Here is a 52,655-nt window from a genome sequence, read left to right as displayed (position 1 = left end):
TTTAAAAAATAAAGAAAAATTACATGAAAATGTCAAAATTAAAAGAATTAACCTTAAAATTCTAAATAAAAAAAAACTTGAACATTTAACAATTTAAAGAGTAAACAATAGAAAGTAAAGACGAAATAGAAAAAATTAAAGAGTGGAAACTTCTAACAATGCATAAATAATCCCAATTAGACTTGATAATCGGGTCAGCGGGTTGACCCATGACCCAACCCAGTTTTTTTGGGTTGGGTCGGATCGGGCTATTTTCACATTCAGGTAACTAAATATGAGACCCTAACCCTATTTTTTCAGGTTGGGTTGGGTCGGGTTCGCGGGTTGGGTCAACTTTTTGCCAGGTCTACTACTCAATAATTGTATAGCATTTTTCCAAACTATTACAAACTTTGTTTTAATTTTATTTAATTTATTTGACATTGTTTAATAACGTATTTTTTATTTTCAATTTGTAACTATATTATATTTTTATATTTTATTAATTTATTCAAATTTCCAATTTTCATATGTCATTCATCCAACAATTGTATACTTTGTATCATTCAAATTTAAATGAAATAAAGTTCCTATTTTTCTTCTAATTTGTTATTCACTTTAAGTTTTTGTCTCTTTGACTTCTTATTTGGTTAAGTATTTTTTTTGTTCTTTGTTAGATTTCTTATTTTTCAAATAGTTCCCCAAAGAAATAAAAAAATAAAAATGTCAAAAAAAAAAACTCAGTCTAGCCTGATTCGGCTCACGCCTAAGGCCCAGCTTGTGGCCCAACCCGGCATGGCCAGGCCCATGGCATGGCATGGGGCCGCATGGGCTTGGTCTGTGGGCCGTGCTGGGCTGACTTCAAATTATGTCTGTGAAAGACAACATAGCCCAGGCACAACCCGTTTTACACCTCCAACAAAAATGAGGGCGGGGGGGGGGGGGGGGGGGGGGGGGGGGGGGGTGTTCAACCATGATGTCTTGATGACAGAAAAACTTATAATCAATTAATTGACATCATAAAAGTGGTAAACAATCAGGATCAAAACTCTTATGGAATATCCATAAACTCTGCCTCTAAAGCAAAGTTTTTTTTCCACCATTAAATGTGCATCTAGATGTTAATCAATGTGTAACAATGATCCAATCATCGGAAAATATTTATACTTAAATTTGACCATCAGATTAAAAGTAAGTATAGTAGAGTGGTGTCACATTGAATACAATCATTTCATCTAAATGACTAAACGTTTTAAGTACCAATGTCAATCAATGCCAATCACAATTTTGTTCAAAACACTTGTTCAACGTCAACATAAGTACCAACCAAACAAGTTTCATGTTTCATGTTTCATGTCAAAACGACATGAAATGAAATGCCATTACCTTTACTTGCGGGCATTTTGATATAAAATGTCATATTAAAATGCCATCATCCATCCAAACATAACCTTAATTTACTTAACAACATTGTTGTCATTTGGGGCTCAAGAAAGTACAGAAAACAGAGCAGCAGCGTTTAGCGTTTATTTCACTGCTGGCGTTAGGGGAATGACAAGAAGGCTTGGGCATGCATGTGGCTTTCTTTAAGAAGATAAGACAGACATCTGAGCTACTGGACTAATATGTTTCACTTAATTAGGAGAGATGGTGAGTTGTCAATGGAACCGCCGAACTGAACCTCTTTCCGCTGGTTGCCTGGTTGGATCAACACCCTTTAACATAGCGGTCTAGTCAAGTCAGGTCTTTTAAGAGATGCTAGATGATTTTGATTTGGACTTCCATCATTTCACCTTCAATCTTACAAGGACCCATTTCAATGTCAAATTCAGATATCTGCTGGAACGAAACCGGACACATGGCTTCTGGGTTCTGACTTCTGACTTCTGAGGGGATCAAATCAAAATTTGTTGAATGATTTATTAATGACCCTTTATCGTATTGAGTCTTTCTTGTGCCCTTCTGGGCTTAATTTAGTCGTTTTGTTTGCCAGGGCAAAACCAATGAGAACACTGATTCATTGTCACAAACTTCTCTGGTCAATCGGTGGAGTTGTAGATTAATTCATCCAGATCAAGACAGACAAAAGGGCAAAAAGTAAGTCCAAAAAGCAGTAAAAGCCTAAAAGGAACGGCCACATATTTACAGAGATGATTCCAGTAGTTATCCCCTAGGGACTAGAAACGACCAGGAGAGTTCAGTTTACCATGGAAATTTTAACCCCACGTAGCCGTTTAGTTCAAAACCTGTTCGACACTTGTCCGATACGCGTCAAGCTCTAGATTCTTTCATGATCCAACACGGTTATTATAAAGATACACGCACTCTTCCCAGCTTGTTTGGGTTCGAACCGGTCAAATAGAACTTGCAGTTACACTTGAGCAAGAGAGCTGGAAAAGGAAGCGAAATGGCTCCCAAGCGTTCAAAGAAGGTGGTGGGAACAATTGTGAAGACAACTAGGATAAGGGAGACGGTGCGCGTTGCTGTTGTCGACGGCAAGAAGGCTGAAGGGGAGACCGAGAAAGAGACGATAGTCGAATCAACCAAGGAGCCTATTAGAGTTGCAATTGAAGATGTGAGAGCCCCAGAAGACCAACTCGTCCAGAAAGAGCCTAGAAGGGTTATGGTTGATGACAAAGTCCAAGAAGAAGACGGAGCAGTTGCAGTGTCACCAGAAACAAGGGAACGAGGCCAACAAGAGAAGATAAATCAAGAAGGAAAGGAGGAGAAGAAGACAGAGCAGAAGGGAGAAGATAAGAAGAAGAAAAAGAGAGAAAGGAGAAAGGGTGGCAGGAGAAGAAAGGAAGGTGGGGAGGAATACAAGAGGTATGTGTTCAGGGTGCTGAAGCAGGTGCACCCTGGGATGGGTATATCGTCAAAGGCGATGGCTGTGCTGAATGGGTTCATGAACGACATGTTCGAGAGGTTGGCCGGAGAGGCGACTCGTTTGTCGCAGTACACGGGGAAGATGACATTGTCGTCGAGGGAGATTCAAGGAGCAGTTCGCTTGGTTCTGCCGGGGGAGCTCGGCAAGCATGCCATCGCCGAGGGGACCAAGGCGGTAACCAACTACATGTCTAATAAAACAGCTGCAGCGCAGGCCGCATAGGATAGGCCTCTCTTCCTTCACCAGTTGGCCCTTTTTTTTCAGTGTTTTTAAGAAACTGCTGACTCCTTAACCTCTTACTAATCAATGTTGTTTATCTATCTTATTTTTCTTTCAAGGGCCTCATTTTGTTGTATGTATGTAAGGCCTTCTTGCCTGGAGGCAGATATGGCTTGTTCAGTGTTTGGTCTGTTCTGGGTGTAAAAATTATGGGTGTTAGTGCTGTTGTTAGTTTATTGTACACTTCGGAGAGTTTGTGGAGCCTCTTTTCCTCTGTTTTAGTTTCTTCCCAATATCTTTCTCTGATTCATTTATAACTAGCAATTTCATCTTCTACACAAATGGGTGAAGCATTCAGTGAACAATTTGTGTTTGTATCAGCTATATATATTACTGATCACTGAAGAAAGTGGAACCTACATGAAATTTGTGATTTTCCACTACAATTTCCATGCAAGAAATGCCACTTTTATGATGTAGGGAAGTGCTTAAATGCGATGGTAATGAGTATTGAAGCTGAAAAAATGATCAAATATTAGAACTTATGAATACAATCAGAGACGAAGTGTTGCAGTGATGAGTGATGATGATGCCCTCATCAAAGGCTGGCTTAATTATATGTGGTCTCCTGTTGTGCTTCCATGTGTGAATATGCAAAAGATATGGTCCCATCATTGAAATGTAGCCCACCAAATTGGAATGTTTTGCCTACAGAAGAAATCAAACTGGTCCTATTCTCTTATTATCCTATGAGATGGGACAGCCCTTCCAATCAACCTCATATAAAAAACAAAATTTGTGCTGCTTTAGAAAAAGTTTGAAATTAGATTATAGAGAACTGGAAAAAGTGCAGCCAAATGGAGACAGAAAGGAACTCTATTATTATGAAATCTTTCTGTCATGGTGCCAACACATGCTAATATTTTGTGATGTTATTTGAAGTAGCTTAGTGCTATGTGTTTACCAGTGTAGGCAAAGAAGAGGGCTTCTGTCTATCTAGCTAAGATAAGGCTTATAGATGGTGATGATTTAAATCCAGAAATATTATTATATTATCACAAGTTGAATACCAAAAAAAAAAAGAAATATTATCACAAGTTAGTACACCTTATAATCCAGACCCATAACAAATGAATATTGCCATTTTCAACTGATAAAATTCAGTGAATATGAACCGGTTCATCTCTTTTATGGATCAACCACGGATAATGTAAGTTTCTTTACATGGTTTGTAGAATGGCTTCAAATGACATTTTATATTATACAGGCCCCCCAAAAAAAATACAAACCTGAAAAATGAATAAAAAAATGAAATGGTCAGAAAAATAAGGCTATTTAACTTGTTCAACTTACAAGATATATGTTATTAAGATCCATGCTAATATAAGGAAAAAATTGAGACAATCAATAAAATACTTAATTTACAGAAAATAGCCACTGCATATGTTCACTTATTAAATAATCTCATTAACTTAAGCTAATCTTTAGTTTCTTTAAGAGGAACCATACCTCTATAAGTATGGCAGCAAGAACCCACTCTGAGTTCAATTCTTTGTTAAGAATATTCCCATGCCTAAGAACAGTCAAAGGAATAAGTCTTGAACCCCCCTCCCCCCTCTCATGTCATCAATTCCATCCACCCCAAACTTCATCACTGTGGTCCTTCTCTTTCTTGGTAGTCTCCTTAAATTCTCTTCCAATGTTAGAAGAAGATGTGGGACTATCCGCTCCCCAGTCGTCCCAGCCTTTGAAAGATGAATCATCAGGTTTACTCTCCCCGTGTTGTCCAGCATTACTATCACTGATCCCACCCAATCCTTCATGCCCCTTTGCTCCTGCCTTTGTCTCAACTCCATCTTTAGTGTATTCCTCGACTTTTAGTGTTGCCATTGCCATTACGTCTCTCACAATTCCCCAGGTTCTATGTCCAAGTTCTGTGGTCCTCGATGCCACTACGTTTACCGTATCATCATACCCACCTTCTCTCACCTGTCAAATGTTGAATGCACCCAAAGAATCAATAAATAGTAAGTTGAAATTCAAAGCTTTAGCTTTGGATTTATCTTTTACTGTGTGAAAATCGTCTTAACCAATGGGAAAGATGAAGCATATATACCACAAATCAACTTAAATGAGGTCTTTACGTAGAAAAATGTAAAGAGGAAACGTGCATAACAAAACTGAAATTTTATGGTCTTGATAATCACCATGGAAGTCAACTCCTTTCTTCCTGCTTGGACTACATTAGCCGCAGATTGTACAGCAGATGATGCAACCATAGTTAACCGACTGAAGCCCTAGGAAGCAACAAAAATTTAATGAGTCAAGATGCAATTACTTGGATGTTTTCATGCCATAGATGACACACAATTGTTATCAGTATTCAGTAAAACTTAGTTGATATGCTTGGATTTTTTATAAAAATGAACAAATGGTGAGAGCTGCTTATTGGCTGGTGACTAGCGTGAATACGAAGGAGTGTTGATATATTCCATGCTTAGAGGTAGGATAATAGTGGCAGGACTTGCAACTGGCGGACAATAAACCACAATGGAGTTAATGGCCACCTTACAAGGAGAGATCAAATCAAATGTAGATGTCTGCTGCCTCAGAAACCTAGGCTCATCAGGTGTAGATGGAGCTTTTAGAGACCACGATGAAAATTATCTTTTTCACTACCAACAGAACAGATAAAGGAACATCTTAAGAGTAGAATTAACTACTCTTCTCCAAGGTTGGAAGTCAGGATTGTATATATTCTTCTCATTTGGATGGAAAGTCTTCATGGTTGAACTAGACTGTCAGGTGAAATTGTAAACAGGATATCATCGAGAGCAACATAATTATCGAGCTATTAAACATTTACTGAGAGAAGAAAGGTTGTTAGAATCCAATCTGAATATCTAGTTCAATTGGATATTAGAATCTGCTAATGGCCTTGCTGTTGTCTGTTGACTCTCTTACCAGGTGAGAGGTTACTAGAGGAGAACTACAATTTTAGGGGGGGGGGTCTAGGGCTGGGAGTTTATCTTGTCATGTTCTCAACCATTTAAGCACTCCTGGTTGTCCTCCTTCAGTCTATAGACTGATTGGCGGATTTTCCTTCTTATATTTAATAAAACTCCCTTGGTTGCTGCTTTGATCAATACCTTTACTGCATTAAAAAGCATCAGCAATAGAGACAAGAAAGTGGAGATTACCTTCATATCATTAGAAAAGCAGCAGAAAACAAAATAAATAAAATTGAAAAATGAATCTAACAAATTATTGGATAAATAATAGCACTCATGCCTGTAATACTGTGATACTCCTAATGTATTGGTATAAAACCATGACCAATGGCACAACACAAACAAAAATCATCATTGGCATCAACTTTGACCCACCTGAGGATTTTTTTTTCTTTTTTTTTTGCGGGGGGGGGGGGGTGGATAATTGATTTCATGAGTTTGCATTATTTTAGGAGTATGAAGGGGCAAGACTTGAGCAAAAACACTGGGTGATGGTCTTTTTGGCCTTACAGAGAAGACAGAAGGTCAAGGGAAATGTGTCAAATCAGCATTGGTGGAGGTTCCATGAAGCCAAGCAAATCATAGGGAAAAGAAAAGCACTTTTTTTTTTCTTTTCCTCTCTCTCTCTCTCTCTCACACACACACACACACTTTTGTGGTACTAAAGAGTAAAGACTATGCACAGACTATAGTAAATCCACATGTTACCAAGTGCCAATATGATGCCATCTCTCTAGTAAGGTGGTATCAAAGTTGTTCTTGTACACCAGAGAAACCTATAGCTTCATGGTTGTTTTTCATAATTAACAAGCTAATAGTTAATAACATACAAAATAATAAAGATTGAAGTAATCAGTTCTATGAGGGAACTTGCTGCTGCATTTCTTATAGGCATATAAAACCAGTAAGGTTTACTTCCTTTTTTACACTTGAAGCTAAGAGTAAGCTGAGTTGGGGGATTCTTATATAGGCTTGAGATGCATAATAAACTAAGCATAAAAGAAAAGATGGTAACTGGGAGAGAATTGATGTGGCAATTAGAACAACAAATAACTTCAGGAAAAACCATTGATAGAACATCGAAGTTTTTTGTTACAATATATAAAAGGGAAATCTCAGGCAGAGAAGTGAATGGCGTTTCTCCAAATCATGAAAATTATGGTGTCTCAGATGCAGATCATACCAATATTTAAATAGCTCTTGTTATTTATCAAAAAAAAAAAAAAGCTCTTGTACTTACAAAAGTCAATATAGAATGCATGGAAGTCTAGCCACCAAGTTTAGATTGCAAATTTGAAGGGTTTAGGTTGCAGGATTGAAATGTCATGCCTAGCAGTTCAACAATGAAACGAAAATAACACTGATATAAACTTCAGATTGAAAGACTATGCAATCTACAGTAAGAAGTTGGATGAACATTTATTTCCTTAATACAGCATTTGCTTCAATATAAAAGGGTTAGAAGACAAAGTTTTGGCCGTAAAAGATGCAGAAATACAACTGAAATTTTACGGGATTGAAATATTTTCCACACAGAGAAACAATCAGAATTTAATTTTTTTCATATTATTAAGAGATTGTATGCAAAATCATAACAAAGGACGAGATTTCATGTAAATGTAGAAGTTCTCACATGAGCTAGAAAGGAATCCTTTATGAAAATGGGGTAACAGAGACAACTATTATACGATATTGTTTTATGGGCCAAACAAATAGAAGAGAAAAAAAATGGATACGTAAACTTTCAACATTTAGAATCAGAATGGGAAAAATGAATCAACAAAGGCAAACCCAGATCAAGAAGGGAAAAGAAAATCCGATTTTGGAGACATTCTAACCTGAGAAACAGCAGAAACAGCATCCAATATCATATCCCCCTGGGAATTACTCCTCGAGATTGCTCTCGTTCCAGTCGAGCCAAACCCAACATACTTTCCTCCTTGAGAAGGCGGAATTCCCTCCGGCCTGTTTTGATTCTCTGCCATCTTCATGGCAAAGAATCTTTCCTTGTTTGCCGCGGATGCCTGTATTTTCCCGTAAAGATTGTCTGAAGAATAAGACCGACTGGGACCATCCAACTCGGTGTTCACCCTAATATTGCCAACAGATTGATTCCTGCGGATGTTAGGATTCGAGTCACCATTATCATCCCAAGCACCCCATTGCCACTCAGAATTGGTACTGAAATTCGCGCTGTTATGTTTAGGCGGCTTCGAGGGTTTCAAATCTAGGGGGGGTTCTTTGATAATGGGAGGCTCAGTCCAGGGACGATTTTCAACGATGGCCTGGATTTTTTCGCGGAAAAGGGTGGCGGCAGTGGTGTTATATTTGATGGTGATGTCGGTTTCTTTGGGGATGCCGCGGGCGGTGAAGAAAGCGTTAAGGGCTTCGTTGCCTCCGGGGTTGGCTTCCATTTTCTTGAGGTGGAGTTCGGTCCATGAGTCCATGGTGACGGAACGGACGAAGCTGATGTGAACTCCGAGGCTTCGGTGCTTGCCGGAGCAGTCGAGGCACATGAAAACTCCGAAGGAGACAGAGGCCCATTGTGGGTTCTTCTGCAAACAGTCTACGCAGGTACGGTTTGCCGGGAGGGATTGCAGTTGCCGGAGACGACGAGAAGCCACTGCTGCCGAACACGACGACATTGCGACATCCGCAGCGAGGGAAACCGAAGTCCGGTGTAGGCGGTTGGATGTTGGTTATGCTTTGTGAGTCCATATTCCCTCTTCGTTTCATAGCTGAGGAATTTGGTCGAACGGGAGGTAAGGGAGTTTCCGTTGTTTTCTGTTAAATTTCACCCACAAATCTCTCTCTCTCTCTCTCTCTCTCTCTGCGTCGTAAAATGGCAACTGGCAAGCCATGGGGAATACAACGCTCATGCATCGAGAGCATGCAATTCTTATGTTCTTCGCCCTACAGACAAGGTGGGACCAGTGTTCCGAAGAGCTGACACCGAAGTCCGAAATTTAGATGAGGAAGCAATGTTACTGCCACGTGGAACGTTCTAACGCATACTCTGAGAGGACGAGTCGTGGCTCCTTGGATTCGTATAACGATCAACTCCGAAGATTGATTCGAAACCAACGATCAATCTCTAGAGATCGGACTTTTTGGTGTTTCGAGCCTGGTCCCACGTGCCGTGTAGCATTGAATATCAACCACGAGTTTTCTCATTTCTGACTAATCAATGAACAGCTAGCACGGATCCTCTCGGATTCGAATTCGACGGTTGATAAGGCGTTATTTGACCTTCTAATGCTTGACTTAATGCGGCATTCTCGTAGGGTTAGGCCTAAGCCCAATATGAGCATATAGGCCTCTAAGCCTAACCTGAGCACATATTTAGGGGGCGTTTGGCAGGTCTTTCAACGGAAGATCTTCTAGTAGCTAAAGATCCAAGACCACAGGAGCTTTCATAAGTAGATCTACAAAGTCCAAAGACTGTTTGGTTGCAATAATTGTAACAGATATTATAGAAAGCTCGGAAGACATGAAGATCGTTTGGCAAAGTCCATAACAGTGATGAATAAACATGTGCTTAATACACGTGGAATATCAATGTGAGACCCACTCAAAAATCAATGTAGGCTCCACTCTCATCTTTTTGCTGACACATACATCACCTACTTGACCCCACTCATGTGTTTACCTATAAAAAATATTGAAGTGGGACCCACTCATGCATTCCACCCACCTATGCAAATAAAAACAATATGGGCCCCACTCTCATTTTGGGCCAGCACATATATTATCTATTGGCCGCGTGGCTGTTATAGTGTTCAATATCCTGTTTAATATAAAATTGTAAATGGATGTTACAGTGTACGATATCCTCTTTAGTATGAAATAATTCAAAGAAGAACCATTAGATGTTCCAAGATTATTTATGATAGTAATTCTAGGAGATAACAAGAAAATTAGAGAATTAATAGTTGTGTGTAACAGAAATAATTTTCCAATAAATAGCTAATCTTCATCAATGCAAAAGAGGAATAAGCATTATAATTTGGCAATTGGGAAAAGTCAGAAATGAATTGATAATCAATTGTAGCAAAAATAACTAGTAATATAGGATTTGAGGCAAATTTGTGATATGCCCACAAGGAGGTTTTTTCTTAGCTCTAGACCAACTAGAACTAGCAAATCAATGAAAGAATCTACACTGAATTGAGTTTCAAAACAAAACCATCGTCCCCCGCCTTCACAGTAATAGTAATTAATATGTATTTTTAATAATTCCCCCCCCCTCTCTCTCTCTGTCCCCATTGTTGGTTCACGTTAGCAAACAACCCTTTGATTTGATCTTGGGAGGGAGCTTGACCATAGAAGGGAAAATTCAATTCCAAGACATTGAAGCAATTTAATAAACAGGGGAAGTAAACAATAGAAACTTCAGTTAAAACAAAAGGAAGCATATGGGTTTTAATAAATTGAATGGAAGTTCTTCAAATTTAAGCACTCTTAATTCTAAGCACTCGAGCTGGTCGTCTCTGATCTCTCAACTCATCCTCGAAAAACACACAACAATTTTGATGAAACATGCCTCCCCGCAGTTGAATTCATATTGGTATCAGCAGATCATCCAAAGACAAGAAAACTAAGAAGGGAAACCACAAGAAATAACCCAGATTGGAAGGCCAAAGAACCTAGCATGAAGGGAACGAGAAGCAGAAGCGAAGGTAAGCAAATTGGATATTAAACAGAGAGGCAAAGAGATACCTAGAAGGAAACCAAGATAGAAAGAGAAGAATTTAAAACCAGGGAAGTTATGAAAAAAATTAAAACCCAGATCATATAAATAGCGAAAGAATCAAAAGGCAAAAGCCAGATGGCAGATGAATAAAGAAAAAGGATGAACAGAAGAGAAAAAAGCAATAGAACTAACTAGGTTGAGAATTGAAAAGAGGATCAACTGAACAGAAAAATAGACCAAGCTCAACCCTCCCCAAAATTAAACAAATAAATAAAGCAGACCCATGTGGAAATTCAAAGTAAAGAAAAAGAAGGCATACAAGGTAAACCCTGTTGAGATGAAAAATGAAAAATATTTGCAGGTTTGAAAAACAAAAAGCCTTCACCGGGAGAGGTGCTATAGTTTTTGTCCACATTGATTTATCACCATCACTTGCGTTGATTTACTAATTACTATTTATGTCCCTTCGAAATCTTTAGATGCGGTTTGGGGAGACCCAGAATTTTTAATAATCAATTGTAGCGAAAATAACTCTTCAATAAACAGTAATATAGGATTTGAGGAAATTTTGTGATATATCGGCAAGGAGGTTCTTGCTTAGCTCTAGACCAGCTAGAACTATCAAATCAGTGAAAGAATCTACACTGCATTGAGTTTCTGAAAAAAAAAAAAAACCATCGTCCCTCCTTCACAGTAATGATAATTAATAATTCCTCTCTCCCTCTCTCCCTATTGTTGGTTCACATTAGAAGAAGAAGAAAACGAAAAAGAAAAAGAAAGCAAAAAACGAAGATGAAGAAGAAAGGAGGAGGAAAATACTTTCTACAGAGGAGGGTTTTACACGCACATTGAGGAATGGGTGGTTTTGTTTGAAGAACCCCAACTATTTTCTCAATCATACGTTTCTTGGCACACGTATGATAAAGCTTAGAAGGCCTGAAATTTGTATAAACTTGAGTTGGAGCTTCTCAATTTTGTGGATTTTTGTGCTTGCACAACCTTTTTGATCTGCCCATCTTTTTGGCTTCTTGTCTTCTTTTGCCAAATGGAAAAAAACTCAAAAATTGGGCTTTCTGGATTTGAGAAGCCCAGAAGACACTATTGAAAAACTTGCCAAACACAGCCTTAGTGTGGGCCTGATTGGAGTGATCGGGTTTATCTTAATTATTTGGATTGGGCTTAGACTTACTTTAAACTTAGCCCATTCTGCACATCCCTAGCAAGGATATGAAAATATTAATGTAAAAAACATGTAAACACACGACACAAACATTTACACTAAGTTCAAGGCATCACATCAATAGATTTTTTTTTTTTTTTTTTTTTTTAAAGCATTGGTGTGTTTACATTTCATTGGGGTTGCATGACAGAGGGAATGCTTTCTTTAAATATCTGTGATAAAGGCTTTGAAGGTCAGAAAAGTCGGAGTAAATTTAAGGTCCCGTTTGTTGGTGATAATTTATCTATTTAGGCAAATACATTTATCCAGGTAAGTGTTATTTGGGAAAATGTTATAAAGTTAGGCTCAGTTTGGAAGGAGTACAAATATAAATCTGTCCAGTCAAATACATACAGAATAATACAAAATACATAGTTTTGCACTCTACATATTTGCATTTATACTCCTTCCAAACTGAGCCTTAAGTACATTTGCCCATGTTCTTTTGCCATGTGGGCAAGTGTACCAATTTCCTAAATGTTTCCTAATTTATTTTGTTTTTGTAGGGGCATTTTAGTTCTACATAGGGGTGCAAATGGATCGAATCATGATCTTATCCTATTTGGTCGAATTCGGATCAGATGTGATAATAGGATCCAATTATAAATCGAATCGGATTTGGATCACCCTCTATCTGCTCCAATATATATTATATATTTTTAAATATATATGTTATTCATTTATTTATAAATATTTTTTATATTACATTTTTATAAATTTGTTATATTATTTATTTATTTATAAAAAACATGTATATATATGATGAAAATAATTAAAAAATACTTGTAATTTTTGTTTTTACTTTATTTAAATTAGTATATTTTAATTTTTTTAAGAATTTATTAATTTTTAAAGAAAACAAGTCAGATCAAATCAGATATGAATATTTGACTTACCGATGGGATTCAAATTCAAATCAAGTCCTATCAGATTCAGATCAGATCCGACATGAACAATGTTGGATTGAATTCGAATATACTTTGATTCAAATTGAATCCAATCCATTTGCATCCCTAGGTCTACACAAGGAAAAGTTTTTTACAATAAACCCACATTTCACTAGTAAAAGAACATGAAATACTATTAAGCAAAGAGATAGAGGAATTCCAAATAATAACCCTAATTCAATTGGGAATCAGAAATAAGACTATGTGAGCGGACAATAAAAAAGTAGAGGGGTTTGAGAAAGAGACTTTTCCCTTTTGAGAAAAGGAAAGAACTAATGTGTGAGTGAGGCAAATGTTACAAAAACAGTTATCAGAGGGAAATATTACTAGGAAAAAAATCTAGTAGTTTACACTTGACGTTCATGTTTCGAGATTTTTAGAAATTTGTGAAACAAAAATCAGAGAAAAGGTAGAAAGAGCACCACACAATCATATCGCCTGGTAGGTGCCTAGGTGGGGACGCACATGAAACAAGGAAGCAACGATCGGTCAACCTCGCTCCAGATATACTTGAAATATAGGACGAGCTGGCGAATGGGTGAGCTGAACTGCGGGCCTGAGACTCTGAGACTGAGCGAGTGGTAGCTGGGAAGGAAGATATTTCGATCATCACCATGAGTTTATTCACAGAGAAGCAGGAGACCTTGGTGAAGGAATCATGGGAGACCATGAAGCAGAACACACCCTCAGCCTACGTTTCTTCACCACCTAAGTAGAGAGAGAGAGAGAGCCTAGCTCTCTAGCTCTGCCTTCTTCTTTCATGGCGGTTTTAATTGATTGTATCATTTGAAGAGCAACCTTATTGTTTCTGTGCTCTAATTCTGTGAAGGATGATGTCGTCAGGATCTTAGAGATTGCACCAGCAGCCAAGAACATGTTCTCTTTTCTCAAGGACTCCAATGAGCTCCCTCAGAATAATCCAAGGCTCAAGGCCCATGCCGTGAAGGTCTTCAAGATGGTGAGTAGTGTGCGTGGTGACTGATCGAGCTGGTGAATAGATATAATATAAATTAATCGATTCTGTTCATCAACTAATTAATCAGTTTAAATTCTTCTGTTCAACTCAAAAAGACGTGTGAGTCGGCCGTTCAACTGAGGGAGAAGGGAGAGGTGGTTGTAGCAGAGAATACACTCAAGAACTTGGGATCCGTCCATCTTAGCAAGGGAGTCATCGATGCCCATTTCGAGGTGCTCAAAGAAAGCAAACAATTAACAATATACAGATTCTTTGATATTGGGTTCATCTGTTTAATTAATTAGATGATCGATTATTCACTGTTAAATGTTAATTTCTGATCAGGTGGTGAAGGAAGCTCTACTGACGACCATTGAAGAAGCAGTTGGAGAGAAGTGGAGCGAAGAGATGGCCGGTGCGTGGGGTGAAGCCTTTGATCAGTTGGCGGCAGCCATCAAGGCTGAGATGAAAGAGGAGAGGAGGCAGCTCAGCTTCACTTGGCCAATAGCTCTTGACTCATTAACTATCAACTGGGTTTGGTCTGCAAACTGCAATAGATAGATGTAGTCTATATATAGTGGTATGGGGGGGGGGGGGGGGGGGGGGAGAGAGAGAGAGAGGTTCGTAAATGTTGGACTATCCCAAAATTTTCTTTTTTTAATCAACTATGTTTAACTACCGCTCCTTCCTTCATGTTCATAGCAAATTCCAGAGAATTATATAAAGCCATTTCAATTTCTTATGTTCTCAAAAGAAAAAAGAAATTATGTGCCTGATACTTAAATTTGTGACAATAATTTGTTTGGGAAGTTAGATTTATTGTCAAGTTCTCGTGGAGAATTTCCTATGTTCATGAACCGGGCATCTGTGCTTAAATCTAATTCCTTCAATTGCTGCCTTAATTTCTATCCATGATGATGGCAAATTATTTCTTAAAATGATTTGGAGTGAATAATGTAAGTGAATCAATTTGGAGCTTGTAGATAGATATTCTGAATCAGGGAATTACAATAGTTGAGCCAAAACTAAGAGGTCTCTTTGTTGCCCCAAAGAGTTATTGTTACAAGCTAAGGCTGCAACTTGGGCCGGGTTGGCCCAAACCCAACCTAACCCAACTGAAAAAGTTGGGTTGGGTTGATGTTCGGGTTAGGGTTAGGGTTGAAATTCATAAACCCAACTTTACTTTGGGTTGGGTTAGGGTTGACCCCTTAGCCAACCCGATTCAACCCGAACCTGACTCTATAATACATGTCACATATATAAATATATGTTATATGCAATATATAACATATATTGATTTGTTTAGATGCATGATATTTGTATAGCACCCACCACATAGTATCATGTATTTCGTTTAAGATAATCATTTCACTTAATCCTAATCAGAAAGATTAAAACCTTGATAACATTATTTTATGTTTTTTGAAAATTTTATTCTTAATCTCCTCTATGTTGTTTGTCACCCAAGAAAGATCTATCGTAAGTCATAACTCATATTAAACTATAGTAATTTCTAACACTTGTTTTTCTGAATTTTGTATCAAAAGAACAAAAAAAAATATCAACAAATAAATACTAATAAAACATAGGATTAATATATGTAGTGAAAGCTGAGTTAAGATCTAAAATCGAGAAATCCTATGAGGTTTTAAGGGATGAGAAGAAGGTTGGGTTGGACCTAACCCGAGCTCAATCCTATCTGAAATTGACTTCGGGTTGGATTAGGGTTGAAGGAATTTAGTTAAGGTTGGGATTCAGAATTTAGGACTGAGCTAAGGTTGGCCTCAACCCGACCTAACCCAGCCTGACTTACAGCGCTGTTACAATCTTGACCAATACACCGAAAGCCTTTAAGACTATAACATACCACTAAACTTCTGAAATTGACATCTGGGCGACTTCACTCTAGGCAGCTCTCACTCTACTCTGTCCATTGGTCCAAGCGAAGCAAATAGGATAATAGGAAGATATTAGAGTTGTGGTCCGTTCCAGGCCAGGTGAGGCCTATCATTAACTCGTGATGCAATTATTGGGCTGAATTTGCTCTGGATGTTTGCTGGGCTAAACATTATCATGAATTCATGATACAATGATGAAAAGAGGGATAAGATAACCAACCCACATTATTGCTGCTTCACGCTCAGCGTGCAAAGTGCAAACGCACGAGAGAGAGAGAGATGATTGGGTCCTACTGGAAGTACAACCGCACAAAAGATCAGATTAACAGGATGGCCTTTGAAATTGTTTTAAATGGGCCCATTGTATGATGATTGTTGAATAGTTTTGTTCCTTTCCATAAGTAGAGATACATGATGGAATGAAACGATTTCAGTGTTCTTTGTTTTTATTCTAGACTAGAGCACAAGCTTATCATCTTAATTGAACCCACTTATTGTAAATTTGGAATAAGACCAATTTCTGTTTGTGTTGCAGTCAAAGAAAGAAGAACACTAATTTGCACTAGTTAATTGGATTTGGGTCAAAAACCTAACTTTTACATTTAGTGGAGATTTAGATAAACAGAATGAGCTACCAGAGCTGTCAGTTACAAATGAACTAAAGACTTGAGGAGCACTCGTTGGCAGGGGTGCCAATAGAACCGGCCGGGTTAAGTCGGGTTGAGGTCAACCCTAACTTAATTTAAAGTTTTGGGCTAGGCTTGGGTTGGTCCAACTTCTCTATTTCCTTTTACCACGTTCTTATCTCCTAAGCTTAAGGGTTGAGATCAATTCAGTTTTAGTATTATTACATGTTAAAAGGATATAGTTACTTTTTAAAAATCTTGCCTTTAAACTTAAATTTATTGATATACATATGTATAAAAAGATATATAATACATACATACATATATTTATGAATGTATATTTTCACATATGCATCCATGCCACATGCATATACATACATATACACACACACACATATATATATATATATATATATATATATATATATATATGTGTGTGTGTGTGCGTATTAATACTCACATAAATAACTGTTAATATAATATTTATGCATACAAATATGAAGCTAGGTCAGATTGGCCAAAGCCTCAACCCTAACCCAACCCGAAGTTGAATTCACACTTTTCAACCCTAACCCTAATCTGAACTTCAGCTTGGCCAACCCAATTTTTTGGGCTGGGTTCAGGTTAACCCAGTCCAAGTTACAGCCCTACTTGTTGGAGCAAATTTCTCCAATCCACCTGGAGGATTCATGGAAGACAACAGGATTATTTATGTAGCCAAACTCCAAATAGTTGGAAAAAAGGTTTCTTTAGTTGAGCCTGAAATGACTACTTAGATCAAACAAAAGTATAAGATTCATGGGACCAGAATTTTGAAGAGTATATTTACTTAATAGGGTATCATTGTCAAGACCATGGATTGCTGCTACTGTTTACACAGAAGATTGAAATTACTGAGAATTAGTCCTAAAGATATGTATTCATTCTGAGAACTAAAGCAACTAAGCAAGAGATGAAGACGCATTGCTCAATCACTAATTAGAACTGAGTTTGCAACTTTTATTGCATTACTTGAAGCTGTTGTGCTAAAAGAATTTTACAACTCATAAATGGTGTGGTGGGACCTCAAAACAGAAGAATTCTAGGTATCAGTGGGGCCTTTGAAGAGATTCTTAGCTACAGCTCCGTTTGTTTGGAGTGCAATTTCATTTGCATTAATACAAATGCATGAGTGATGAGATCAGTTTTTCTTTTATGATCAATCCTGAATGGGGAATATGGCTCCATTAAAAGGTGGTATAATGAATGAAAAGAAGCAAAGAAAAAGAAAAGCCCTTAGTGCGCTGACTGTGACTGTGATTGATTAAAACCTACCAATTCATGCACATTATTCATCGAATAAACTTGAATGTGGATTTTTTGGTAGATACATATAATTAACAAGGAGATATCAGATATTCAGATAAGTATCACTAAAGTATAAATAGGACCCACCATAAAGGTTGTACCTTCCTTCCAAAAGAAAAACTAGCTAGTGGTTAAATTAACAAATTGGATGGGCCTTGCACAGCTTTGCTTTTCCATGAAGCATACTGATCAACCTCCATCAGTCACCAATCTCCTCCTCTCTTTTCTTGTGGGTGGCTTTGGGATAGAAATTATGAAAAAATATAGAATCAATTATATAATATATAATTATTATTACAAAATACTAAAATATTAAATATGAAATTCAGTGAAATGTTTTGTCTAAGATATAAAAATTTGATCATGGATCCATCAAGAGTCAAAAAGGAAAGAAATTTCCAAGATTTAAAACCATGGCTACAAGACCGTTGAATGAGGAGGATAGGGCCAAGTCTATGGAGAGAAATGCTTGAGAATTCTAATTTCAATTCATAAGAAGAAACAGTGCCCCAGCAAGTGATGAACAACCTGCTAACAAACAGGAAACGGCAAGCCCAAGTCAAAAGGGGAAGGGATGAAGGGAATTCTGTTGCAATAGTCACCAATCTGCTACACTAGATTCATTTCTTAGGTATATTAATTTTTCCATTTCACAGTGACATGAAGAATTACTACAAGAAGCAAAGCAAAGATCATTTTTCATATATCTTTTGGTACAGAGAGAGAGAGAGAGAGAGAGAGAGAGTCATCATCATCATCAGCTGCAACAACCACCCTTTTACTTTAATGAGTAGAGTTTACATTTGAATCAAAACTGATTCATTGGGGAAGGATTCTATTGGTTGTACCGCCATGAACCATCCCCAATAGTGATAAGGATTTCATTAACATGGATGATGCACAACCTAAGCACCTAACAGATTCTACTCTGCATGAATTACTCTGCAAAAAACCAACTTTTGAGACAAGGGAAGAAGAAGAAGAAGAAGAAGAAGAAGAAGAAGAAGAAGAAGAAGAAGAAGAAGAAGAAGAAGAAGAAGATTGTTGAAGCAAAGCATTTGAATTCCCAGGCCCGATGGAAATATTAATAGTATCACCAGCACCAGCACCAAGACCTTGGCTGCTGTTCTGTTGAACTGGAACATGCCTTTCAGCATCATCATCATCATCTTCTTCTTCCACCTCCATATCCACAGGGCCGAGCACTGGCAACACCACAGACATGGAGGCCATGATGGGTGTTCGACAGAGCGGGCAATTCGAATGCGAAGCGAGCCATTTATCAATGCAACGAAGGTGGAAAGCATGTCGACAGTTGGGCAACAGTCGTACCACTTCTCCTTCCTCCAGATGACCCAAACACACGGCACATTCGCTCTGCTCAGCACGAAACAGCCCTCCGCCTTGCTTGCTGGAGTAAGCTAGAATTGGGATGGACTCAAGCACCTTTTCTTTCAACCCAACTGCAGCCTGGTTCCCTTGAACTGCTTCAGAGGTCTCATCTTGGCGCCTGCTCACACAGTATCTGGTCAGCACAAAATTGTAGGCTACAATTGCCAGAGCTGTGGCCACAATTCCTGCCATGGAGATCATTAGTGGGGTGAGGAGGAGATGGGATTCTTGGGAGGGTTGTTGGGGTGGTGACTCCATGTTCTCCATCCCATATCATCTGCAACAGCCTGGTCTAGCAAAATTTTGTGAGAGATGGTTCATGAAAGCTAGATATGGCTTTAGTACTTTTATACCATTATTATCTGGACCCAAATCAGAAAAAACAAAGAGGGATCAAATGTCTCCTGACATTGACTCCTTAATTAGTCACTGAAATAAATCAAGTTGTTGGGTATTTTATAGTAATCTAGAGTGATAGATAAGATACTTTTCACTATATATAGCTATAGATATCTAGAGTTGTGCCTCACTTTATTTATTTTATAGTATTCTTTTGCTATTGATCAGCCTTGGATTACTGATTCTGTGATAACAAGTTTTGGTTTGGTGCCATCCAACTTTTTGTCTTAAACTAATCTTATTTTTGTTGTGGTTATTGGCTGCAACTTGTCAATTGCGTAAATGAGTAGGAAGGCACTTCGGCCAAAAGGGTACCCTGACTACTCAATCTGTTCCATTCCATGGTTTTGAAAATCGGATCGGATCGAACGGTTGGACCAGTTGATTCGGAAATGGTCAGGCAATCGATTCCATTTCATCCAAAAATCACTCATGGGCCAAAAACTATTGATTTGATCAGCGACCCGCTGATTTGGGTGGTCGAACCATCAAACTGTTGATCTGGACAATAGTTTTTGGCCAGTTTTTTATTTTAATTTATTTTTTTATCTTTTTAAGTCAGAACAGGCCATTCATTCCAACTAGATGATTGGACTGTTTGACCCGGAAATCAGTAACTAAAACAGTTCTGTATTCAGTTCGGTTTTTAAAATCTTGATCTGTTCAACAAATCTAAACATTTACAGGGAGTAGACCTGGCAATTGGGTTGGGTGGGTCGGGTTCGGGTTGAGTCAAGACACTTCGGGTTGATTTTGGGTCGGGTTGATTTTTGGGTTGGGTTGCCAAATGCTAGACCCTAACCTTAAATGTTCAGGTTAGGGTTGACCCATGGGTCAATTCTGATCATCCCAAAAAATAATTAAAATTTAAAAATAAAAAATAAATACATGAAAAATGCCAAAATTAAAGGAATTAACATTAAAATTTCAAATATTAAATAAAAAAAACTTGAACATTTAACAATTCAGAGTAAACAATAAAGAGTAAAGACTAAATATTAAAAATTAAAGAGCGAAAACTCTAACAATGTATAAATAGTCCCAATTAGACCCATGAACCAACCCTATCCAACCCAGTTTTTTTCGGGGGTTAAATCGGGTCAGGTCATTCTCAAATTCAGGTAATTCAAAATGAGACCCTAACTCTATTTTTTCGGGTTGGATTGAGTCAACTTTTTGCCAGGTGTAACAGGGAGGATAGGTTTCATCTTGGACCTGAAGAATTTTGTCTCTTTGGGTCTTGACATATGATGTTTTAAATTATTATTTTTTTCTATCAAGTATAGGTGAAGGAACATGTGGAGCAATGCCAATGGAGACCCAACATGACTGGGTCGGTTACTGGCTTGCAGTGTATTTTCTGAGCCCACCAAATTAAGAAGAATGGTTTAGATCATACCAATGATCTTCTGGATCTTTAGAATCTTGGGGGTCCATTTTTGGGGAAGTGATCACTCAGATTGATAAAATAAGAGGTGGGTTTAAATGGAGAACTCCAATCTACAGGCTAAAAACCATGAGTTTGGATGGTTTGATGTACAGTATCAAACTTCAACCTTTTCATACTCAATTGTCCACTTTTGCTCTACCAAGGAAAAGTGAGAGTGGGAGGAGAGGAAAATACCACATGCCCATCTCGTTTCCTTATAGGATCTGTCGACTTGGTATCTTACAGATCGGACCGGACTAGGCGGTTGAACCGATGACACGGTGATCCAATGGCCTTTCTGGGTCCTGGTTAAATAACGGGTTTTTAACAGTTAGGATGGGCCAACCACTCGGTTAACTGATAAAACCATGGTCCGGTGAGCATTCTGGTTTTCTGTGGAATCCGAGTCCTACAACATCACTTTTGAGACATTGGCCCTACTAAAACCCAATCTTAAACCGAGTCCGAAGCATAGAATCTCATGATTTGAGTAACGAATGATCCAAGGTTTGTTAAATTTTGGAGAGGGCCGGTTAGGCCTGGCTCAGATGATATTCCGGCCTATTATGTTTTATTGAGGGCCCACTTTCAAAGCTTTATGGAACACTTTAACACCTCAACGAGTTCAGTCTTAATGTAGAAGACAGTGAACAGTGTCTTCTTTTGATTGGTAGTTTTGACATTTTCAAAAATTTTAAGTTGTACATGTCATCATGTACTCACGTGAACCGAAGGTCAGTTAATGGCAGGGACAAACTTGACACTTTTTGAAAGTTTGGATATTACAATGACACATTTGAAAGTTCAGGTACTAACTTGACACTACCCCCAAAGTTCAGGGTATTAAAGTGAAAATATCCTTAGATACTCACCTTATCTCGTCTAGTCCCATGAAATGAAAAAATAAACAAAAAAGGGTAAATTACAGATAGGTATCCTATACTTTGGGGTAGTGATAGATAGGTATCCTAAACTTTCAATTGCAACACTTGAGTACTTTGAATTCTCAAAAATAGACACTTAGGTCCATCCGTTAGTATTCAGTCACTTAAGCATTAGATAATACCAAAAAGAACTTTCTCATGCATTTCTGAGATCATTCTTAGGTAAATTTACGTCTCTCCATGATGACCATCTCACATGGACAACAAATAACATATTCAAATTTTCTGATGACGGCATTCTTTGGTGATGATTTTACTCCATAGAATAATCTAAAAAAATACACAAAAATGGTATTATTGACATTATGTAAAGTTTAACTAACGGAATATTAACAGATGGACCCAAGTGTCTATTTTTGAAAGTTCAGGATACCTATTTGTAATTTAAATTAGAGAAACTCATCCTATTCTTAGGAGGTCATGATACTAACCTCTTGAACTTTGTTTTGGGACAATGACCAGATTCCATATCTTCACCAAATCTTATCTCTAAATGCTGTCCATGAAAAATAGTACATTGAAGGTTCGTCAGCTTCGTCTTCATCCCTGAGAGCTGAACCTCAGAACAAATTTGGATACACAAAACCCAATCTGTTACCAATCGTCTTTGGCATGGATCCCAATAAGTCTCCAATTCCATGTCTCAACTGCATTTCCATTCTCTTCTTTGTCTTCTGTACTCCAGGAATATCTATGAATTGCTAGAACAGCAGGCTAGGGCTGAGCATTTGCTAGAATTAATTTGAAGGGCCTGGGCCTGGGCTTGGGCCTGATGCATTACAAATTTACAAATTCATCAAATCCAGTAGCTGACTTACACCCCCAAAAGAGTCTGTGGCCTTTTAAAGGTCTTATAGAAACTTGTTTCAAAAGAAACTCCACATAGAAGCATACAGCAGTTCATTGGGACTTTGGTTACTCATAACTCTTTGTTGAATATAGTTCATGGTTCAATACCACAGAGGATCCAAAGTCCGAGATATCCAGTGTAAACGCCTTAACTGAGTTTTACTCCATGACATTGAACAGAAAGGAATGGAGGAATAGGATTCATGTAAATTTTACTTCACATCTCTCTCTTTATCTAAACACTATAGATGATTTAAAATTTCAATCAATTGTGTTAAAAGCGACACACAATTTATATTTTTTTCGTTGTTTCGTATTTCACAGGGTATATTTAAATCATTAAAGAATTTAACAACATTAAAGATTCAACTGTAAAAAATCACTCTCAAGGTGCAGTTAATGCATCATAGTTTTTGCCAAAATAGAATGATGAAATACAGACTTGCATCTAGGGCTGTTCATAAGAAGACCCAATCCGACCAAACCGACCAACCTAAGTCGGGCGGGTTTTCTTCAGCACCGGTCGGTTTTGGGTTATAAAAAATCATAAACCGATGATTCGATTTTCATGTGTGAAAATCAAAACCGACCCGACCTGACCCGAATCAATCCGATTTAGTAGTTAGTTCCTACTTAGTAGTTACGACCTACTTAGTTCCTACTTAACTAAGTTGTCTCTATCCTAGTTACAACCTAGTTAACTAAGTTGTATCTCAAACTCTGCTCCCTCCACAACTGGATCCATGGATGGGCCACAAAACATTAAGAAAATGCTGGTTTCCTTTGGGAATGTAGAGTCAGAAATGAACACTTGAACAGCAACTAAGTCACTCCTAAGTAGAGCTGAAACTGACCCAAACCGACTCAAACCGATCAGGTCAGTTTTGTTTAACACAGGGTCGGTTTCGGTTTCAATTTCAGATAACCCGACCAAATCGGGTTGATTGGAAAAACATCAGTAAACCAACCCAACCCGACCCGTGAACAGCCCTATTTGCATCAAATAAACCCCAATAAAAAAAGGGATTTAAGAGTACGGCAATACATTGGGCCGCAGCAGCCCATAGGCCCCTTACCCAAACTCGCCCAACTTGAGTTTGGTCAGGTTTAATAGGAAAAAAAAAAATCAATTCTAAGGCCCATCTTACATATATCCAAGGTTTTGGGCCATGACTAGCCCACTGATCCTTGATTTTAGATACCCTAATTTCAGTTTACACTAGCACCCTATTTTGCCATACGTGGGCTGGGCTGGGCTTGGCTTCCTATTTTGCCAGATTGGACTACATAAACTTTTGCTATTTAGTGTGAAGTGTTATGTGCTGGTAACAAAGACTGAATATTTGGTTCTGATTACCATTCAGATATTTCTTTTTTTCATTTTGGATAATAAGAGTGAAAAAAGGATTCTTTCATTGATGAACAAAGTTTTAAAATTTACCAAATTTTTTGAATGGTTTAGGTAAGTTTACTGAAACAGTCATCTGGATATTTCCCCCAGCTTTTTTTTTTTTCAACCAGAATTTCATAATATGTTGTACACTTTTCAACTGAAATCCCATAACATTTCAAAAAAACAAAAAGAAATTTTATCTGCCAAAAATTCTGGTTTCCAACAGTTTTAACACAATTTCTTATTGTTTTCATAATGGAACATTAAAATATTTTACCCACATATATATTCAATGGCTAGGTTCTAAATATCGATACAAGCTGATACGCTGGTACTGTAGGGCTATCGGCCTGTATTGGTGTTTTTTTTTTATGTTTTATTTATTTATTTTTTTCAAAACTGGTTCAAAGAGATTAATTTAAGTCCTGGCTACCCTCTGAACCATGGCCTGACTCGATACACCCCCTGTAGGGACGTATTAGAAAGACCCCCATATGAAATATATTAACGGATACGGACCGATACGTAACAATATTTTGAACCTTCCTCAATCGTCAATAATATAAGTTTGGTTTATTTCATTTCCATATGGGTTATTGGGGAACAAAATAGCTGAAATTTCGGGTTTTTTTAAGCCCATTTAGGTGAGATGTGGGGGACCAAGGTAATTGCCACCCCATTACACAAGCTCTGACTCCCTTCATAAGTTGCAGCTTCTATCTCTACACCTATGGCAGTTCTTAGTGGCAGAGTCAATGGGTTTCTTCTTGTGCATGAACATGGCTGAACTAATTCTTTAAATTTGCATTGATTGGACAAGACTTGGAAGACTATTGGCCTGAAACTTGCCCTAATCAACGGGCCTTGTTCTATGGGAACCATGCAAACTTCGTTTTGGCCATCTCATTTGCCACATGACTGAACCAGACCTCTAATCTTCAACAGAACATATCTACTTATTTGCCTTTTCCACATTCTGTTTTCTCTATTCTTTAATTGCTCAATAGAACTTAGAAAAATATCAGGGGGGAAGTCAAGATAATCATGAATTCTCTCACTTGACCTTTGTATGATTAAGGACACATTTTGGGGTAGGGGCATCCAAAAAGCTAATGGAGTTGAGAACATATTCATGGGTTGATGTTCTTCATAAATGAGAAGATTGGACATATACATTGGAAGAGACAGTTCACAACATTCAGACCGGATGGGAAAACCCGGTTCTGTTTTACTCTAAAACCACTGTTTGGTCAAAAACTGTTGATTTGGTTATTGAACCATTGATTCAGGCGGTCGAGCCGTTCAACCTGTGAATGGTCTGAGAACCAGACCCCAAAATGATTTCTTATCCAGTCCGATTTTAAAAACCTTGATAAAACATAATGATTCCTTTAAGTGGATTACGAGCCTTGTTAGTTTAGGAAGGGAAAATTAGGGATCAGATGAGCCGGAGATATACACAACAGGTTAGGCAATTTATCACGAGTGAACACGTCAGTTTTTCATATGCAGAATTCAGAAGGTGTGGATCCCACATCACATGTATTTTGTTGATCCGGATTGGCCGGAGATAAAATCATGCACAATGGACCAGGCAATTTATCACGAGTGAACACATTTATTCACAATAATAATCAGTTACAGATATTACTGTTGGACCAGCAACATGCGCGCTGTGTGTTCACTCATGATAGGTTGCTCAGCCCTCTCTGCAAGGTTTTTTTTCCGGTAAATTCGGACTCGACAAATACACGTGATGTGCTGAAAGCCTGAAATCTATCTCCAAAAATCTCCTTGACTTAACATTTGGGGGTACGATTGAATTGACTCCACTCTAATGGTAATACCACAGTTACAACCATCAATCATGCATAGCCTGTCCAAACAGCACCTCATAATGTAGAAACTGTAGTGAGTCTACTTATCCATATATTATGGGAGTGGCAAGGGCTCCTGTTGGCCTGAAATAAAGGAGAAGTAATGGATTACAAGCAAAGAAATAAAGGATATGCTGTCTAAGGTCCAGACAAGAAGGAAAATTTGTTGCAGGTTTGGATTACAAGTTCTTCACAACTTACCTGTAATTCAACATTGGAAAAACAGAAAGTATAAAACTCTGAAACTTATCACTTAACAAAGTTACCAAAAGAAAATATGAATTGTTTTTCTTGTTGCCGGTTTAACAAATAGATGAAAACCATCTGATTTAATTTGGAAGCAGATTGTTTCTCAAAACAAAAACACAAAAAAAAAAAAATGTTCTTAATGGCATATTTGATCTTTATTTTCAAAATTTAAACAAAAAAACGTGTTGTTAAATTTCCGGTTTCAAAAACATGTTTTTCATCTTATTGTTGAATATCATGCTCCGTAAATCATATAATTTCTATATCACAAAATTTGTTTTTGTTTTACAAACCATTGTTGATGGTTCCAAAAACATGTATAAACAAAAACCAAGTTGTTTTTCTTTTGAAAATAAAAAACAAAGTTCAAGATTGGACACGCTTTTGAAAATAAAAACAAAAACGTTCATGTTGTAGAACACCCCCTAAAAGGTTCAATATGATGATGATATATACAAGCCAAGTTATTGGGAAAACAAAAGAACACATCATCAATTAACCTCTCAGATTTTCTTTCATAATTTAAGGGAAGTGAAACTGTAAAAGTTTATGATGTTTAAGGTGAAAAAATGGTGCCAGGTAGACACCATATTAGAGAAAGCGGTGCTTCAAACAATACCCTCTTGTTTGGTACTGTTTTTCTAGAAAAAATGTTGCTCTAGACCATGCTTTGGAAATCGGGAAGTGTGGTCTGGCGCAATGCCAAATTCAATGTTTTCTGAGAAAATGGTGCATTGCTGCCAGTGGTACAATGATGTGACATCATCTTGGACGTTGGATAATATAGATCAACGTTAAAAACATTGCTGCTAGCACCGGTATTAAATAAAATCCGTGTTGTTTTCTCAGAAAATGCCTATGTGGCAGCACCAGCTATGGTGTTTACAACTCCACATATCTAGTGCCATTTTTATGAAAAAACAGTGTGATGTTTCCAGTACCAATGCCAAACACCTACTAAAAGCAGCCATGAAAGGCTTTGGAAGCTAGCCTTAAGCCACTTCTCAATTGTGACATATTTTGAAAGTTACATAAAATAAGAATATTCAATACTGCACCCAAACCTGACCGACCATCACAATATAAATTATAAAAAAGGAATAATCCTCTATCTCTTACTATTGACCGGAGAAGAAATTGAAATTTATACAACAGAAAAAAGTAGTCTTCTCTATTTGAATCAAATAAGGATGGCAAGAAAAAAAATGTTGAATTCCTAAAAGAGAAAAAGAAAATATACTCCCTTCGGACCAGAGATACATACGAAAGTTGATTCGGAACTGACCTTATATGGCACAAACTGATGACCAGTCGATATCAATTAAGAGAATGGTTCAAAGTATCTAGAAGAATTATTGGCTTCTACCATATTGGATAAATTGAAATGCATTTTTCAGTTAAAATTTAGGGTTTAAAGGTTTAAGATTTAGGAATTAAAAACAGGGTTTATAAGAAATTTTAGGGATTTTACATAATGTTAATATGAGTATTAATATAAGCATTCAGCACGGTGACCCTAAAAATTGATACATATTATACGATATACACACTACAATAATTTGAATTATAATAAGAAATTAAATAAATTCATGATTTTCAAAATCAGATGGTCGGATCGAAAAAATCGAGAACCAATCAGGTGCTGGTTCCATTTTTTTCCAAAACTGAATGTTCGATTCGAATGATCAAACCGTTCAACCCAGAAACCAGACCCTGATCGATTCATTGTCCGGGTCGTTTTAAAAACCTTGAATAAATCCGTGCTCCATTTTGAGTTATTCCAATGGAGCTTTCATATCTATTCTTTTTGACACCGAAGCCAACAAGGATTATCGTCTGCATTGCATGGGATTATGGGATTATTTGTCGCCATTGGATGGAAAGTGGATTATATTATAATTTGTAAAAATTTCAAAAATATGACAAAATCAACCTTTGAGTGTGAGTAGCCGAGTAAGTGAAGAGACATGGGATTATTCTTCATGTCTCTGGAGACATGGGATTATTCTTCATGTGAGCTCAATTTCTGCCAATCTTCCATTTTGATTAATTAATTCAAATTTCTGGGTAATTAAAACGTGGGTGCCGTGGGTACAATAGTCAGGTATTGGCCTATATTAATTCGAGATCAGATTAGCTTAACACAATGGCTGTGCAATGGGCTGTAGTCAGTAATTAATAAAATATATATGACCCACAATCATTCAATTAATCTCTCAGCTTCACCTAATCATTCAATTAATAAAATTTCTTTTGGGAGGGCTGTGGCTTCTCGGTAGCGGCTCAAGGCAGTTCAATCAACTCAAGAGCCCTCCCAAAACAGCTCCCAACGGGCTTTAACGATGATGGCTTTAGCATCACTAAGTCAAGTGCAGACTTGGCTGAATTCTGAGATAGTCTTGGGATGTGAGTGGATCGGTCGTCGTATGATGATGACTCGTCAGGTCAGTTGAGTCGGCTTAAGAAAAGTCAGAAATTAAACAATACCCAGTTGATTCAGTTGGAAAGATATTTTAATGCTTTTAGGTACAGTACTTTTGGAAAATTATAGCTGAGAATCCAGAAATGTTGGGCTTGTGGGCCAAGTTCAAGCTTAGTGTGCGATCTATGTTCAGATTTGGTTGCACCTCTGGTTCCTGCATCATATTTGCGTCAGATTCAGGTTGAACCTCTTGTTCCTGCATCCAAGGTCAAATCAAGTCCGAACCCACCAGATTATACTCGGCCCTTTAACTCTCTTATTTGATTAAGGCTCTACAGCATTTTAATATAATTTAATTATCTAATTCAGTTTGATCTAATTGGTTATTTGTTATCTATGAAGACACATTTGAGCTTCATATATATAGCTTTCAATTGCCACAAGTAAAAGACTATGAAAGAGCAAGGAAAAAACCAAAGAAAACCTGTTAATGTAACAAAATATATATGGTGCTTGATAGAGAAGAATGGTGGAACAGGATTTGTATAACCAAACTCATAATAGATAGAGTTAAAAGCTGACGAGCTGGTTTTAGGATGCCAAAACATGAGGTTTTGACATAAGTTGCCCTTATACTAAGGACTCAAGCTTAGGGAAACAATGGTAGTTTGGTAATTTTACAAGAAAACTAAAATTTAGAAAGAGAATAGGGAATTGTAAGATAGATACTTAAACACCCCTGATCCTACTTTTTGTCTCTCATACTTGCTCATGCAGTGTCACCACCCTCTAGCTTCTATTAAGTATGTATTATATGCCATATACCCGGTAGGGGTGTCAACGGTTTGGTTAACCGAATCATGGCCCCTTTTTGTAAATCGAATCGGTAGTATCGATTTTTTTATTTTACTAAATCGAAACCGAACCAGTACTATAGGTTAATTAGCTTGTCGGTTTCGGTTTTTGATCAGTTCGATTCTTCGGCTGTAGACATGTTCATGGGTCGGACTTTCACTTGTCACTAATGAAAATATACTAGGCCCGAGCCCGAGCTTGGCCCGACCAGTGGGCCTATAACTTGGGCCCGAGCCCGGCCTTGTTTAAAAGCCCGAAACTCGAAGCCCGACTTAATTGAAAAAAAAACAATTTTCCCTATTCAAATTAGAATTAAAAATTCAGATAGTATTTTTTTTTCTATTTAAATGAACAATGGGCCTACAAGATGGTATTTTTCCCTTTCTTTTATATTTTAAAACATAATTTTACATTCTTAAATCAAAAAATTTATTCAAATGGACATAATCACATAACTAATTTTAAGTTTAATATTAGGTCGGGCCGGGCCGGGCTATTTTGACAACACCCGAGCCCAATTTGAATTTATTGCGGGCCGGGCTTTTTGGCCCGAATTTAAGCCTGCGGGCCTATATTTTGACAACACCCCAAGCCCGTCCGGGGGCCGGGTGGCCCGGCCCGGCCCATGAACAGGTCTATTCGGCTGTTTGGTTTTTTATATTTATAATATATATTATATAAATATATGCATAGTATTATATTATAAATAATAAATGATATATAATATATTATAAATATTTTAAAAATATATAATATATTTATAAATAGATCATTATAAATATAATATAAGTACATATTTATATAATAATGGATATATATTTATATAAAATACATAAAAAATGTGACATATATTAAAAATATTTATAAAATATACATATAAATATATATACCGGTCGGTTCGGTTAACCGTCGTTTTTTTTATAGGTTAACCGAAAATCGAATCGGTCCTTCAATTTTTCAAAAATTCTGAACCGAAATCAAATTGACCAATTTGATTAACCACATTTTGCGATTCGATTTTCTCGGTTCAGTTTGATTTTTCGGTTTTTCATGAACACCCTAATACCAGGTATGGCTGCACCACTGAGAGGAAGTGATTGATACAAATTGAAAGGGTTTAGAAGAGATAAAGGCAGATCAAGAAGAGCATGGGTTGAAGTAGTGTGAAATGGTTTGAAACCCATATATAATTTAATAATGGAGATGAGTTGAGTTGTATATATCATTCTACTATAGGACCAATCACTCCCTAAGTGGCCATGTAGATCTGGCCATCTGAGCTTCCTAGCTCTTGAATTCATGATATTGGGTTATTGTTAAGCCAGCTCCCAAGGGTAGGAGCAAATATCTACTCTCAGCCTTAATGCTGATCAAGTTTGATTTGACAGACAATCAGAGGGAAGGTTCTGTTTCTCTTTTTACCCCAATAGTAATATCCTTAGCAATCTTCACCCCATTCAATAGGCTGGAATCTACTTCTAGAAGCTAAACAACCTGTTGCTTGGTTTCCTTTAGTCTGGATTCTGGAACTATACAATGTAAAGCTACACAGCCATATTCTTCTAGGAGCTAATTAACCAATCTGCTGGAAAGGGTACTCTGGTTCTTGGGTGAATGTGAATGTACATATCCGAATTATAAAGCTGGTGATGTTGCATATAGATCATCTCATTGCCCCATTGAACATAGTTAAAAAGGTGGCAGCTGCAGTACAACTGATCAATTGGCATATGTACCAGAATATGTTGGGTTTCGGGGTAATGAATTGAATTATTCATCAACTTGGTAGGATCAAAGCCTTTTTACTCAAAACTGACCACTCCTGCATGACCATCATCCCATGCCTGTGAATAGAGAGATGCACTTTTCAACAAACCTGGGACTGTGGACTGAGAAGGGTTGCAATTTCTGACTCTATATATGTACCTACCCCATATGTAATCCATCAATTACACCTCCATTCAGACCCACCCATCTTCTCTATTTTTTGTCATGTTTAAGGAGAGTATACTGGTTGGGTGATAGATACCCATTGGCCATTGGATGTCTTCTCTCTCATAGTCTCATTCCTGTTTGAAGTGAGTGGATTAGACAGGAAAGGGGTACTGCAGCCTATGTATATATGCATATACCAGCTGTACAAATGTGTGTATGTGGGGTGGTGGGGTGGGGGGCATGGCCTATCTAAACCGCCCAAGTGCCACCTCTACTAGGAAATGGTCCCACCTTAGCCTTCTCATTATATCAACGCAATACTAGACCCATATAAAAGGTCTAAGTCTGCATTTTCCGTGGAGGAGTCATGTCATGGTGCCTGGTCCCATATATATCAACACACATATACCGAAGTGGAATCAGCATCTCCCATAGAAGACGTATTTTACCATAATCAAGGTTTTATGTGTGCTAGAACTGTTTAATTAGGACAAAATCCAGTTTCTTTTCTGGATGTATTTGGATCATGGAAATCAGAGCATTAGGATTTTTTTTTGGGGTATAATCAATATTCAAGAACAATAGCAATTAATGAAATCACAATTCAGCTTTGGTCAGTGGAAGTCTGTATTCATATCGTTTCAACAGCTTCTTGCAATCTTGCATTGAGAATATCTCTCCATGAAATAGAGCACATAAGTATGGAGATGTTCCCAATATAAGACTGTAAAGACTGTTTAAACGGGTATTGCATTGACTGAAGCTGAACTCTTGAAATCATTGGTTGGAATTCTAGGTTTGGTTGTTTGGATGTCTCAATTTAATTAGATAAATTAGAATGTCTGTAGAATTTTAAATATCACATATTTTGTGGGAATTCAATCCTCTACCTTAGGGATCCTTTTTGCATTTCCAATGTTGATATGAATTTCTCTTAGGTGACAACCAATAAAACCAACTCAAAGAAACCTCTCTCTCGAATGAATGATCCATAACTTTAGGTTATGTCATTGAATATAAGAATGATTAAAAATAAGATATATGAAAGTGTGAAAAATATACTAATAATAGAACAAAATAAGAAAATAGTAGTACAATAAAAAGTAAATAAATTAAGGTAAATTATTATATATCCAGCAAATTAACCATTTTTTGCATAACTTTAATATAAAATGGTTTACTTATAGAATCATATGATTTAGTGAATATATAATAATGAGAAAAACAGGCAAACACCCTTTCCTTTATCTTGTGTTATCATAATAATAGTGGAATAAAATTAAAAAATAGAGGGAAAAATAAATAATTGCATATAACATTTCAAACATTTATTTAACAAATTAAAATAATAAAATATAATAGTTTCACAATTTGATTTTCCCTAATAGAACCTATTAATATACATTTTATAATAAAATATAATAATAAGCTTAGTTAAGTGCTTTTTATAAAACTAGAAAATGTGCACATTCTTTTGCATGTGAAAATTTTTGAAGAAGAAGATGATGATAGTAAGATTATGTGTCCAAAATTTTCTATATATATATATATATTTATATTTCTATACATGTAAAACTAATTCTTATTAACACATTTTTGTTTAATATGATGATTATATAACAATAGATATGTGTCCAAATGTTTTATATAAGACATGTTTTTTTCCATAATTTTTGTGTTTTTATCTTTCTTATTTTATTATTTAGTTGTGACATCATGGGTTGATCCATTTGACCTGCTGATGGTTGAATTTACTTGCCACTTGGACAAAATAATGGTTTTGTATTTGGGTCAATTTTAAAAAATCTTAGGTTTTATATTATTAAAAGTATTGGATATAGATCTCTTTAATAGAATTTACTGGTGAGAAAAATACCTTAAATATAGGGTTTAATGAGAGAGAATGGGAGCTAATGCCTTAAATAAAAGACTCAATGAAAGGGAATTGAGTATGGTGAAAAGTAGCAATTCAAATTGCACTTTCTATCATCACAATTAGAGAGAGACTAAATTCAAGAATAGGCATATTTTAGTAAAAATGAAGTCATACAAACTCATCCATAATTTTAATAGTAGCATAGATATCGATTATACGTATTAAAAATGCAATAAATCAACTATATTGAGTTGGAATAATTTAAAAACAGTTTGAACCATTTTATTAGACTATAAGAATCAGTTCTCGTCACTCACCCAAAGAATGGTCGTTTAGGGCTGTCAGCAGGTCAGGTTGTTATTCATGTAAATAAACAACCTAAAATTTGAGTACAAATAAAATAGTAAATTATTTATATGTTAATAAATTAAGTATTTTCAACCAAAGATTAGAAATAAACTAGAAATTCTTTATATATTGTTAATAAAATAATATATCTGGATCTGAATCATTTGAGAACAAACAAGAAGAACCAAAACCAATCCAATTATTAATCAGGACAGCTAATATAGGAGAATACTTGAACACCCTCTTTCCAAAAGATGTGGATTCTCAGAAAGAAGAAATAGAAAGAGAATAAAGGTACGGTTGTATCATGCAGCTTTATATCGGAAATCATGCATATTTGGGCAATACTCAAGATGCATGCATGGAATGTGTAATGTCCTCGTTGGTTGTAAAGTTTTTATTTGTTTTCTATTTTGGAGTAGGGATCTAGAAAGGAACACTAACCCACTACGACCAGACCCTAGTTGTAGAAATTGCTACACGTAGTGGGTTAGCCGCAGGTTACCGGCTGAATAGGTAAGAGCTTGCAAGCCAGTTGCGATTTGTCTTTCAACCAGCCAACCAGTTAACCTGTGACTGAACATCCATGTGTCATGTGTTGGGGTGAAAGTAAATTCTACGACCAGGGCTTGATTGTAGGGTTAGCATTCCATGGGGTTTAGATTTTAAGAGCATATTGCTTTTATTGATTGTTAAGTTAGGATGTAAGATGATGTTTTTTGGCTTAAATTTAATGATATTTAATGATGCATGTTATTCTCCTAAGGTCCCGTTTGGTTTGTGGGAATAGGGGTACGGAATCGGAATTGGAATGGGTTATTCTGATTCCAACTGTTTGGTTGAAGGGAATCGGAATCCCATTGTCATCCCTGGTGGGATGGCCATTCCTTCCCCTCCCTTGGGAATGAAATCCCAATCTAATTGATTCTAATTTTCCTTTCAATTCCTATCTAAATCAAACAGACTATGAAAATAGACCATTCCAATTTCGATTCCAATTATAAATTAAGCGGACCCTAAGTTTTTTTAATAGTAAAGAAAATGATTTATTGGGAAGAAAAGTAAAAAAAAAAAAAAAAGAGAGGGAAATACAAAAAAAAGGATCAGCACAAACGAAAGAAGGCTGATGAACTCAAACCATACAACATTTATCACAAAAAATGGAAACACCTCAAACATCCAAAGCCAGGCCAAAGATATAACACAACCAAATAAGAGGGTCACAGCCAACAGACCACCCAAACTGCACCAGGCAAAGATAAAAGCAATTGCTCAGATCAACTTAGATGTTATATTCCTCTTTCCTCTAAGTTGAGTGTAATGTCTTCTCCTTTATCACCCCACAATATTGTTTATTGAGATGGGTGGTTGATAACTATAGTGTATAATCAATCATCTTGATTAATTGCTTTTGCTCGGTCATTATTGGATTTTTTTTTTATAAAATAAATATTGTAACTATATGCACTTATTGGACTACTCAGGCTGGACTGTAGGTGTGAAAATATGGTGGACCAAACAAATCTTGTATGTTTGATCCTGATTCACATGTTATAAAAAAATGCAGGTGAAAAACTCCATATATTTTTATTGTGTTCATCCATCAACCAGATACATTGGACTGTAGTTGTAAAAATCCATTTGATGTTTCAGCTATGCAACTCATCATCAGAGGGCCCAAATTGGTTTCACCTCTTTTATGACAACTCATCAGAATTGGCGTCTACAAGCCTATAGGGTGGGGGAGAAGGGTGAAAAGAACAGAAACTAAAGGAAAGATGGCATCATCATGAGATAGTACAAAATACCTCCTCCGAAAGGAGATTTTACAGGACAATAACTCTTGTGATGTAATTTGATTTTGAGGGGCCATCTTGGTTGGTTGCATGCTTTACAACTAATTAATTGCTCTCTAGCTAAAACCTATACAAATCATTGATTTGATAATTCATGTATATGTATGAATTCATGTTATTATTCATATATCAGATTGGTGTGCTTAATCATACAAAATAATTCCACAAGACTAATTGATTATTTGGTCATTAATTCTTTATATTTAGAAACCATTTTAGCCTTTTTCAGTACTCAGCTTGGAAAAATGTGCAAGTTTATTTCACCTATGGATGTCAATTCTGATGTGTGGTTTTCACTTCAATCTTTGTTTAATCCTCCTCTCTAAGATGTGTTGTTTTCAAATTAAACATGAGAATGGCATTTCAGAGAAAGGGAAAGGGGGCTGTCTTTTTTGTATAGTGTTAATTTTGGAGTCACTGCATTAAGCAGATTTAACATTATTTTTCATGTTTCTATTTTGGGACTTCAAAGTTCCAATGGCTAGATGAATATTAGTGATTACACTGTATTTTTTAAGGTAATTAAGGCAAATATTTTCTATCACTTATAATTAATATCTAATAATTAATCAATCCCTTTCCACCACACGGAACACTGGTGTGTTCACTTGTGATTGCTTCCATGTAGCCTGTTACTCTCTCTCTGAATGTGGGAAACCTAAATCTTGATGGAAGATGCATGAGTGAGAGTGCAAGGAACGTTTACATTTTCGTTTTTATCTGAAATGTTTGGGATTGGCCAATACAAATTTATGAGATATATTTTTTGCCGGATAAATACAAATTGTTGTTTTTACCTAAAATGTCAAATCCGATGTTAAACACGGCAATAATCAGTCGCCCACATGCATTTTTTAGCTCAGGCGACTCTGTGATGTGATGTGATAACTCATTTTTCAGCAATTTGTATTGATCAATCCCAAATGTTTCAAGAAAAAAACAGCAATCATTTGTCTCTTAGGATCCATTTGGAAGGAGTACAAATATAAATATGTAGAAAGCAAAGCCTTATATTTTATGTTATTTTATATGTATTTATACTATATATTTATATTTATACAACTTCCAAACTGAGCCTTATAAAAAAAAAATTATAAGTGATTGAAATCTCATAGTTCAGTTTTAGACTACATGCCCTGCCCATATCCTGCTTCCTCAACATTATTCTATCCAATGTAATTCTTTCCTTATTAAAATACAAAATATAGATTATTTTTCAGTACATTGGCCTTCTAATAGCCAACAATAATGGTGGAAACTATTTATCAGAATTTAATAATCATAAACAGTAGCCACAAATTAGTACTTGATCAGACAACAAATTTATTTTATAGGATAGCGATTTTAGGGCACACAAGCTTATGCATGCATCAAGTTCCTTAGAGACTGCTTTTGAACACAAATTCTTTTAGAGACTGCTCTTGCAAGTTAGACTGATGTTGATGTGTCCTTTAATACTGGTCTAATCAGGCCAAAGAGTGTCACAATGGGGCCTCCATATAGTAGTTTTTTTAGCTAGGCTTCACTTTCAAAGATGAGTACCAAATGCCCAAGAATCAATGAACCAGACGCATCATAAATAACAAATCTGCAGAAAGCTTCTTCAAGTTCTGGAGCCTTATTGCTAAAAATATCTCAATAATTGGCATTTCGAGTCAAGAAAAAGTTGAACCGTACAATGTCCTACTACTATCTCATTAACTAAAGTTGGAAGCTTCCCTTGTATCATTCCGAAAAATGTCTCTTCACAAAATATTTCTCCATGGAAACATTATCGCGGAATCCCAGTGCTTGATGAATCAATTTTTTGTGCTAAGTATTTCGTTATTTGGTCTGTTTCCAAGTGGCCGATGATTCAGAGGCCGAAGTAGAGAACTTTTGCTGGATGAGGACCTGGATGCCGAGCTGGCCAGGCCGAACTGGGGGCAGATTGGGTGTCGAGCTGACTGAGCCAAGCTAGGCAGGTTAGGTGCCGAACTGGTCCGAGCTGCATATTAGGTGACGAGCTGACCAAAGGGCCGAGCTACCTATTAAGTGCCGAGCTGCTTATTAGGTGCCGAGCTGACCAGAGTGCCGAGCTGGATTGATTGTTGAGTTTCGTAGTTCTTTAGAGACCTGCAATGAATCAATGTCAAAGGACTCGAGGTAGCTAACCTGGTGAGGTCGCTCCGAGGCTTAAGTCAGTACTCTCATAGTAGACTGCGAGCTAAAAATCACAAAGTATGAGAACTAGAATATGCTTACTTGCCCCCCCCCATGTCATTGGGGTTGGTGCCTTTATATAGGCATTATTTGGCGTGGGCTTCACGCACCGTATCCGAGATTTTCGCGAGGTCGTCTAAGTGGTCCGAGATTTCCAGAGGTAATCGCCATGCATGTTGACCACCCTCCGGATCGTTCGGCATGTGGGCCAACTTCCAAGGATCGTGGGAGTGTTAGGATATGCATGCCGCCAGGTCGGCGCCTGTGCCAAGCCGCCAGGTCGGCACCTGTGCTAGGCCACCAGGTCGGTGCCTGGGCAGGCCACCAGTTCGCGCTTGGGCCAGGCCGCCAGGTTGGCACCTGTGCTAGGCTGCCATGTCACGCCAAGGTCAGGCCGCGCCAGGGCCATGCCGCACCAGGTTGCGCCTGGGCCAGGCCGCCAGGTCGTGCATGTGCCAGGCCGCCAGGTCGGCACCTGTGCTAGGCTGCCAGGTCACGCCAGGGCCAGGCCGCCAGGTCGCGCCTGTGCCAGACCGCCAAGTGGGACACCATCAACTTGGCTAAGGCAAGTTGTTGCCTAAGTGATTCCAGGTGTCACCTAATTGTTCCGAAGTACCATGTGTCACCATATCATTGGAGGGTCAAATCCGCCCTCTAACCCAAGCCAAGAAAAAGTTGAACCGTACAATATCCTACTACTATCTCATTAACTAAAGTTGGAAGCTTCCCTTGTATCATTCCGAAAAATGTCTCCTCAGAAAACATTTCTCCATGGAATCCCAATGTTGTGGGTCTACCCTGTTGGGGAATATTTTAAGCTCATCCATTGCTTTTCTTTTCTTATTTTTTTTTTGATACTTAATTTATCTGTGTAAGGACTAAGGACTGCTTCTTTCTCATATTTTATGACTTGTTTTACATTTTGATAAAATATCACTGGGAAAAAAACTTTGGAAGATCATCATCTGATAGGATTCTGGACTACAGTGACAACAAGAAACATGCCATGAAGAGGATACCTCTGACCTAATGCACTGCAATTAAAAGAAAGGAGCGACCGATCGAGGTCCCTAAACCGATATATATAATATATATATGCAATTCAATGTTTTTAATGAAAGCAATGTTTTATCAGTGACAACAGAACTATTACTCTCACCAAGATAAATGGCAGAAATTCAATCCCTAACTACTTATTGACATGAATCGAATCACAGAAGAATTCAGGCAGAAAAAATGAAACAAGATGCATTTACCAAATCATCATTTGTGTCTAATTATAAGTACAGGTGGATTTGAGTCGAGCCGAATCGAATAGTATGAGGCTTGAGTTCGGCTCATCAAGATAGTACAAGGATCGAGTTCGAGTTCAATTTGAGAAAAAATGTTTTATAAAATTATAAAAATTATATATAAAAAATATTCTTTATTTGATATTTAAAAAATTAAGAATTATAATAATTAGTTATTATTATATATAAAAATAAAATATTATATATATTATTTTTTATAATTTTATATTATATATATGTAGCTATTCGAGCTCAGCCCGATTATTAAAGGAACCTGTAAATTGGGCTCGAGCTTGGCTCATGGCCACCCCTAATTACAAGGATTCATACCAAGTTTACAATTGAAGAGGGACTACTTTCTGTGATACAGATTGACAATTTTTTATGGTAATTAAATTGGATGATCCAGGTTCATCATATCAACTATGGATTTTTTATGGAGTAATGGTCAATGTATATCCCTCCCAGTATTGCATTTAGGTCGTGTTCGCTTTTTGGTAAGTTATTTACCTGGGTAAGTGAATTTATCCATGTTCTTTTATTTCCTTTGTAAATAAGGCAATGACCATTTTAGTCATAAAAATCCATTAATAGATGTGACGTTTTTGGTGAGAAAGTTATTTGCCCACCTAAGAAATGGATAAAATAAGCTTTCTGGCCTGGTCCCCACTTAAATCTGAAAAAAAAACATGAATTTCTTGGTCAATGAGTACCAAAATTCCATTGACCAGCTTTCCCCCCTGTCAAAATCCGAAAAAAAAGATTGCCCCCTTAGTTCTAATATTAGGGAACATTTAGGCCCGGATATCATATTGATGAGGGTTTAGGTAAGGTGTTGTTTCCTCTATATTGTAATCTTATTAGATGGTCACCATTCCACTTGGAATAAGTTTTGGAGCTTAAAAAATTAAGGACACTTAGTAGTTGCCACTATGAATGGAGCATAACCTAGCTCGGGCAGAATATCTGATGGACAACCACGAATTGTGGAATTTATGGTTGTAGCTAGGCTTCACTTCTATTTGTGCTAGCAAAGGAGATTGTGCTGGTGCTTCATTTCATGTGCAGTGGCGGTTGCATAGAAGAGAGGTGATTGGGTAACCAAAAAACAGAAATACTAATAAAAGGAATGGAAGATTTGGATATGTTCTGCCTATAAGAAGTCCAATCTAGGTAATGTTCTGCCACAGAAGATTAATATATAATATATATGCAGCCCACAACTCAGAAATGAATCATAAATTAATATAAATTGGCAATTGGAGGAATAATAATCTGAGATTAAGATCTTCGCTTTGTAGGAGAACTAGATTTTGAATGTCAAATTCCATCACTAATTATGGCTCAATTGATCAGTTCAAGATGTCAGGATTTCTAATTAAATTTTCTATTCAATTTGGGCATGGATTTGAAAGTCATCAAAGTTATGACATATTGAAGCTAAGATCTTATGTACTCGAATTCATATTGAATATCATATATAACTTTGTACCCTAGAAAAGATACTTTTCTCCCAATACTTCATTCAAAAGGCCTTTACTATCAATTGAATTATCCTTATATGTCATCTTTCTGCATAATAATAGGATTTGAGTGGTTTAACTTTATTTTGGTCTTGTCAAGACTCTTATCAGTCTTGATGATGGGCCAAGCATTTTTATAAGCTTTTCTCTGAGCTATCAAAGAGTTGATGCATGTAACAGAATTGTGTCTTATATACAGGACAGTGATTAGCATCACAGTATATGGTAGGACCAAAATATAGCTTTAATTTCTCTGCAATCATCTTGACAGAGAGGGGGAACAATAATACAGAGGTTGATAGCTGGTAAACAATCCAAGATCATGATATACATTTGCCCATCAAAAACTTGTGTGACAATGAAATCACAACCAAAACCTATATTCTTCAATAGAAGAATCACACACACTCTCTCTCTCTCATCAATGACCAAATGACATTTACTTAGTTTATATATATTTTTTAGCTGCATGCCAAAGCCACCCTCTACCCTAATATCATGTGTGCATCACTCTACCAATCACCACTAATTATTCCTTCAGTTTGCTTTGGGTATCATGTTCATGTTCTCAGTGTGGACTCCACTGCAGAAAGTTTATCTATCAGTCCTCCCACATAAGCTAATGGGATATATATATATATATATATATATATATATATATATATATATAATATAGCTATTAAATTATTTTTTTCATTATTGGGTATAAGACACTCCCTAAACATAGGGGCATATTCCCTAGTTTATGTTGGTGCTTTGTGTTTAATTTCCCAAATGTGCATGCAAGTGGTTAATGCCTATATAGATATACAAGTACACACAAAAATACCAAAGTACAAAGATGTGCAAATATATATATATATATATATATATATATATATATATATATATATATATATATATATTTATATAGAGAGAGATTCTCCTGGAACAAAATGCAGGTGACATGTGAAATGTAAGGTAGGGAAATCATAGTATAAACACACATATAGAAATAAGCAGAAGGTGAGTGGATCCAACCGTGCAAGGAATCAATAAAAAAGACAAAGTGGTGCAACAATCACTTTTGTTAGGGAACACTGTATACCAGCTTGGCAGAGTAGATACAACCATCACTTTTGTTAGGAGAGTTGACGTGGAGGTGGTATGGGTAGGTTATGTAGATATAGGTCACTCGTGCCTAATAGGCTAATACAATTTTTTTTTTTTAAGGGTTATGTGACCTAAGACACAAGGGGGCCACACGATTTCACAACCCCTCTCAGCAATAAATTAGTTAGGGAAATAAGACTTGATGCCCTAAAACAGAGACTTTTATTCATATCTTAATTAATTTCCCCCATTTCCCAAGAGACCGGATCTGCTCTTCACACAGGGTGCCTCACACAGACCTCACATGCACATCTTGTCATGCCTTAGGAACATCTCCCATACTTATAAGTTATTATTTACGGGAGATATTCTCAATGTACGATGGATGTATCTGTGAGGCGCCACCCACAAGTTACGTTCATTGTACTTATCTGCTCCACCCTTAAGAAATTCCAAGAAGAAAAGAGTCCTTAAATGCCCATATCTACCTTCGTCTAACTATATATATTCTATTACCATTTCTTTAATTTATTCTCTCTTTATAATCTAATACTAGTTGAGCATTCACTAATGAACTATATTACAATAATTCCTTATTTATTAAGGGAGGGAAGGAAATTCACATTAAGAAAATTAATCTAGTTTAGTTGATCAATCCAACTATCTTTTTGCCTAATTACCTTTAAATACTTGTTCATCATGACTAATAATAATGGGAAATTTATTAAAAAAACAACTGGTATTCCACACTAATTAAAAACACCAATATTTAATTCACTGTTCTTAATTACATTCAATCATCCTTAATAAAAATTGAAAATAGTAGCTTTCTTTGTTGGGATTAAGTTATAAATGAAAACCCTATATATATGTGTTTAGAAGAAAATCAAGGAATTACAGCAATACTCATCATTCATTCACTCCTTTTTATACATTTATATTGTACTCACATTAATCCCAAATCATCTCCTTTGATCACCAAATAGATTCCAGGCACCCCCTTTACCTTCTATGTCCTACCACGTGCGGAGCACGTGCCACCTGTCCATTCCAAATATGCAATATAGCTGTACTCCCCCCACAATAATCACATGCACATGCAATACCCTATACCTGAAAACTGTTTCTAGTACATTCTGATAATCTAGCTAGATGAATGTGACAAAATTATATCAACAAATTAATATGACTACACAATATTCATATATATAAGTCATTAGGGATGGCATGCTGCCGACAGTAATTGAAGTCTAATCCGCTGGCTATAATCCAGAATTTGTCATATCTAACCATCTTATTCCTGCACCCATCAATAAATAAATTAAAAAAAAATGCGTTATTACCAGAGAATAAAAAAAACAAAGGAAATAGAAGTAAACAACTTCACGTGTTTTCATCAAAATGATTAATATATGTTTAACAGGTGAAGAAACAAATAATCCAATTTAACTAATGAAAAACTCAGTACACATGCAATAGAGGAAAGATCGAAACACGACATAGAGATGAACATCAATGGTTCAGAGAGAGAGAGAGAGAGAGAGAGAGGTCTTCTTAGGTAGTTTTCCTAAGAAGAGAAGACAAAACTCACAGTTGAAGTTTCCTGGTTAGGAGAGGGAGGTGCTGGCGAGCCTCGGCTAGCAGCTCCTCTCGTCCTCACCACCTCGTGCTCTGACCAAACTTAGTCAACGGATTCGTTATATGGAACCAGTCATTGAGAATCTGAGCTTTTCACAGTTCCGCACCCTTCATCTTCTCCTATAAATGCATCTCGATCCCTTCTCAGGTTTCTCACACAATCTGAGCACCCTCTGGGTTTTTTCGTTTCTAGTTTAATTTATACTCCTTCTCTCTCTCTCTCTCTCCCGCTCACTCTTTTAGTCCTAAAGTTTAATTATCTGCAGGTAATTAATTAGTTGTTAGCCCAGAAACTCTCGACACCCATGTTTCTGTTTGTTGCAATTTGCCTTGCCTGGGGCTTAATTAATTTGCTGTGATGATTAGATTACAATGTAATTAATGAATCTCTCTGCAATCCTATATATTTGGCTGCAGGTTCAGGTAGGAGCTTACAATTTATATCTATGTCACCTGCAATGAGTCAGAGAGAAGATGATCCAATATTGGAGTGTCGATTCCAGAAAGGAGTCAAACATCTGTGTGAAAGTGGGATTACAAGCCTTCCTAGTAGGTATATTTTGCCTGTTTCAGAGCGACCCAATCTGAGAGGGGGAGGGATGAATGTCAGCGACCTAAATTTTAAGCTGCCCATCATCGATTTCGCTCAATTGCAAGGTCCCCAGAGGCCACAAGTTCTAAACAAGCTGTCAAAAGCTTGTGAAGAATATGGGTTCTTTCAGGTGGGAATTAATTAAACTCCATACTAACTTTTCATCAATAGGTTTGAATTAATTATGATCTCGGTCGTTTGAAAAGCAATTGAATTAACTCATGGGTGGCCGGATTAATTGATTGTACGCAGGTAACCAACCATGGCATTCCTGGGGATGTTATACAGAGTATGATCGATGTGAGCAAGCGATTCTTTGATCTCCCCTTCGAGGAGAGATCTAAGTACATGTCGACTGATATGCGTGCGCCTGTTCGATATGGAACCAGCTTTAACCAGAAGAAAGATGGTGTATTTTGCTGGCGAGACTTCTTGAAGCTAGTCTGTCATCCACCCTCTGATGTCCTTCCTTATTGGCCTACTTCTCCTGCAGACTTAAGGTGATCAGGAGACAGCTTACATTGACCCTCTCTCTCTCTCTCTCTCGTGGCTAGTGGGTACAGCCCATAGTTACGGATTACCTAATTGAATTTAATAAGAAATCAGTGCATGCCTATCAATATGTTAATGGGGAATTGAGCAGTAATATAATGAAATCGATACTTTTTACAGGGAAGCAGCAGTTACTTACTCCCAGCAAGCCAAATTCCTGTACATGAAGCTGGTGGAAGCCGTGCTAGAGAGCCTAGGACTACTGGTGGGAACCACCATGCACGCAGACGAAGAAAATGCAGACAATGCCGCCTTGAAAGAGTTCGAAGATGGGAGCCAGCTCATGGTGGTCAACTGCTACCCATCCTGTCCCCAGCCAGATCTTACTCTCGGCATGCCACCGCATTCCGACTATGGCTTCCTAACACTCCTCCTCCAGGACGAGGTGGAGGGCCTTCAGATACAGAACTGTCAAGGAAAATGGCTGAACGTCGAGCCTCTTCCCAACTCTCTCGTCGTCAACGTCGGCGATCATCTCGAGGTTTGTAATTCGTTCGATCCTTTTAATTTTCAAGTGTTTGATGAATTTTCTGGGTCTAGACTCTAGACTAATTAATTAATCTGGGTTTCTCTCTCTCTCTCTCTCTCTCTCTCTCTGGAACAGATATTCAGCAATGGGAGGTATAAGAGCGTGCTCCATAGAGTTCTGGTGAACTCTTCAAAGTCTCGGATATCGGTTGCTTCTCTGCACAGCTTTCCCTTTGATAGGGTGGTTCGTCCATCACCCAAGCTGGTCAATGAAGCCAATCCAAGGCGTTACAAGGACACTGACTTCGCCACATTCCTTGCATACGTATCGTCTTGTGAGCCAAAGCGGAAGAATTTCCTAGAATCTAGGAAGTTGCCCTAGGTTTTTGATAAATGGAAACCCAGAATTCAAAATTAAGGTTGATCCACGTAGCTAGCGAGCTTGACTTTCGTACCATCAAAAATCTAGCAAAGGGTTTATTGAAATGTGAAGAAAACCCAGATCAGATAGATCTCTGAGAGTAGGAGCCAATTAAGGATAGCTCTCATCACAGCTATTATTTATTTTCTTCTTTAGTCCTGTTTTCCTTGTTAAGTTAAAATACCTGTATCAATTAAATGGTGCCTGAATTAATGCTTAACTTGATATATAATTATCAAGTAGTTGTAGTTCTAATTATATTGATTAATGCCTCATCAACTGATCAAATAATACACTAGCAGCTGATCAAATATGGTTTTCTTTATTAGTTGAGTAGAAGAACTCAGTGCTGGAATTGATGCCGCAAAAAGCAATTTAGATAGAGAAGCAAAAAAAAAAAAAAAAGCAATTTAGATGTATACTATTATTCTCATTTTGTTCGATCCACTCCAGGAAAGAACAGCTGGGATTCTAAATTCTAGTTAATTCTGGGTATCAATACCCATTGACTTATATTAGCTTTGCAGATATCGGTGCTTCTCATTAAAGCTGAAAAATCAGCATATATTCTGAAAGTTAGGGCCAGCGTTTCCATCTTTATGTGAAGGAATTATTCAACCTAGGTTAGTTCCTTGCATATGTTTTTATTCTTTAACATGTCCCTTCAAGCAAAGTTTATTGGTTTTTAAGTGTGAACAAGCATAAATCCATCCGTACCTTGTATTGAGGTTTAATTAATATAATGAATGTGATGATCGAACAATATTAAACCATTTGGTCAGATATGCTCTTCCTTCAACCTAAAATCTTAAGCTCTTAGCTGAGGTCTAATTAATATAATGGGAGTGATGAGGGTCGAACATTAGACCACTTGTTAAAACAAGCTCTCTGTTCAACCTAAAAGCTTAATCTCTTCGTTGAGGTTCCTGAATGTATTTTTATTCTCTAACACTTTATAGCCTGAATTGCAAATGGTGCAAGGAGGCTTTCCATTGAATTAAATTCTGAAAAGTTAATTTAATTTTCCTTGTATTAAAGCATATATAAATCACAAACCAAACCATACACCTTGTACTTGAATTTAATTAATATATATAATGGGGGCAATGAGGATCAAATACCGGACTACTTAGTCATACATGCTCTTTATTCAACTTAAAAGCGTTCTCTTAGGGCTTGTTAGTTTTCCCTTACAACTTTAAGAGAAAAATGGGTGTTTGTTTTCCTCTTATCTTTTAAAGATGAATCTTACAACCTTTTTTTTTAAGATGGGATTAAAAGGGATATTTGATAATTCAGAATTCCAAACTTAAAACAACATTCTTTGCATTCAAAGTTGAAAGGAAAGAAAAATTCATCAATACCAATATATCTCTTAATGTATTTATTGCACTTTGAGACGTGAGAACAAACGAACAAACCCTTAATTAAGGCTCCTGAATGGATTTTTATTCTCAAACACTTTAAAACTTGTGAAAGTATAAAGTATAACCACCGTAAGAGAGCTTTTCATTCAATTAAATTTAAAAAACTTAATTTAATTTTCTTTAAAGCACAAATCCACCCATTGGTCAAATAGTCTCTCCATTCAACCTAAAAGCTTAAGCTCTTAATTAAAGTCCTTGAAATATGTTTTATATTCTCTAAATAATACTTCAAAACTTGTGAAAGGCTAGCTGTAGTGTGACTGATGGAAGGGAGCTTTTCATGAATTAAATTCAGAAAAACCCCTTGTATTAAAGCATAAAGAATCATTTGAAAGAAGAATAAGACTCCATTGATGAGACAATTGGGTGGCTGGAAATGGAAAAGCAAGCTGTTGCTGCTGCTGATGGGGCAGGGAATTCTCAGTGTGAGCGACGAATTGGATTTGATGGCTTGGCTTCGTACATTCTCATTCGTTTCATCGTACATAATTTGGATTGATTGTTTGGGGTACATTTTGTCTACACCTCTATTATATTATTTTATTATTATTTGGGATCTTGAAAAAGAAAAAGAACCCCTACGACAGACGCTTTTGCAATTTCCATGGAAAGACGCTGAGTTCGCATCACCGCCCCACCGCGCCTCGCCCCACACGACACGCTTAGTTCGCATCACCCCCCGCGTGCGATGCTAAATAAACGGACGTTAATCCTGCCCGTTAGTTGCTATTCTCATTCAAAAGGGCTTTATCTGTGAATCTGCAAGCTTTTCCCGTATTTCCGCCCCCAAGCTCAAATCGGAGGCTCTCACCCCGTTCTCTACCCGAACTCGGATCTCCGGCACCGGCGATAGCTTCGGCCACCGTTTTTTAATTCCACATAGCTCGTCAAAAGATGTTTTTTTTTTAGTCTAGCTACCAATGCCTTTGTGTTTGTTCTGGGAAAGCTGAAAACAAAGATGGTTTTTTGAGCCCACCCATCTCCTAAAAATGTCTTGGAATCGGATTCCTGGAAAAATTTGGTCTTTTGACCCACCCACCTCCCCTCGCTCCTCTGCTTTCTCCTATTTCTGCTTCCCTTCATCTTAATTCTCATCTCCTTATAATAACAATAATTACCAGACTCGCTCCTCTGCTTTTTCCTATTTCTGCTTCCCCATCATCTTCATTCTCATCTCCTTATAATAACAATAATTACCAGAAAGAATCAACTCCTTCATCATCATCTAGCAGTAGAATCAGCCCTGCTGTTCTTTTTATTATAGTTATTCTAGCCGTTATTTTCTTCATCTCTGCCTGCTCCACCTGCTTGTCAGATTCCTAATAAAGCAACCGTCTTCCTCTGTCTAACAGATACCCGGAAATTTCTGGCTCTAATGCTCTTCAAAGGCAATTGCAACAGCTCTTCCATCTGCATGACTCTGGTCTAGATCAAGCTTTCATAGATGCTCTGCCTGTTTTCCTCTACAAAGAGATAATGGGTCTGAAAGAGCCGTTTGACTGTACAGTTTGCCTATGTGAATTTTCAGAGCAAGACAAACTGAGGTTGCTTCCTATGTGTAGTCATGATTTTCATATTAACTGTATACGCACATGGCTCCTGTCAAATTCAACATACCCTCTCTGTAGAGGGACGCTTTACAGCCCTAACCTTGCCATTGAGAATCCAGTTTTTGATTTTGACGATTTAAGGGAGGAGAGTGGGTGTCCAGGCGATGGAGAGGATGGGTTTGCTTCTAGTCAGAAACCAGTGGAAATGGAGGAAATTCCTACTGAAAAGAGGGTTTTCCCTGTCCGACTTGGGAAGTTCAGAAATTTGAATAATGGAGGGGAAGTGAAGGGGAAGGAGAAAGGAGGAGAGACGAGCAGCTAACGGGCAGGGTTAACGTCCGTTCATATAGTGTCGCACGCGGGAACGCCCCACCGCGTGCGACTGGACGGGTGTCACATATACGTCATGTGGGGTGATTGCGGGGCGAGGCCCAGTGGGGCGGTGATGCGAACTCACCTCAGCTTAATTTGGACCTTTGGTTGGTATTCCAGTGAGCTCGCTCTCAACAACTAAACCATGAACGCCCTAACGTGTCCTCAAACAAACTCAATCTCTTGGCTGTCTGAAGTTTAGAGCCAATTATCAGAAAACACGCTAGGGCGTTCATGGTTTTCTCAACGAGAGCTCTCGAGCTTCCTGTAATATTTTAGCTACAGCCTCTCATTTCTAGGTCTCAGCCAGTTTGGTCAGATCGTTATCTCTCTCACTCTCTGTGTAAGAAAGAGACCATGACAAAAGATCTGAATCTTTACGTCTTCACTCCATTTTCAGACATCAAAGCTCTGATTAACCTCAACCCTATCAAATCCAGAGCCCCATATGAGGGACTTTGTTAACTGGATTTTGTTCCAGCTAACTTGCTTTGATACGTAAAGTATCGGCAATATAAAAGCGAAATAACTTTGGGTTCTTTTTAAATTGTAGGTACTATCCTCCACAGCTATCTCAGTGGCCAGATAGGTTCAGCAAGTGAAGGGCCAGTGTGACAGGAGCTGGGATCTCCTATCAACAAAACACGTTCCAACACCCTTACACCTCTTGCACATCTCATCATGAGACTAGGACCCATTATGTATGAGATATGCGGTGTTAGATCATGTTGGGAGAGTGTTGTAATGTATTTTATTAACAGTTGATATAGATTAAAAGCTTCTGTTAGAGAATAAAAACCTATTCAGCAGCCTCAATAGCTTAAGCTTTTAATTTGAACAGTTCCTTGAGATAGGAAGGAGACTGTTTGCAATGGCTTAGTATTTTATGTTTAATGCCCTCATTTTAATTAATTAAATTTCAGCCCAAGATATGGGTGACTTGTGCTAACCCACACATGAGGGAGTGTGTTAAAGAATAAAAACCTATTCAAGTACCTCACCTAATTAATAGTTTATGCATTTAAATTGAATGATTTCATGACAAACATATCCGATATAATTCATTAAAAATAATACTAAGTTTTTTTAAATACAACACAAAACCGAGGAACATAGAAGAGAAATAAAATTAGATAAACAAATCAGGCCAAGCCAAATTATGGATCCAATTTGGGAAGTTAGGGAATAAAAGTCCCTTATTCCTAGGGGTGTCAATTGGTTTCGATTTGGTCCAATCCAATGTGATTCTATATAAATGGACCAGGTCCAATCCAATCCAATGAATATTTTGGACCGGATCAATTCAATGTTTGGATTGTCTAATCTGTTCAGATTCATTTTAATTTAGATTGTTTTCAACCCAAACCCAGTCCATTGATACCTATATTCTTATCATATATCAATGGACTAGATATTAGCTTAATCCAAGCCAATCCAATATAAATTTATTACGGACAGACTAGGTCCAATCTAATCTAATAAATATTTTGGACTGGATTGGTCCAATCCAAAACCAGTTTATTAGTTCAATCTAATATATAAAGTTGGTTTGAATGTAACGCTTTTGTTGAAAAGTCATTGGTTCAAGTTTTATAAATTTATTTTCAATCTATTTTGTTCATGATATACAATATTAAAATGATTTTTACTTCATTTATTAATAATATATAATATTTTAATCACTTTTAGAACCCGATTAACCAGACACACCTTAAAATACATAATTTCCAGAATTGACCCACAGCATTTCAATTGTATTTTTTAATGCATTTTGAAGACCTAAAATTCATTAATTTAAGTTAGAAAATTGCTTTATAGATTCTAAGGTGTCACTTTTCCCATTAAAAAAAAGAAGAAGAAAATCAAAACCAACATGCAAATAAATCTTAAACTTTAAGGCTAGACCTAGTGAGGCAGGTAGCCAAAACCCAAACCTGAAAACGATTCAGATTAAAGAATCAAAACCCTAACCCAATTCTAAAGCCAAATATACTTACCCTAACCCGGCACTATAGAGTTAGGCCAAGACCATTTAACCAGGCCCATTACATCCCTATCCAAATGCAATCTGAATGTGATTCAATTCAATCCTTTTGCATCCCTAAACACTACCTGGATCACCAATTGCCCATTGCAGCTTGTAAGGATCATCATCAGCTAAAGATGCTAACTTCCACACTATATCTATATTTCCTTAACCCCCATATTGAGACTTGGCCCTCAATCTCTGATTGACCAGAAAAACCAGAAATTCTATTCCCAAGGGAAAAACAAAACCCTAGAAGGATCAGTTTGAGAAGGAATGGCACAGTTTACGTGAACGCGCATGGTTCAACTAGAGGGGCAACTCTTTTCACAAGATTCCTCTTGGTCCCCACTCACCCAATCTCATGAAGCAATATATTCATTCAGACCGCACTAGACAATTGAATTTAGGGCTGCAACTCGGATTGGAAGGATTTGAACTACATCCAGCCCAGGACATGTTAGTGCATGATATGTATTGGTTTTTTTATTTTTGAACCTTCAATATGCAAAATAATAATAGTTTATTGATTTCAGTTTTTTTTTTTTTTTTTTAATTTCATTGCATGATTCAAATCATTACACAAATTTTGGATATTGAGGGTATCAATACCTTAAACCTCGGCTTGGGTTAGGGTTTAGAAATCGAAAATTTAACAAATTTCCAACCCGATTCAAGCCAAGTTGCACCCCTATTTGAATGTTGACCCAATAATCGGAATCAATCAATTACTCAAATTTTGGATATCAAAAGTATCAATACTTTGAACCTTGGCTTGGGTTAGGGTTTGGATCATTAAAACTTTAACAAATTCCCAACCCGGTTCAAGCCAAGTTGCACCCTCTATTTGAATGTTGAGCCAGAATCAACAGTTTTTATGGCCAGAATGAGCTAATCACCAAGTTAATCAACAGTTTCTCAACCGAACTTCATTTGGATAACCATGGTCCAGTTTTTGAAAGGTCCATTTCATAGAAGGCACAAACCCATTCCCAATCTAAGGTCCCATTTGGGAGGGCTTCAGCTTTGATAGGATTGTTTTCATTGAACTGCTTTGAAGAAGATACTGAAAACAAGCTTCACTGGAGAAGCCAACTTTTTTTGCTGGACAAAAGCATATTTTGACTTTCTGAATTTTTCACAAAACAGAGCTTCTATTCTGTCTGTGTCTGGGCACACCTCGCAAAGCTAGAAGCCCATGCGTGAACCCCACCGGCCCACCCCCACCCCAAAACGGGCACCTAGTAAAGACTATTTTCATCTTGGGTCCAATTCGGACGCAACCTTGGGCTGTCAACTGCGATGACCCCAATTAATGTTGGGGATCGGTTCTGGGTCTATTACCCTTTATCCAGAATTGAGCACAACCTATTGACAGCCCTGATGCAACGTAGGGCTGTTCACAAACAATGTTAAACCGATTAAACCGACCAAATCGGTCCAATTCAGTCTGATTTGGTTGATTTTTCATTACCATTGGTCGGTTTTGGGTTGTGAAGAGGGGATAAACTAATAATTCGGTTCGATTTTGATTTTCATGTGTGAAAATTAAAGTCAAATTGAACCGAATCGAATTAATTTCTGAATTTCTAGTCTTTCCCTAACTAGGTAATCCTTATCCTAATTTATTATTTCTAGTTAGTTACTTATTTTTACCATTAAAGAACAATAAAACATTAGTTAAGTGGGAATTACTTTTATCTTTAGGATTGTTTTCTTTTTTTTGAGTAGGAAATTTTACACCAAATATAGGGCTGTTCACAAACAATGCCAAACTGACCCAAACCGACCCTTCATGTTAGGGTCGATTTTGTTTAATGACAGGTCGATTTCGGTTTGCTCTTTAAGTAACCCAACCAAGTCGGGTCGATTGAAAAAAAATCTATTAAATTGAC

General features: G+C 37.2%; 5 protein-coding genes and 1 pseudogene across 7 annotated transcripts; 4 read left to right on the top strand and 2 right to left on the bottom strand.

Moving 5' to 3' along the window:
- Nucleotides 1-2,313: 2,313 nt before the first annotated feature.
- On the top strand, nt 2,314-3,349 carry LOC104604599 (uncharacterized). The gene has a single exon (XM_010269028.3). It carries the CDS (start codon nt 2,387-2,389, stop codon nt 3,086-3,088), a length of 702 nt encoding a protein of 233 aa, XP_010267330.1. The 5' UTR covers nt 2,314-2,386; the 3' UTR covers nt 3,089-3,349.
- A 764-nt stretch (nt 3,350-4,113) lies between these two features.
- Nucleotides 4,114-8,907, bottom strand: LOC104604598 (putative ADP-ribosylation factor GTPase-activating protein AGD6). 2 transcript variants are annotated; one of them, XR_736430.3, is made up of 4 exons: nt 7,935-8,907; nt 5,293-5,382; nt 4,595-5,074; nt 4,114-4,374 (listed from the first exon to the last, which is right to left on the bottom strand). XR_736430.3 is itself a non-coding variant. In XM_010269027.3 (3 exons), exons 1-3 carry the CDS (start codon nt 8,739-8,741, stop codon nt 4,712-4,714), a joined length of 1,260 nt encoding a protein of 419 aa, XP_010267329.1. In that variant the 5' UTR covers nt 8,742-8,907; the 3' UTR covers nt 4,414-4,711. The 2 variants fall into 2 exon arrangements, 1 of the variants encoding a protein (XP_010267329.1); XM_010269027.3 differs by lacking the exon at nt 4,114-4,374 and having other exon boundaries at nt 4,414-5,074.
- Nucleotides 8,908-13,441: 4,534 nt separating this feature from the next.
- LOC104604597 (anaerobic nitrite reductase HB2-like) lies at nt 13,442-15,029 on the top strand. The gene is made up of 4 exons (XM_010269026.3): nt 13,442-13,667; nt 13,799-13,913; nt 14,027-14,143; nt 14,256-15,029. The coding sequence occupies exons 1-4, from the start codon at nt 13,570-13,572 to the stop codon at nt 14,469-14,471; spliced, it is 546 nt and encodes a 181-aa protein (XP_010267328.1). The 5' UTR covers nt 13,442-13,569; the 3' UTR covers nt 14,472-15,029.
- A 3,506-nt stretch (nt 15,030-18,535) lies between these two features.
- On the bottom strand, nt 18,536-19,597 carry LOC104604596 (uncharacterized). The gene has a single exon (XM_010269025.3). The coding sequence runs from the start codon at nt 19,438-19,440 to the stop codon at nt 18,601-18,603; it is 840 nt and encodes a 279-aa protein (XP_010267327.1). The 5' UTR covers nt 19,441-19,597; the 3' UTR covers nt 18,536-18,600.
- A 23,594-nt stretch (nt 19,598-43,191) lies between these two features.
- Nucleotides 43,192-45,691, top strand: LOC104604595 (putative 2-oxoglutarate-dependent dioxygenase SLC1). 2 transcript variants are annotated; one of them, XM_010269022.3, is made up of 5 exons: nt 43,192-43,500; nt 43,770-44,074; nt 44,197-44,444; nt 44,617-44,977; nt 45,101-45,691. In XM_010269022.3, the coding sequence occupies exons 1-5, from the start codon at nt 43,479-43,481 to the stop codon at nt 45,344-45,346; spliced, it is 1,182 nt and encodes a 393-aa protein (XP_010267324.1). In that variant the 5' UTR covers nt 43,192-43,478; the 3' UTR covers nt 45,347-45,691. The 2 variants fall into 2 exon arrangements, with proteins under 2 accessions (XP_010267324.1, XP_010267325.1); XM_010269023.2 differs by having other exon boundaries at nt 43,480-43,618.
- A 1,497-nt stretch (nt 45,692-47,188) lies between these two features.
- LOC104604639 (RING-H2 finger protein ATL46 pseudogene) lies at nt 47,189-49,627 on the top strand (annotated as a pseudogene).
- Nucleotides 49,628-52,655: the final 3,028 nt, after the last annotated feature.

The sequence above is a fragment of the Nelumbo nucifera genome, chromosome 6, assembly GCF_055504915.1.
Source record: "Nelumbo nucifera cultivar China Antique chromosome 6, China Antique-T2T, whole genome shotgun sequence".
NCBI classification, from domain to species: Eukaryota; Viridiplantae; Streptophyta; class Magnoliopsida; order Proteales; family Nelumbonaceae; genus Nelumbo; species Nelumbo nucifera.
The sequence above is the reverse complement of the archived record's forward strand: the minus strand, read 5'-3'. Positions and strand labels throughout refer to the sequence as shown.

What these genes read in the sequence shown, in the direction of transcription:
- LOC104604595 (XM_010269022.3), top strand. Translation starts at nt 43,479, where the DNA reads ATGCATCTCGATCCCTTCTCAG. An exon ending in AAGAATATGGGTTCTTTCAG is followed by an intron (nt 44,075 to 44,196) that starts GTGGGAATTAAT and finishes GATTGTACGCAG; the next exon opens with GTAACCAACCATGGCATTCC. An exon ending in ACGTCGGCGATCATCTCGAG is followed by an intron (nt 44,978 to 45,100) that starts GTTTGTAATTCG and finishes TCTCTGGAACAG; the next exon opens with ATATTCAGCAATGGGAGGTA.
- LOC104604599 (XM_010269028.3), top strand. Translation starts at nt 2,387, where the DNA reads ATGGCTCCCAAGCGTTCAAAGAAGGTGGTGGGAACAATTGTGAAGACA.
- LOC104604597 (XM_010269026.3), top strand. Translation starts at nt 13,570, where the DNA reads ATGAGTTTATTCACAGAGAAGCAGGAGACCTTGGTGAAGGAATCATGG. An exon ending in TACGTTTCTTCACCACCTAA is followed by an intron (nt 13,668 to 13,798) that starts GTAGAGAGAGAG and finishes TGATGTCGTCAG; the next exon opens with GATCTTAGAGATTGCACCAG. An exon ending in CCGTGAAGGTCTTCAAGATG is followed by an intron (nt 13,914 to 14,026) that starts GTGAGTAGTGTG and finishes CAACTCAAAAAG; the next exon opens with ACGTGTGAGTCGGCCGTTCA.
- LOC104604596 (XM_010269025.3), bottom strand. Translation starts at nt 19,440, where the DNA reads ATGGAGAACATGGAGTCACCACCCCAACAACCCTCCCAAGAATCCCAT.
- LOC104604598 (XM_010269027.3), bottom strand. Translation starts at nt 8,741, where the DNA reads ATGTCGTCGTGTTCGGCAGCAGTGGCTTCTCGTCGTCTCCGGCAACTG. An exon ending in CTGTTTCTGCTGTTTCTCAG is followed by an intron (nt 5,383 to 7,934) that starts GTTAGAATGTCT and finishes GTTGCTTCCTAG; the next exon opens with GGCTTCAGTCGGTTAACTAT. An exon ending in GAAAGGAGTTGACTTCCATG is followed by an intron (nt 5,075 to 5,292) that starts GTGATTATCAAG and finishes AACATTTGACAG; the next exon opens with GTGAGAGAAGGTGGGTATGA.